The sequence below is a fragment of the Uranotaenia lowii genome, chromosome 3 (genome assembly GCF_029784155.1).
Source record: "Uranotaenia lowii strain MFRU-FL chromosome 3, ASM2978415v1, whole genome shotgun sequence".
NCBI classification, from domain to species: domain Eukaryota; kingdom Metazoa; phylum Arthropoda; class Insecta; order Diptera; family Culicidae; genus Uranotaenia; species Uranotaenia lowii.
Window position 1 is genome coordinate 18,804,171 of NC_073693.1, and position 58,834 is coordinate 18,863,004.

At 33.0% G+C, this 58,834-nt stretch overlaps 1 protein-coding gene across 1 annotated transcript; it reads left to right on the forward strand.

The window, feature by feature from the left end:
* The first annotated feature begins 10,037 nt into the window (after positions 1–10,037).
* On the forward strand, positions 10,038–30,540 carry LOC129755585 (mucin-2-like). Its single transcript, XM_055752149.1, has 2 exons — positions 10,038–10,439; positions 27,301–30,540. The coding sequence occupies exons 1-2, from the start codon at positions 10,437–10,439 to the stop codon at positions 30,334–30,336; spliced, it is 3,039 nt and encodes a 1,012-aa protein (XP_055608124.1). The 5' UTR covers positions 10,038–10,436; the 3' UTR covers positions 30,337–30,540.
* Positions 30,541–58,834: the final 28,294 nt, after the last annotated feature.

Consider the following 58,834-nt stretch of genomic DNA (forward strand, 5'->3'; position numbering starts at 1 on the left):
CACGCTACCACTAGGCCACGCCTAGATGTTGTTCTAACTGAAACTAAAACTCGAAGTGGTGATTTGATTTTGAAAGCACATCAGTGCGCTTTTCGTGACTTATCAAATCCCATTTGAGCACTTTTGTGCCCTTTATGTGACTTAAGTCCCGTATAACGTACGTATAGATCACTTTTGCAGCTTTCAAGTTCGTTAATGAGCACATATAGTTCACTAATGGGAATTGGGCAAAACAAGTCACATACAACGTACATATTAATCACTTTTGCAACTTTCAAGTTCATTAATGAGTACATAAAGTTCACTAAAGGGAATTGGGTAGTTGATTCTCTTTGTCGGCCAATATGTAACTTTCAATGCCTTCATTCAAGTAAATATGTGACTTTTGGTTGCTTGGGTATGAAGTAGGATGGGAAACAATGTAACAGACTCTAACCAAGTCAAGGGAACAAAGTTCGCCAAGGGTCATTGTCAAATAGATGGCACATGTTATGTTCAAACTGCACAAGGATTTATTGACTTAGCCTGAATTTGCACAGGCCTTCCTATGTATGTACATCGTACAATGTACATACATTTTGCTACCAGCGAGTATGAACAATTTACCAATCATTGCATTTTTTTTTGCTTACTGGAGGGTCCGTCATTTCGATTCTCGATTTTAGACATTTAGTCACGTACGCTTGGAGGGTTCAAATAACAGTCCAAGCTTTAGTGAATTTCCCATGAAAATTTAAAAAAAGGAAATTTTTATTATTCAAATTCTGTATGACGTCCTCGGAATTTGAATCTGAGTTTCAATTTTCCACCTTGAGATGCTATTGTTCTGGAATGTTTCTTTTCAGATTGAGATGATCGTTTCAAGACTATTTGGTTAAGGCTTGATCGTTTTCCATGAACACGTTTTTATCAGTCCGATTATCATTTCATTGTTCCATGACCTGTGCGAAGGAGGTCGAAGATTTAAGTGAACGGTATTGAATTTGGCCTCGTGGAAAGAATAAGAGTTTGCATCCCCCCATTCTCCTGTCGGATTTGCGATTGAACGTGTTGAACGCAAAAAAAAAAGTGTTTTCCAATCTAAACGGTTTTCTCACCCGAGCCAGCCGATGAATGTTAAATTTTGGAAAATAATCATAATGCATAAAGTGCTCATTTCCGCTGATGATGATGATTCATGTTTGAGCTTCCGAATCCCCGAGAGTGAAACATTAATGCCTAATTCATCATCACACCACCATCAGAGGCAGGGGCAGCCAGCGATCGCTTAATGAGGCGCTAAATTGAACATTGACTTGGGAAGTGTTTGTTTTCGCGATCTGCTGGCCCTTCTGGAATTCGGAGTGATTATTTACCCGGGCCAAAACTCCTACGTATTTGTATTTAATTGTCTGAATTGGATGATTGTCATGTGATTCGCGCATCGCATCATGTCAGTGGCTCCTGCCAATAACAAAGGCTAATTCGTTTGTTTGCATCATTATAGCTCTATAATAGCACATATTATTGTATGATTGAATATTTGATCGATCATGATGGATGATCCTGGTGCGATTTAGTACGAGGTGCTAAGAACAAAAGATTTTTTCGTTCGTTTTCATGTTATATGTTAATGATGAGTTCATTACAGACGAAAACGCGTGAGGTGAGAGATCTTCGCTTGGTCATCGCATAAAAATGCTTAGAGGAAAATATCATCCGAAACGAACGATTCCCAATCGAATGGAAGCATGGCCCCAGTCAAAAATTCTATTCCGTTACCCCAGAATTTGTCACCGTGCGCTCATTTTTTTGACGAAATCTGTTTTTGTGGTGACCATGCGAAGCAAACTTAAATCAGTTAACCTATAGATTTAATTCGCTCAAATTAATCTCAATGCGCCTCAATTCATTTGCGTTAGTAAAGTGTGGTACCATCACCAGGCGCATTTGCGCGTTTTCCTTTTTCTGTTGTTGTTGCTAACATTGATCGAGAAACATCAACCTGAAGAACCGAAGAATCGTGGCTGCTGCTGTTGGTTGGTGAGGAAATTACAAACGGCAGGCAGGCTGTAATCGGTTAAATGAAAGATGGCACCAATTAATGCTCGACCAATTTATGATGCCCCCACAACGTTCTTCGACTTTTGTTTTGGCAAAATTGGTTGGGTTGATATTCAGGTGGGAAATCTTCTATGGGCGCGAGGTTTTCAGAAATGTCCGACTATTTTTAAGTTCATCGTTTCTTTTAATTCGTTTGCATACAAATCATATCTGAAAAAGACTTTATGATAGTGATTTATTCGAATTTGCAATGAAGTTCAACTTTTAGGCGTACAGAAAACAGAAAACAACACAAAAATGATTCAAAAATGACACAAAATTGACACAAAAATTACCCAAAAATAACACTAAAATAACACAAAAATGACACAAAATTGAACCAAGTAATGAGAAAAATGACAACAAGAAAAATGACAAAAAGTGAAAAAAAAAAGAAAAAAATGACAAAAATGACAAAAATGACAAAAATGACAAAAATGACAAAAATGACAAAAATGACAAAAATGACAAAAATGACAAAAATGACAAAAATGACAAAAATGACAAAAATGACAAAAATGACAAAAATGACAAAAATGACAAAAATGACAAAAATGACAAAAATGACAAAAATGACAAAAATGACAAAAATGACAAAAATGACAAAAATGACAAAAATGACAAAAATGACAAAAATGACAAAAATGACAAAAATGACAAAAATGACAAAAATGACAAAAATGACAAAAATGACAAAAATGACAAAAATGACAAAAATGACAAAAATGACAAAAATGACAAAAATGACAAAAATGACAAAAATGACAAAAATGACAAAAATGACAAAAATGACAAAAATGACAAAAATGACAAAAATGACAAAAATGACAAAAATGACAAAAATGACAAAAATGACAAAAATGACAAAAATGACAAAAATGATAAAAATGACAAAAATGACAAAAATGACAAAAATGACAAAAATGACAAAAATGACAAAAATGACAAAAATGACAAAAATGACAAAAATGACAAAAATGACAAAAATGACAAAAATGACAAAAATGACAAAAATGACAAAAATGACAAAAATGACAAAAATGACAAAAATGACAAAAATGACAAAAATGACAAAAATGACAAAAATGACAAAAATGACAAAAATGACAAAAATGACAAAAATGACAAAAATGACAAAAATGACAAAAATGACAAAAATGACAAAAATGACAAAAATGACAAAAATGACAAAAATGACAAAAATGACAAAAATGACAAAAATGACAAAAATGACAAAAATGACAAAAATGACAAAAATGACAAAAATGACAAAAATGACAAAAATGACAAAAATGACAAAAATGACAAAAATGACAAAAATGACAAAAATGACAAAAATGACAAAAATGACAAAAATGACAAAAATGACAAAAATGACAAAAATGACAAAAATGACAAAAATGACAAAAATGACAAAAATGACAAAAATGACAAAAATGACAAAAATGACAAAAATGACAAAAATGACAAAAATGACAAAAATGACAAAAATGACAAAAATGACAAAAATGACAAAAATGACAAAAATGACAAAAATGACAAAAATGACAAAAATGACAAAAATGACAAAAATGACAAAAATGACAAAAATGACAAAAATGACAAAAATGACAAAAATGACAAAAATGACAAAAATGACAAAAATGACAAAAATGACAAAAATGACAAAAATGACAAAAATGACAAAAATGACAAAAATGACAAAAATGACAAAAATGACAAAAATGACAAAAATGACAAAAATGACAAAAATGACAAAAATGACAAAAATGACAAAAATGACAAAAATGACAAAAATGACAAAAATGACAAAAATGACAAAAATGACAAAAATGACAAAAATGACAAAAATGACAAAAATGACAAAAATGACAAAAATGACAAAAATGACAAAAATGACAAAAATGACAAAAATGACAAAAATGACAAAAATGACAAAAATGACAAAAATGACAAAAATGACAAAAATGACAAAAATGACAAAAATGACAAAAATGACAAAAATGACAAAAATGACAAAAATGACAAAAATGACAAAAATGACAAAAATGACAAAAATGACAAAAATGACAAAAATGACAAAAATGACAAAAATGACAAAAATGACAAAAATGACAAAAATGACAAAAATGACAAAAATGACAAAAATGACAAAAATGACAAAAATGACAAAAATGACAAAAATGACAAAAATGACAAAAATGACAAAAATGACAAAAATGACAAAAATGACAAAAATGACAAAAATGACAAAAATGACAAAAATGACAAAAATGACAAAAATGACAAAAATGACAAAAATGACAAAAATGACAAAAATGACAAAAATGACAAAAATGACAAAAATGACAAAAATGACAAAAATGACAAAAATGACAAAAATGACAAAAATGACAAAAATGACAAAAATGACAAAAATGACAAAAATGACAAAAATGACAAAAATGACAAAAATGACAAAAATGACAAAAATGACAAAAATGACAAAAATGACAAAAATGACAAAAATGACAAAAATGACAAAAATGACAAAAATGTTAAAAAAATAACAAAAAAATTGACAAAAAATTACAAAAAATTACAAAGAATTTCAAAGAATTACAAAAAAATACAAAAAAATACAAAAAAATACTAAACATTACATCAAAATACAAAAAAAAAACAAAAAATTACAAAAAATTACAAAAAGTTACAAAAAATTACAAAAAAATGACAAAAAATTACAAAAAATTACAGAAAATTACAAAAATATACAAAAAATTACAAAAAATCACAAAAAATTACAAAAAAAATACAAAAAAATTACATAAAAATACAAAAAAAAAACAAAAAATTACAAAAAATAACAAAAAATTTCAAAAAATTACAAAAAAATACAGAAAATTTCAAAAAATTACAAAAAATGACAAAAAAATTACACAAAATTTCAAAAAATGACAAAAAATGACTAAAAATTACAAAAAAAAAAAACAGAAAATTACAGAAATATACAAAAAATTACAAAAAATCACAAAAAATTACAAAAAAATACAAAAAAATTACATAAAAATACAAAAAAAAAACAAAAAATTACAAAAAATATCAAAAAGTTTCAAAAAATTACAAAAAAAAAAAAAATACAAAAAATTTCAAAAAATTACAAAAAATGACAAAAAAAATTACAAAAAATTACAAAAAATGACAAAAAATTACATAAAATGACTAAAAATTACAAAAAATTACAGAAAATTACAAAAAAATACCAAAAATTACAAAAAATTACAAAAAATTACAAAAAATTACAAAAAAAAATACAAATAAATACCAAAAATAACAAAAAATTACAAAAACATTACAAATAATTACAAAAAATTTTAAAAAATTACAAAAAATTACAAAAAATTACAAAAAATTACAAAAAATTACAAAAAATTACAAAAAATTACAAAAAATTACAAAAAATTACAAAAAGTTACAAAAAATTACAAAACATTACAAAAAATTACAAAAAAATACAAAAAATTACAAAAAATTACAAAAATTTACAAAAAGTTACAAAAAATTACAAAAAATTACAAAAAAATTACAAAAAATTACAAAAAATTACAAAAAATTATAAAAAACTACAAAAAATTACGAAAAATTACAAAAAGTTACAAAAAGTTACAAAAAATTACAAAAAATTACAAAAAATTACAAAAAATTTACAAAAAATTACAAAAAATTACAAAAAATTACAAAAAATTACAAAAAATTACAAAAAATTACAAAAAATTACAAAAAATTACAAAAAATTACAAAAAATTACAAAAAATTACAAAAAATTACAAAAAATTACAAAAAATTACAAAAAATTACAAAAAAAATACAAATAAATAACAAAAATAACAAAAAATTACAAAAACATTACAAATAATTACAAAAAATTACAAAAAATTACAAAAAATTACAAAAAGTTACAAAAAATTACAAAACATTACAAATAATTACAAAGAATTACAAAAAATTACAAAAAATTACAAAACATTACAAAAAATTACAGTCCCCCCACAATCATTAGTCACTTAACGTATCATTTCACCACAAAATGTTCGTTCATTCGGGTGTTAGTGGACCAAACATCAAGCTTTGCATGAATTTCAGTCATTAAACATTCCCTCTTTGATTTCAAACATGATTTTGTTTCCAATTTTGTTGAAAAATAAAATAATTTACCGAAACAATCAACGTTTTTCAAAACCACAATTATGGGTCAAAATTGAAACTTGTAACAATTATTAGTCATATTACCCACAATTATTAGTCACATAGAAGTCCATGGCAACACCCGAATATCAACATGAAAATCAACAAGTTTCTGGCAAACATTCAGGGGCATTCTTTGCTAGTATACGTTCAAGGGGCAATTGGGTTGAGCTAGCAACCAAGAAATGTTTTGTTTTGCTTGTGAAAAAGTGACCCATGATTGTGTGGAACTTGGTGGATTCTGTAACAATTATGGGTCACTTTTATTTTGCTAAATATTATTGAATTTTCGCATATCATTCGCTCAGTTTTATTTGGAAAATGTAAACTCTTCTTTTGTGCTTATTTGGGACCAATTCATTTGATTGGAATCTTTGAAATACCCGCATAAGGGGCTTAACGGTTTAAGATGTCAACCTTATAACATTGAAATTTAATGCGATAGTTCCACAGCTTCTAGTTCACCTTTGATAAAAAAGTATTCAAACAGCAATTTTACTGTTATAAAACGCCGAATAATAATTTTAATGCATTTTGATGATATTGTCGATTAAATAAAAATAATAATATGATATAATTTCTTTTGGTTTAGTAGATATCAACAGTTCTAATGATCGGTGACTAATAATTGTGTGTGACCCATGATTGTGGGGGGACTGTACAAAAAATTACAAAAAATTACAAAAAATTACAAAAAATTATAAAAAACTACAAAAAATTACGAAAAATTACAAAAAGTTACAAAAAATTACAAAAAATTACAAAAAATTACAAAAAATTACAAAAAATTACTAAAAATTACAAAGAATTACAAAAAATTACAAAAAATTACAAAAAGTTACAAAAAATTACAAAAAATTACAAAAAATTACAAAAAGTACAGAAAATTACAGAAAATTACAAAAAGTTTCAAAAATTTAAATAAAATTACAAAAAATTTCAACAATTTACAAAAAGTAATAAAGAAATACAAAATATTACAAAAAATCATAATAAAATTTCAAAAAATTTGCAAAACATTGCTCAAAATTACAAAGAATTATTTTTAAAAATAATATTAGGATTACAGAAAATACGAAAAAAAAATAACAAAAATTTCATAAAAATACAAAAATTAAAAAAGTTTAACTTGAATAACTTTGTAACGATAAGATAAACAAAAGGGGAGAATGGAGATACTTGATCCCCTTTTGTTATTTTCGTCATATCTTTTTGGGAAAGTTTACCAACTCACCGTCTTTTGCATTTTCTGACAGCGTGTAATTTCAAATTTGAGCATATAAACTTCAAATTACACGCTGTCAGAAAATGCAAAAGACGGCGAGTTGCTAAACTTTCCAAAAAAGATATGACGAAAATAACAAAAGGGGATCAAGTATCTTTTGTAAAAGTGTAGTAAAAATTAGAACGATACATGAACCTTCATCCACGGGTTCAAAGAAAGCATGAGCATTTTGGTGAGACGAAAAAAAGTGATATTTTTGAAGTTAAAGGAGACTTCATTCTTAATTCAGGATGCCCTGATCCTAGGCAAAAATCTAGCAAAATCCAAATATGAAAAGTCCGTTGACTATTTTTTGCCATATTATTTAGTTCTCATTTCACAGTTTGTCTACTACCCTAAAGTCATTGCATATTTTAAGGCGCATTTGTCTAGTTTTTAGATGAATACAGTATTTTGAGTCCTTTTTTAACAGATAATTACTGGATATATGTTAGTTACTGAACAAATAGAAGTAATTTCGTAAGAACCAATGATAACGATCCATTCAGAAGACAAATATATCTTTTTGGACTCTAATGATCAATTCAACTCATAACATACATTTAAAAAAACTTTTTTTTCAAAAAAAAATTGATAGTTAACTCTTGCTATAAAAGCATTATGAAGTCCACATTATACTCTCACGATTGACATATTGGAATTAATATTTTTAATGTAATTTTTTCATGTGGGAATCATTTTAAAATAAGAAAAAAAGATCTTCAAATCACATTTTGTCAAATATTTCAAACAAAGTTAAAAAACTCGAAAAATAAAAGTTTATAAATTTGTCGAGATAACAGCATGGTTGTTTTGCTCGATTTTGGCACATTTTTCTAGAACATTTGATATTTGATGTTTCGAGATATAGCTAAGGAATTAAGTGTCCTCAGGGATCAAGTATCTTCATTCCCCCCTTTCTTTACTTTCTTTGTTGAATGGTTTTTTTTTTAAATTAAGAGTCCAAACAGCCTTCATAAAGTTTTAGTTTCAAACTTACATGCCTATAAGGAAAATAAAAAAAAGAAACACATTTTTGATACTTTTTCAAGATCTGAGAATTTTAAAGTGTTTAAAAAAATGACCTTTTTTCAAAAATTGAACCACTGCGACCTCTAAACATTATTTTTCTGAATAGCCGTCACCGTCATATAGAATTTTGTTTCTTACACCTTAAGCTATTCTTGATGGTTCAGTCCCTAGCATCTCTGACAAAATGCAATCTTGAGCTACCCTTACTGAGCATGTAGAGCTGGTATTCTTACGCAAGGTCATCCCAGCAACAAATCCTCTAAGCAATAGGTTTCCCATGACGCGAGAAACCTTCGCGACAACCGTTAAAACATAATTTAGAACCTAATTTATCCTTCCCCTCAGTTCTATGCCTTAATGTACTCATTGGGCGCCAGAAAACGGTAATTTTGCACGCCATCAAACAACAACACCTTACCTCCTGCCAGTGAAGATGGCACGCTTTCCAATTTAACTTCTCATTTTGCTACGAGAGCCGTTTTGTGACTCTGTAAAAAATGGCACATTGTAAAACATATTACTTGGTACGGTACTCGCCTTTTGATGACAACATAATATTATGTATATTCTTACCTGCGAGGGTGATTCCTTGAAAAGAAACATCATCGCAGAGGATGGGCTGGAAAGTTTTCAACAACTAACAAGCGCCGGTCGCCTTATGCTGGTTTGGTTCTTGAGAAGGTATTTACTACTTACTTAAAGGAGAGCCCCGCAAGTTTGAATTTAATTTGCCGTTGACAAAAATGGCCTCCTTTGCCGTTTGCCGTTGCGGGGAGGCAAAATGTTACCGAATGACATTTAGGCCGTTTTTGTGTGTTTTGTGTTGATTCTTGGCTTGGACTGTCACAGCAGAGCAGCAGAAAGAAAACACATGTCCACAACAGAGTTGCCGCCTACTTTGAGCTGCTCATGGGGAATGAAAATTGCCGGCGCGCTAGAGATTCTTGCACGGTGCGCCTCGCGCGTGCATATGTTTTATGTTTATTTTTGTGAATATTATTCGTCTAGTGTGGTGGAGCAGCAAAAGAAGGATTCGTTTAGTTTGGCTCCTCGATGACAGGGCCGGGCTGTCAGTTCGGGCCTCTAGATTATGGATGAGAGCCCGCTCGATCGATCGTGATGATGGGGGTGGTTTGATGTCTGCGCAGCCCGACAAAATCTTGCAGGAGATTTTGGCGCGCTCACGCTTTGGAGCGACCGTTTCACGATTGAGAAGCACATGGTTGGCAGCATAGAAAATCTTCTGGAAGCGAGAAGATTTTCTCTTTTTTTGCGAATGCTCAACACAGCAATGATCATCATCTCGTGGTTGCTGGCGAGAAGGCTCGTTTGCTGCGGAGATGCTGATTTGCACCGGGAAGATGCCCCTTCTTCTGCTCGTTAGTATATAAGTAATGTCGATTGATGAATCCTAAACTTCATTCACGATAATTGTTTGATCGAGTCGAGATCGGAGATTCGGCGGGATTTTCGGACCTTTTTCTGAAAACCGGTGTAGCTTAGTGCAACCTGTGTTTTTTTTAAGGACTGTAGGGAATAGTAATCAGTTGGGTGCACTTTTTGGGATCGTGCTAGATTATTTTTAAATCTGAAGCAGCTGTTGAGATCAAGTGGAACGATTTTCGGTCGATCACAGACCCAATTGAAAGTGGATTGTTGCAGTTTGGCCTGTGTGAAGCAAATCTGGTGGTGCCTTTCAATTAGACAATCAACGGGGTTCTTCAGAAAGTGCATAGTTTTTTCGTTTATCCCTGAAGCCTGGGTTGTGAAACTTTGAACGAGCGCTGCATAACCTTCAACCTTTGATCGCGAGCTGATTGAACAGCCGCTGAAAATGGTGAGTTTTCCCCCCGGGAGCAACGACGAACGCCATTCCCATAACCTTTGCAACCAACCCTTGATTTATCTTGATCGTTTCGACCGGTCGCCGAAACTCAGCGAGTGAGAGTGATTATTGCATACATTTCATTCATCAAACCACATTGAACATCCAGAGGAGGCTTATCATCCCACGCGCGATCAATCGAGCGTGCCATCGAGAAGTCAACAGGTGCATATTGTACCAGGAGAAACATCGTGCATTTCAGTGATCAATCCTGGAGATCTAGGCCGATGATCCCCGGCAACATATGTTCGAAATTAACTTGTGTGTTTACTTAGTTTGTCGACGATTAATAATTCTGCTACCGATTGAGATCCGAATCGGCAGGCAGGCAGCAGACAGTTATGAGAGATGTCGTAATTCGGTGAAGTTTTTACGATCGAATCTGTGACCTTTTTGTGGGTTGTCACCCATCCGTTTTCAACGATAAACCACTGGCACTGCACTGGCGCGGGTGGTTCAAGGAACTTTCTGTGAAGATAGAGACTATCTTCTTAGAGCTGAACGTGAAAACTTTTTGCGCTTTTGAAGGAAACCGCTTCGTAATCCACACTCTAGCACGGTTGATAAATTACAGTGAAGGTTTTGTTGTGGTTCTAGTGTGACATTTCTTCATGGGTATGGTCTCGTTCAAAAAAGTTTACGTTGTTGGGAGCGGGCGCGCGCGCCTCAAAGTCAAAGATTAATGAGTACGCTACGCACGCTGCTCGTAAATCAAAATCTAACCGCTCGAGGATCGTTAGATTAGTTCCAAGGAAATGTCTATTAAATGACGACGTGTGTGAAACCGTTTGTGAGAACGATCCTTTTCGTAGATGGACTTTTACTGACCTCTAGGCTCGAAGAAGGACAACGCACTTGGCTTGAGGTGATCTGAAATTATCGGTTTAAATTTGTGAAATGCTACTCAATAGTCAGGATCTAGAATTTCAATTTATTGAAATACAGATTCAGAACTCAGATTTCAGAAATTAAAAGTTAATAACTCAGAGTTTAGAACACTGGATTGAGAACTCAAATTTCGGAACTCAGAATTTAGAAACTCAGAAGTCTGAACCCAAAATTCACCTTAGATTTATGACTGAGTTCAAAACTCAAAACTCAGATCTCAGAACAGCAAATTCTGAACTTAGAATTCAGCAATCAGAACTCATGAATAAGTTCTCAGATATCAGAGCTTAGAATTCAGAACTCAGAATAGAAAAATATAAATCGAGAATTCCGAATTTTGGAACTCAGAAACTCAGCAATTGTATTGTAACTCAGAATTTTGCTTCTAAAATTTAGAACACAGCATTGAGGTCCTAGAACTCAGAACTCTGAATCGAGAATTCAAAACGCGGAATTCAGAACTCAGAATCCAAATCGTAGATATGTATTTGCACTCAGAACTTAGAATTTATAAAAAGGAATTTTGGAACTCAGAACTAATAATGCACAGTGGTCAAAGACAGAACTTTATCGTGACAAAATTAATTTCGAAGATTCTATAAGAGATAAACAACTGGTGTTCCAGCAAAAATACTCATCAAACCATGCGCTTTAATCACCATAAATCAAATATTAGGACGTGTCATTTTTGCATGATATACGGATAAAAACTTTTCGAATGAACAGATAGAGCCAAACTATCTTCTATAAAATTGTAGCCAACAATTTTTAAATTTACTAAATACACCACAAAATATGACGTTTTGTAAGAGAGTTATGATTTTTTGAATATTAGACTATTAAAGTGTGTCGAAAAAAGAGTATTCTGACTATAACTTTTATGAATGATTTAATACAATAAAAATGTCTTTAAACATTGGTATGACATCAAAATTCGCACATTTTCCCTCATAATGCAAACTTGTATTTGGAGGTATTCGTCAGAAATAAGGAATATTTAGCTAAAACTTGTACTTTTACAGTCATATCTCAGATTGGTGCAAACCAAAAAAACTAATTTATGACGACATTATTCAATTCAAATATCAAATATGTGATTGTGAAATTGTGGGAGCAGGGTTTTTTTAAGCACGACAAAAAAAAATCCCAAAGTTTGTGAATTTTAAATACAAATTCACACATTACCCTGTGATAAAGAACATCCCTATTTCTCGTGCAAAAGTCAAATTTTCATCGTTTTGTTCTTGTCTGAGTCCATTGCGATGCTTAAATGAGCGATTAAGCACATTTTTTTCGCTTTTAGTCAAATTTGCATAAATTAAAAAAATCAAAAATGTTCAAAAAAGTTCTGTAACTTTCAACTTTTATTTTTATTCTACATACTAAATGTGCTTAATCGCTTAATTAAGTATAGTAATGAACATGGAAAATAATAAAACGATGAAAATTCGACTTTTGAACGAGAAATTAGGATGTTTTCTATCACAGGGACTCTATATGTGTGAATTTGCACCAATCCGAGGTTTGGCAGTTTTTGCAAAAAATCCCTTATAACTGCCAAAAATCTCTTATAACTAACGAACGCCTCCAGATACAAGTTAGAGCTTTGAGAAAAAAAATGTACAATTTTTTATTTCATACAGATGCTTAGGAGACATTTTTATTTTATTAATTCATTCACAAAAATTATAGCCAGAATACTGTTTTTTTACACACCTTAACATTATAATATTCAAAAAACCATAGCTCGCATACAACTTACATAACTCGGCTACAATTTTGTAGAAGACAGTTTGACTCTATCTGTTCATTGCAAAAAAGTTTTTATGTGTAAACCACGTAAAAATGACACGTCCTAATAGTTGATTTAAGGTTATTAAAACGAAAAAAAAAAAAATTTCAAAAAAAACATTACCTCAACTTCCAATTGTTTGGAAATATATTAATATTTAAATTAAAAAAAAAAATCATAGATTTTTGAAGGCGACTGAATAAAAATTATTTCAAATAATACGCAAAATTTATGAATTTGTCTAAAACCAGGGCCGTAGGAAAAACCGGCTCATGAGGGGGTTTTGTGACAAAATTTTTCCTATAACATTTTTGCTTGAGCAGTTCATAAACAACGAAAATTAAAAAATGTTAAGACTCTATGCAATTACAATAAAAATTAGGTACATATTTATATTAAATCCTAATGAAATCCGAGTAGTTGCAAATTTGTTTATGTGGATTTAAAAATTAAATAATGAATTTCCAAGGTTTCATTGAAGAGATTTTTTTCGTAAATACTTGAATAGCAAAGAATAAGCTAATTCTTTTCCACCAAAAATATTCAGAAATTAAAGAGATAAAGTTTGCGGTTCAAATCAGATTGGTTTTCTACGCTAGTAACCTCGATTAAAATTTAAGATTTTAGTTTGGAACTTTGTTCCTGAATAATTTGCAATGTAAATAATGTTCAACAACGAACACAGAATTAAAACCCAGTGAATATAAATAAAAAATAAACCTAGAATTTTAAAAGAATAAAATTTTAAAATTGAATAATAACTTTATTTTATATTTGTGGTTTCTTCTGGTTTGTTTTTCCAAACTAACTTTTTGGAATATCAAATTTATGAAACTTCCATCTCATACAATTTGAATCCCTTATAAAATTTTCAAATTGAAATTTTTATCCTGATTATTAAAATCAACTTCTAGCTGAACCTGAACCTAAATTTTTAATTTCAATTTCGGATTCATATCCGGCCTTCTGAACCTTGGTTCAAAATTTGAATTCCGAATCGGAAAACGATTTTTGAATTTGAGTTTCAGATAATATTTTTTTATTGAACCAAAAAGCGAAATTTGTATTAAAACCTTCGGTAAGAATTATTTTATTTGTATTCTGAATTTTCGGTTTGAAATATGAATTCCTTCTTCAGTTATTTATTTGACATTCACTTAAAATGTGATTAAAATATCTCTAAAATATTACAATTAAGCTAGTTTCTATTGGTTTCCATGTTTTCAAAGATCAAATCATTTATCAGCCTAGTTTAATAAATATGAGCTAAATATTTAAATTTCCTATCGACTGATCCAGTAATGTTGAAAAAGTTTCTCTGCGATTTCAGTCTCAAAAAATCATAAAATGATGTTTGTTTACTACATCCGACGTTTCGGCAGGTTTATTTTGTCTTTATCAAGGAATCTGACGAGTTGGAAGAAGTTTACAATTTTTTTCGATTAATTATATGTTGAAACATACGGTTTCTTCCGGCATCCTTCAACAGCAGCAGACTTCTGCTGCCACGAGCAGATCCAAAACATTGTTGTTCCTCTTGCTATGTCCAATTTGCAATCGAGAACAATAGATCAATGATTGCTGATTACAGGTGATGATGATAAACACGGTATAAATGTTTACAACATCACACGGTTAAGCGGGACTGCTCAAATTGGGTTCGTGGTAACACAATAGTGTTGCCAGATATTCTGGGTAAGAGTATCAAAGTACTCATTCAAAAATAAGTTCTAACAGTTTTAATATTAACTTCTAACAGTTTTAATATTATGAGGACAAGACAAAATAAATATTATACAGGGTCCGGCAATTGAAGTGCTACATTGGAACTAACAAATAATTTAACCGAAACAAAAACTTTTTCCTTAAAATTTAATACGATTTACATCAAAACAGATCATATTTTCAAAATCCATTGGCGCCTTTCGATTTTTTTGTCTTTGAGCTTATCCACTCGCTGCAGAAGCTCAAGGCACATATCCTAAAAAAAACAGCAGGTGGTTTTTGTGGTATTTTATCCCAGGACTAACTAGATGGCGCTTCAGAACTTCCAACCCGTCATGTTTTGTGGAGTAGACTTCAAGCTTCTGTACACGCTAGATAGCCAAGTTCATAGGGTTCAGGTCCGTCGAAATTAATCTCGAAAAAAAAAATTCGCAAACAAAAATTGGAACCTCTATCCTTCGTAAGCAAATTTGAGGTTCTGTTGAAAAACCACCAACCAAAACCAAAATTGGGACCGGTCCACAGTTCGAGGACTTGCCGTAGAACTGTTTTCGATACGTAAATTGATTGATCTACACCTCTTCAGGGTGTTTGGTTGATCTTCCCCAGGATTCCCGGGCGATTCCGACCCAGATCTTTAATAAGACAGATTTCTGTCGTCTTGTGGCCTTTAATACGTTTGCATAGGTTCGTGATCTTTCTGGCAACCAAAATTTGTAGTTCTATTTTTCCACGAACCGCTGAACGGCGATGAATTCATCGGCAAAAAACACGATATTCTCCAAATTTTTCATGCGCGGACCGCGTAAGCTGCGCCTTCGCCCTTTCTACCCGCTCTTGCTTCTGTTCAAACGAGAGGTCTTGAAATCTTAGGATCTTGTAAGGCTGGGCCTAAAGATCATCTTCCAAGATCCGACGGTGATTTTGATTCGGTGTATTAAAATCTATCGCCAATTTAGTGTTACTACGCCAAGAAATTCTCTCAGGGTGCATCTTGATGATCTTCACCATGGTAGGTGTCGCCACTGTAGCTTGATGATCCCCACCATACTATACTTGGGTACTTCTGATCTCCAGGTATCTTCCAAGTGCGAGAAAATATCCTCTGACATAACGTTAACAAGGTGACAAGGTTTCATCTAACTCGGTTTTGTATACTTCGTAATAATCACTCCTAAAGTTTTGTAGCAGTTGAATTGCCGGACCCTATATAATAAAATGTTGAGGATAAGTTAACTATTCAGTAAAGAAAAAAAAAATTAATGATTTTTAATTTTTTCTCATATTTCCATTCATGACATATGATATCGCAAACCAAAAACTTTTTTTAAATTTAAATGAATCTTTAAATCAGCCAAAATTTGGCTGACATAGTGAAATTCATTATTTCAAATGGGATGGCTACGATCTTTGAACGAAGATGCCATCTTTTTTTTTTAACCATTTTGGCCTTTGGCTCAATTTTCAGACACCTACAAAATTTTAACATTTTTTTCTTCATTAATAGATAGTGAACATGTAAACATGTTTAATTTATGAAAATCAGTTAAGTAGTTTTGAAGATACAGCCAAAACAGTAATCCGGATCTATCTGACCCTAACATGCTAATTGTTCTTTTTTTTTTAACCGTAAAGGATGGTTAAATAAGGGTGGCATATTTTACCTAAAAATTTAGAAAAAAATAAAAAAATTCAAATTTGTACACCTCTGATAACTTTTTTTTGGTTATTTCAACTGCCGAAAAAAAACAATGCTATAATTTGAAAATATTATGAAAAAAAAAATCGCAAAAAACTGCAACTAAAGTGTATACAGAAAAGTGCAAAAGCTAAAAATGTTGAAAAAAAAACACGACTGAGCCACAAGTTTCGTTTTTAAACGATTAACAATTAACTGATCCGAGGAAGGATTATTTTTTAAGCAAAGTTTTATTTAAAGAGTAAACAAATGGGCCTGCCCAAGCCCCCATAAACGTCCGATCACGGAGCTTGTTAGGTTAAAATGCACCTGATTAACGAGCGGGTACTGTATGTTTGAAAAAGTAACGCACATTTGAGCTACGTTAAAAACATTTTTCAATTTTTATCTAAAGTTGAAATAAATTAACGAAAAATGATGCCTGCAGGCATGGTATTTTCTTAATACATGGGCTTGAATCAGCATAAGTGTGGAATAGGCTTTATTTCGTTGCAATTCTTTTACCTATAAAACTTTTTTGTGAAGTGAACTGAAATATTTTTTATATGGAATTATTATAAAATATCAAAAAAAGGGCAAAATATCTTGATTATGAACTAAATGCTCTTCTTCTACTTTTTTCTTCTATTCGCTGATGCTTTTTTAGCACGACTCAGAACTGCTTTAGGTAATCTCCCACTAAAAGTTCAGTATCTTAGACTACAGAGACTGGAACTAATAAAAATTCACCCTTCAAAGTAGATAAAATTATTCTTTGGATCTACACATGTTTCAAACCAATTTTGCAATCCCTAGCTCCAACATGAATTCTATTGAGAGTTTTTGAACAAAAATGTAAACAAAACTGAAGTTCAGAATAAAAAAAAGCGTTTTTACTGTTTTGGGGTCTGACTCGAACCCCCTAGCCCCAAAATATCTCCGAAACCTTACAAAAAAGTATACGAACCGTGGTCAGTAAATCATCAAGGCCAATAAGAGGTAATTTTCACAAATGGTTGTTCGTTTTGATATCAAAAAAAAAAATGAATTATGAAATAGATTTTTTTAAAATGTTATACCATAAAAGTATGCAATTCAGTAAACTAATTGCTACGTGTTAGGAATAAAATTTGAATGGTGGTCTTGAAATTAGCAGCCTCATTGAAAATCGAAAAGATTTTGAGTAACTGAAAATATTGGCATTTTAAGACGCAATAGATTGATGGATTTTTAGTGGTAAGGGTGATACGGTCAAAATTTGGTCAAGGAAAACCTTACGCTTAACCCCTGCTATCAGATTTTGTACAGCCACCTTGTCCACCTTCTTCGCCGCAGAAAGCCAGTTTGCCTTGAACTACTGCTCGTCCTTAGCAGTTTTTTTGGTCTTCTTTAAGCTCCGCTTGACATTAGCCCAGTATTTCTCAATTGGACGAAGCTCTGGCGTGTTGGGAGGGTTCTTGTCCTTGGGAACCACCTGCACGTTGTTGGCGGCGTACCACTCCATGGCCTTTTTACTGTAATGGCAAGATGTCTAATCTGGTCAAAACAGTACGGAACAACCGTGTTTCTTCAGGAAAGGCAGCAGACGATTATTCAAACACTCTTTCACGTAAATTTCTTGGTTGACAGTCCCGGAAGCTATGAAAATGCTGCTTTTCAAGCCACAGGTACAGATGGCTTGCCAAACCAGATATTTCTTAGCAAACTTTGACAGTTTCTTTTGCTTGAAAATATCTGCTACCTTTCCCCTTCCTTTTGCCGTATAAAACTCCTGTCCCGGAAGCTGCTTGTAGTCGGCTTTGACGTAGGTTTCGTCGTCCATTACCACGCAGTCAAACTTCGTGAACATCGTCGTGTACAGCCTCCGGGATCGCGCTTTTGCCGTCGTATTTTGTTTATCATCGCGATTTGGAGTCACTACCTTCTTGTAAGTTGATAGTCCGGCTCGTTTTTTGGCTCGATGCACGGTTGTAGACGATACACCTAGCTTATTTGCGGCATCTCGGAGAGAGAGGTTAGGGTTTCGCTTGAAACTACCGGCAACTCTCTTTGTCGTCTCAGCGACTTCCGGTTCCCCCCCCGATCCAGACTTCCTGGCTGTCAACAAACGTTCCCCAAACACTTTAATTACATTTGTTATGGTTGATTTGGCATTTTTTAGTGATTTTGCCAGCTTTGCGTGCGAGTAGCTCGGATTTTCGCGATGCGCGAGCAAAATTTTGATACGCTGCTCTTCTTCCTTGGACAGCATTTTGACAACTGAAGAGTGAATTCCAAAATCAAAATAGGAGCAACATTCTACACACGCACACACCTTCAAAATGAGGGGTGTTCAGGTTTTTTAAATGCAAAATTGAAAGAAATACGTGTACAAGTTGATATTGACCAAATTTTGACCGTATCACCCTTTAAATCCTCAAACTTTATGTGATTTCTATTTTTTTTTTCTGGAAAATTAAACTATGTTATTTTTATTTTGTTCAAGCGGCTCGTTGTAGGGTTGTACCTATAAATCAAGTAATATAAGTAATTTTTATGTGAGACAGTTTTCAAAGTTCACAAACGCAAGCACATCCGAGTTTTATCCAGCAATATCTGTAGAAAAAAATATAACGTGAAACATCGGAAGCGTTGTAAACGCCTGGTAAATAAATCAAGATTAGCCTTTAAGGAAGCTGAAAGTTCTCGAGGCGAGTGGTATTTGCAACTCTAGCGTTTGCATATCTGAATATGAAGCCCTCAGAGCCAGCTGGGGAGTTTAAGCACAGACTTATATTTTAAGTGCAACATCTACCGATAAGGTTTCATAATGATTGAAATTTTGGCATTAGTATTTTGAAGATAGACATATCGGCAAAAAGCATATCGGAATCGAATCATGGAATACAATTTACTCATTAATTTTTACGTTATTTGAATGATTTCAGTTTTTGACACTATTATTATATGTTAATGATGAAAATACAGGTTGACCTTGACCTTGAACATTTTCTAGAGTTAAACTTTATTTTTTTTATATAATGAGGCTTTCCGAACCAAAGAGGAATAAGTGCAAAAACTATCAATTTTAGTTCATTCTTCATGTTTTAAACTAAAATTGAATAAATTTTCAGTTGTTTTAAATAAATTGCAACCCTTCGGCTCTGAGGTCATCCTTATGAATAAGGATAAAAAAAAAGATTTTTGTGATATTTGGTATATTTTTCGCTCGATAGCATCATTCAATAAATTAGAATTAAATGTGATTGTAACTACACTCTTGTTTAAAAAATTATAAAATAAATAAAAAATAAATAATTGTAACTACGCTATTATTAAACATCATGGAGTTGAATACAGTTCCACATCCTTAAAAAGACGTTCCTTGTGTTCACTTGTCATGTTCTCTTGGAAATATGTACGTACAACCCACAATCTTCGAAAGCAGGGGTGAGCAACCTTTTGAACCAACGGGCCAATTTAAATTTGAAATTTTATCGGCGGGCCGCACTTATAATAACTTTTTATTTCAATAATATACAGACCTTCGTGGAATATTTATAACCGAAAGTTTTTGGCGAAAACAAGTCTGGAAAAGAAAAGATAAATCGAATCACTTTTTTAACATCAGAAATTCAACACGACTTTTTGAATACCCGATATTGAGAAGGTGCATCATTAAATCTATGTCATTTTTCAATTCTCTCAATTTTTTAAAGTATTTCTTGACAAATATTCGTTCATAAAACATGCTTGTTAAAACCGATGGTACTATTATTCGTCATCATTTTCATTTAAAAATTTCCTGGAGCCTTCCACAATGATAGCTAAGAGTGTGAAAAATATGTATTCAAAGAAATCGCCGTCTTCTTAGCGTTGGACGTTGAATCGCTAATTGACTTTGTGGGATTTTTTTTCCACAATTAAAACTTGTCCTCAAAGCCTAGATTTTTTTTCTTCAAACGCTAAAACCCCTGTTTCTTAAATTGAAATTGAACAAGGTGGTCGAAATCACAGAAAATTTTTTTTTTTTTTGTGATGGTCCCAATGGCCCATTTGGGTACAACCTCCACCCCATACGCTTCTTTAGGAGTGGGAGGGACTTTTTTATCCTCTGGATAATTATATTAACATTGATAGTTCAATTTCTGTACGACTTGTTCGTCTTACTCCCGCGTATGTCCATCACCGTACAATTTTCTGTCTGATGCTTCGTCAGAACTTCATCACATTGATATGATCCTTTTTAGGATTAGTCTTTGTATCAAATTGTCTGTTTGACATATTGTATTGTCAGCTTCTTAAAAACATTTAAGTTTGAACTGTCTTTGATGTTCATCGGTAGATCATTATACATCTTCAATCCGTTGTAGAAAATAGATCGTTTGCTCATCTCTTTTTTCGTGTTTGGCAATCTAAAATCTTGAGCTCTCCTTGTACTGTATCTGTGGATATCGATTCCGTACTGCAGGCCATCCAACAAATAAGTTGGTAACATTCCTTTCTTCATTTTGAATATAAAAATTAAACTGTTGTATGTAATCCTCTGCTTAACTGACAACCATTGCAGCATATCGAGCATAAAAGCACTAGGAGTATATCGGTTGCATCGTATTATCACTCTCATTATCTTGTTTTGGATTCTTTGTAGCCGCTTTGTCTGCGTATCTGATGCATGTAGCAGTATTGTAGCGCAATAGTCAAAGTGTGGCGTTATCACTGATTTCACGTAGATTATTTTTGACCAGAATGTCATGTATCTACTTATTCGGCAAAGAACTCCGTATTTCATAGCAATCTTCTTAATAGTATAGTCGATGTGAGCTACAAAATTTAGCTTTTCATCGATTTGTACTCCCAGGTATTTGACTTGACGTACTCTTTCGAGTGCACAACCATCAATATATAGGTTTGAACATACTCCGATTTTGCGATTTCCAATAATCATCCAGCTAGTTTTATTGAGGTTCAGACACAATTTTCGATGTTTTAAAAAATTAGCAATATTTTTTAAATCCGCATTTGCTTCTTGTATGACGTGTTCCAAATCCTTGCCACTCCAATAGGAGACTGAGTCATCCGCAAATAGCTTCAGACGACCATACTGTAAACATTTTTTCATGTCATTGATGTAAAGTATGAACAACAAAGGACCCAATACACTTCCTTGTGGGACACCTAAGTTGTTTTCTCTGTATCGCGAGTAAGATGAACCAAATTTTGTCCTTTGCATTCTGTTACCCAAATAGTCCTTGAACCAGTTAAGAACTGTCCCACTGATGCCAATTCTTGTTGACACATAAATCAGAATTTCTCGATCAATTGTTTCAAAAGCTCTTTTGAAGTCCAGAAACACAGCAACTGTATAGTTACCATTTTCGATGTTGATCTTCCAATTTCGTAGTACCAAATTCACTGCAGATTCTGTTGAATGTTGCTTCCTGAATCCAGACTGTTCGGCAATTAGTATTTCTTCGTCTTCAATAAAGCCTAAAAACTGCCTTTTCACTGCTAATTCTAGCACTTTTTCCTGAATTTCCATCATGTTTATAGGACGATATAATGTTGCATCTCGTGCCTTATTTTGTTTTTCAATCGGAACTACAGTTGAACATTTCCATGTTTCTGGTATTCTCCCTGATTGAAGACTTGTGTTAATAATATCTCTCAAAGGATTTCCTAGTACAGGTAAAGAATCTTTAAAAACACGTAATGAAACATTTTCTATACCAGCCGTGGGTTTCATGTTGTTTATTATGTCATCAAATTCTTGACTACTTATTGCTTCGAATGTGCGAAAGTCTCCGCCGTTATAAATAATCTGATCCAAGCAGCCATTAGAGCCTGCCGGAATACTATCATGAATATCTATGACGCTATCGATAAAGAAGTCATTGAACTTCTCAGCAATTTCAGATTCATTTGTGATTTCAACTCCGTTGAACGAGATCGATCCAGTTTTGGTCCCATTTGAACTTATCAAACGTTTTATCGATTTCCATAGTTGTTTACCATTGTATTTGTTTCTTTCTAGCTCATCTTGAATAGATTGGTTTTTTGCTTCTTTTATTTTACGCGAGTATTCATTTCTCATAACTGTGTAATTACGCCAACTTTGTTCGCTTTTAGTTCTTAAAAATTGTCGATAAAGTTTATCTCTTCGTTTTTTTGTTGCTCTAAGCTCTCTGGAGTACCAGTTAGTACCCGAACCAGTACCATTTAGTGCCAGTTTTTTACGAACACTTTTTAGCCCTACTAGTGCATTAACACTATTTTTTAACAATAGATCGATACGTCTTACCAACTCATTAAAGTCTGCGCATCTCAAAGTTGGCAAACCTTCCTCAAGAAGCTGGCGTAATACATTGCTATTATACCGACTCCAATCATTCACTATTTGAAGGGTATCTGATTCGACATCGTCAAGCCCAAACCCAGCATAAATATTTATTGATTCGTGGTCCGATACGCGGTAATCTGAAATGATAGTCGCTTCAGCTCTGTCCACATTTGTGAAAACCAAATCTATCCTAGTACTGCTGGATACCGTTATCCGCGTGTTTTCAGTGACAATTTGTCGAAAACCGCATGCTTCCATAACACGTTTCAATTCTCGGCACTCTGCTTCTTTGTTGAAGTTGATATTGAAATCACCACAGAAGATGTTGTCGATTTCATCTTCTACAATTTCATTAAGCCAATGATTTTCTAGAATATCCATAAAGCGAAGATTACTTGCGCTGGGTGAATGATAAATTCCTCCAACGATTGCCTTTCTTTTTCCATCATTTAGTTTTACTGCCAGTATCCAATTCATTTCTAAGTTTGAATTGAGCAAGGTGTCGATTTTAAAGATGTTTCGGACGAACATTGAAACTCCTCCAGTGTGCCTTGAATGAGAAAAACAATGTACCGTTTCGTAGCCTATAATATTAAATGAATCCGAATTCAAATCTTCAGTAAGATGAGTTTCAACCAAAACTACAACGGCCGGTTTTAGTTCCTGGATAACTATGCAAACTTCATCGAAATTATTTATCAAACCGCACACATTAAGATACAAAACATCAGATTTTGATTGCTACTTACCGTAGTCAATAAATTTTTTTTGCATTTGCAACTTTACGTTTATAAATCTCGCAATCATAGCTCCAAGCTGGATGACTTATATCTATTATTTTCTCCGAATTCGAAGTAGTTGTACTATTGAAGTTAACGCAGTTTATACATTTTTCAAATTGAGCTTTGCACTCATTAATTTCGTGTTCTTCGCTGCACTTAGCGCAACAGATCGGTTCCTTACAAAATTCAGCTTTATGACCATATCTCCAACATTTGTAACATCTTAAAACATTGATGGCCTCAAAAATTTTGCAGCGCTCCCACCCTACATTAACTTTTCCACGATTTATTAAAGAAGTAAAAGTTTGAGAATCAACTTCTAGGGTAGCAATCATGGGATTGTTTGTCCACTTCTTATTCTTCTCGATTTTAACTACCGTAATTACAGAGTCATTTAAATGATTTTGCTTTTTTAAAAGCTCGACAAAATCGTTATCCTTAAAATCTTTGGATTCTTCAAATCCCACTACTTTTACCTTTGGTTTAGCTGGTTGTTTAATTTCAACAGAATATTTTTTACCCAATACTTTTGAAGAATGCACCATGAAATTTTCCGCTTTTTCTTTCGTAACGCATCGTATCAATACTTCACCTGTGGTTTCTATATAACGAGCTGAAGTAACACCCATTGCTACCGGATCAAAATGCGATTTTATATCTTTCCGCGTGATACTAATATCCTGTTCAGTTTTCGGTTTGACACGAACTGTTTCTTCCAATTTAACTAGAGAAGAAATTCTGTTTTTGCTCGAACTTTCCACATTGTAAAATTTCACAGGAGTGTTGTTATTCACTGTTAGATTGCTCACGTTTGATAAAACTGCATTTTGTGCTATTGATGTCTTTACCACTTTAGAGTAGGACATATTTGGCGTTTTTTCGTTATCATTCAATTTTCGTTTTTTTGAATTTGAACGCAAATGATATCTGACAGATTCATTACTACGTTCATTTTCAGATTTAGAGGCTAGACTTATTTCTTCACGAACAATTTCCTGAATTTGTTTTTTCAAATTTGAAGGTACTAATACTTGGGATTTCAATTTATCGAATTTATCATTAATATTTCTAATAATCTCCATTAAATTATCAAAATTTTTATCTGCACCTGGATTTTCTAAACAATCATCACATACAAACACAGCATTTTTATTTTTTTGAAAACAGTCATAATTGTCAGACACCGCAGGTGGGAAACAGCTGATGTGGAAAGCTTTTTTGCAACTTCCAAAACAGAGAACCAGATCTGACGTTGTAATTCTGCCACAGCACCGAGAACACAACGCGGAACTCATTCTCTCGCATTCATCCATCTCACACGCATACCCAACTTTTGCAAACAAAACCAAAGCGGCGAGCCGCTTTTGTCTACACCCCGTCGGTGATCACCAGCGATCAATTTTCGCATGCGAAACAGCACAAAAAACAACAACAAAATGATACTTAGCTGCGGTATTCGGACAATATAAAATATTGTATTCGCCTTGGAAGAAAAATTTTCAATTTCACATATTTTTAAGCAATTATCTACAAAACTACATTCTGAGTTCTAGAATTTTTATGCAGCTTTTTAATTTTTTTTTATCTTTTTTAGATATTTTTTGTAATGACTTTGGTTATGGGGAATGCGATTTAAAAGTGAAATAACTCAATTTATCGATGTTTGTTATAAATTTTTATCAAATTTCTGAAAAAAAAAAAACATAACAGATAATTGTCAAAGACCTTTTGGGTCGAATCACAGAATTTCAGATATCTATTGCTTTTATCAAAATCTTGATTTGTGTCGGTAACCGGATGCCGGATAATTCAAGTTGATAACATTTAAAAACGTTCACCCAGTCTTTATTATTAAACTTTCGTAATTTTCGTCTATATTCAGAAATAAAAAATATTTCATAAGTTTTTGGTTTTAATTTTTTATAGTATTTTAATGCTAATCGAACCATCCTTTTTGACGAATTCGATAGATTAATTGAAAAATATTATCTGCTGATCATATTTTTTATCATAAAACTTTATTTTTGCTAGAAACGAAAATAATTGACTAACGGACTTCGAAATTCCTTTGATCATGCGTAGCCTTCGATTTTTAGCTGCTCTTCCTCACTTTAATGGATTTTGCTTTTCAAAGTTGTAGGAGTTGTATTATTAGGAAAAATGTATCCTGATTCCTAAATAATAAAAAAAAACTCTAATATTACATTATGCCAATAAACAATATTGCACTTATGCCTTGAACAGAACATAATAAAATGCTTTAAAGCTAGGGAAAAGGTTGACAATCTGAATGATTGTTGGGGTAATGCAGATTAGCGCATATTTGACCATGTCATATTCATTTTTTCCTAATAATCCATTGTAGAAAAAAGTTTAGGCATTAACATGAAAAAAGCTTCGCGGGCCGCACATAAGGGTCTCTCGGGCCACATGCGGCCCACGGGCCGCGGGTTGCTCACCCCTGTTCAAAAGCATTTGAGCCCTTGTTCATGAACGGTTCTCACGACATTATTGGGAATTCAGGCTGGATCAAATCGAATGATTGAAGCCGAACGAATCACATCCAAGAACGGCTCGATAATTATTTGATAAGGAATTTTCAGAATGCCCCCTGATGGTGATCGCCGTTGAATTGATCGATCTTTTACTTTATAGGCTCTTGGCGCCTTATAACTGATTAACAACCTCACCTGAAGTAGGTATAGGAAATTGATGAGAGGCAGAGCTATTCGTGTCGGACCAAAATGATATTCTGATGAGGTTGCTCGGTGACGATTTCTTAAAAAGAGGAGCATTATCCAGACTTAAGTGGCGCTGAGGTCAGGACCTTGTTGGCTACTATGGATCCGCATCAATCTTGGAAATGTTACAAAGTAACGCACAACAACAGGTGTCAAGATCGCTCGGAAGTTCCCTGATAAAAAATAATCCGTGATTAGAACTTACTGATTTCAAGCCACCTTCTATGCATTGAGTGAAGGTTTGCTAGTGACTTGTTAATTGAAACATATTCATTTGGTAAATATCAATCAGTTATTTTTTATTTACAGTTGAAGTAATCGATCAAAATGAGTACAATTTTTGAGTATTTTTTCGAAATATTGTTAAGTTGATATTAGATTAATTGTTGTTTTGAATAAGCAAAAAAATCGATATCGCAAGTAATTTTTCAATTACCGATGTAGCTTCTGGTATCTCTAAACCCTTACCATCACGTTCAGAAGCGAGCAAAGCCGCCACAATGATCGTTAATTTAAGACCCCATCGAACAGCCGAGAATCGACCATTGGCGCGGTAGTTTTCATGGTAATAGCCATCACTTTTTCCAGCCGGTGGGTTGTTAAAAAAAGCCAATCTACTGACTGACTGACTCTTGATCATGCCGAGCTAGCCGCCGCCAGTCAATGGACCGGTGAAGGGGATCACCGCAATGATGATGGTCTTCCATGGGAAAACCATCGCTAATTGTGTTATGCTAGCTGATCGGATCGGGGGTCGCCTTTCCAAACTTCTACCAGTTTGACCCGAAATCTATTCTAATACCTCTTCTTTCGGATGGCGCTTTACGAGAGGTTATAGTTCTTTTGATTTGAAAGCTAATGCTGCTCTATTCTTTGATCTAATTTCAGATGTTGCGATTGCTGATAACGACGGCCTGTCTGGTGACACATGGCCTCGGTCGGCCTGATGTTTCACACCTCTTCAAGCAGAATGTGCCCCGAAATCGACAGCCCCGAAACTTCCGCTCCAATGGTACCGATTTGGAGACCCGAGTGGCTAACGAGAATGAGTTCAATGTTTTCAACATCCGAACGCCAGTCAGCGGATCCGAGGTAAATGGTTTGGGGGCTAAATCATTCTTTCCACAGCAAAAAGCGAATGCTAATCGGGTATTCCGAGATTCTGTTAAGCCTTCCCCGTTCAAGAAAAATACCGCCGAGTATGGGTATACCTATGACAAACCTACAGATCCGTTCGATTTTCCCATCAATCCGGATGCAAATTTGATCAAACCGGTTTCTACGCAAGCTCCCGAGTACCTGCCTCCGGTTGACTTAGGAGATTTTCCGGATGTGAATTCGGGCTTCCAAAATCCACAATGCCCTGGTTCAATCTGTCCAAGCGGTCCAGGATCGGAATCACAGGTCCCCGAGCAGCCATACGTTCATCAACCCAATCAACCAGGTGGTTCTCAACCTCCAAATGGATTCCCTTATCCGTCTTCACCACAGACTCCTGTAACAGATAGTTATCCAAACTATCCACAATCTTCCTCTACGAATGGTGAAATTTCAGACTATCCAACATCCTTTAGTCCACCGACACCTCAACAGGGGTCATCTCCAGGTCCGAATCAGTTTACCGGTTATCCACAGGCATCGACGCCAAGCGAAGGATTCCCAAGCTATCCTCAAGGATCATCTCCAAGTTCACAACAGCCACAATCTCCAGGAATCGATCAACCATACGGTTCCACAAACCCTGCTCAGGGATCAACTCCGCAACCTCTGCCCTCAAACGGCTACACTCCTCAAGGTTCTACACAACCTCCAACAAATGGTTTCACCGGCTACGACCAACCATCTTCTCCGAGTAATGGCTTTACCGATTATCCTCAAGGATCGTCACCAGGTCCTCAACAGCCTTCATCTCCAAAACCTCAGTCCTCAAACGGTTACACTCCACAAGGTTCAACGCAGAGACCAACAAATGGTTTCACCGGCTACGACCAGCCTTCTTCACCGAGTAATGGCTTTACCGATTATCCTCAGGGATCATCACCAGGACCTCAGCAGTCTTCTACCCCGAAACCTCAGTATCCTTCTACTGGTTCTAATGACTTCTCTCCAAGTTTTGGTGAAGATTTTACCACTCAAGGTCCCACTCAAGGCTATCCCCAGGGGACAACCCTGAGTCCATTCAGCCAAAATCCCGATATTCCAGTGACACCTGAAGACGGATCGACAGGTTATACCCAGGGACCGGCTACTCAAAGTCCAACTACAGCTGCCGATAAGTACCCAAGCAAACCCGATCTTGTTCTTCCTCCTAATTTGAATGAAGTGATAGGTGAACCTGGTGACATCAATGAACTTGCCACAACTATACTTTCCACAACGACCACTCGTAAGCCCAATGGATACAATATTCCTCCTAAACCCTACCCAGAGTTGATTGTACCCAAAGAACAAGAGCCAACTCAGCAAACCACCGGCAGACCAGAGGTTCCGTCAACGGTTGCTTCAACTTCACGACCTTCATATGGAGAAATACCCTCGACCAATGCCCCCGAATATCTGCCTCCAGATGATCAGCCTCAGCAACCGGAAAATCCTGGTTACACTCAACAGCCAACGACAACAAGCTCCAGCTACCCCGGAAGCAATCCTAGCCTAGGAACAACTCAAAAACCAAGTTCAACCGGTTCTACAGATAGTCCTTATCCGTACGAACCATGTTCTCCGGGATCTGGTTGTACCCCGGATTACCCACGACCGAATGATGAAACTACGTTCGGCTCAAGTTATGCTGACACAACTACGACTAGCAGATATCCAAGTCAGGACACGACCACCAATAGGCCTTCAACAAACTACGGACCATCTTTCCCAACGACTGGGGAGTCCGAGTACCCTTCTCAAGGTCAGACTACCTCTACCACCACCTACGAACCGTTTGAGAGCACTTCCTACGATCCTCAGTCATCTACCTCGAAACCCACAGGTCAACCGTTGTACTCAACTACCACGGAACAACCCTTCAATACGACAGGTTCCACATCGGCTCCCGAGTACCTACCTCCAGATAACGAGCCAAGCCAACCAAGTTATGGTCAACCGTCAACTTACCCTCCGGCTTACAACCCACAATCAACCAGTCGACCAACGATTCCTTCCGACAGTCTAATCAACGGTCAAGATCAATCACCAGGCTTCCTTCCATCCCTTCCAACAAAATCCCCGACCGAGCAGATGGCCATCATCTCGGAGATCAACGGCCTGGACAGTGACACCAACAACGGATATCTACCACCCCTCCCAACCATCGAAACCGGAATACGGATCGTCGTCGAAGATACCCCTTCATCGGAATCCAGTGATCGTAGCACCAGTGAGGCACCCACGACGTCCATCGAAACGTCCACGACGCCCAGTGAACCTTCTTCTACAAACGAAACCCCTTCGCCCAGTGAATTTTCTACACCCTCCAGCGAGACCCCTTCAATCTTCTCAAGTGATCCAACTCCATCTACGGAATCTCCTTCCCCAACTGGTTCCCAGTCCGAAGTTGATGAACCTTTCCCAACTGAGCCAGTACCATCATCTAGTGAACTTCCTCAGCAACCCCAACAAACAACCGACAAAATCACAACGTATCATCCATCATCAACGGAGCGAACGCCAGAGCCAGACCCGGAGCAGCCTTCCTCGACCGATCCCGAACCGGAAGCGGCGGAGGGTTCCGAAATCCAAACCCAACTAGCGACCGTCAGTCCTCGTTTCGATGGCAACGACGAACAAGTTCCCCAGCAGCAAAAACAACCGCAGCAGGACAAAGTGCCATCGTCACCGGTGCCGGTGCCATCTTCCGGGGTCATCCCTTCGCATACGCTAGACGCAAACGGTTACCACTACCGGGTTCCCAGTATTCCGTTTCCGGGATGAGCGAAGGCGTGTGGGAAGTAGATCTCTTAATTTTTTTTTCTAGTGTATAAGATGGCGGACGGTCGATCGTTGAGACCCCTATCCTAGAGCGTGTCGAAGCTCTCTGTTTTATTGTGAGTTGAAGGAAGAAAAAAAGTGTTGCCAGACTTTCAAATTTGATGTGATATTTGAACCACAACTGCTTGAGGGTGTTTACAAATGACAACAGTGTGAAAAATCGAAAAGTGAACATTTTTTTTGAGACAGAGATTTTCGGATGGAACTAATAAAAACTAACTTAATTTAAATAAATCAAAAAAATTTCGATAGAATTCGTTTTCGTGGTTGAAGTATCTCAGTACATGCCAACTTTTTAATAATCTCTTTTACGATTGATAATGAATAAGAAGAGGCGGGTCACCCAAATTGGATAAACTTTTGATGAAAATACTTAACTTTTCCTCGATTCCTCGATAATGAGAGTCATTTAACCCAAATTGGAGCTACTTTCGATAAAAATACTTAACTTTTCATCGACTTGAGTACGAGTCTTTGTTTGAGAGAGGCTTAAAAGATTCAAAATTAATTTTAGCTTTATAGTTTGCTATACGAGCGGAAAAAAATCCAATTCCAAAACCTAATAATCAGCAATTGAATATATCAGAAGTTTATTAATTCTACTTTTTGAATTTTGAATTTAGAATTTTCAATTTTGAACTGTGGTAGTTTATTTATAATTCTTAACTCTGAGTTCTTGTTCGACGCTGCTATAGTATCCCGCCATGATGTGTTTCTTTATGAATGGAACGACTGTTTTAGTTGATTTTTAGGGATTTTTAACGGCTATCAGTCTCGGATTTTTAAGTAAAAACGACTGTTTTTAACTCCAACGTTTCGATCCTTATTGGATCTTCATCAGGGGCTACAATTTATTGCTAATTAAGTGAAAATCGACTTTGAATTTTGTTGATGCTTACCGATAAAGTGTTGAACTCTGAGTTCGAAATTTTTCAGTTTTGGGTGAGTTATTTCTGTAGCCTGTTATCTGGATTCTAAATTTAGAATATCAACTTCAGAGTTCTGTTCAAAGAGTAATGCACAATGAGTTATGCGTACTGTATTTTGACAGTCCCTAATTTTGGGTTTTACACTCTGAGTTCTTAGTTTTGAATTCTTAGCTTTATGTTTGAATCCTGAAATATGAATTCTGAGTTTTGAGTTGTGCATTCTAAATTTCAATTCTGAGTTCCAAGTTGTGAATTCTAAATTTCAGTTCTGAGTTCTGAGTTTGAAGTTATAAAGTATGAATTTTGATTTTTGCATTGTGAGTTTAAAGTTTTATGTTCTGAGTCCTGAATTATGATCGTTCAAGTCTGAGTTTGAGTTTTGAAATCCGAGTTTGAGTTCTGAAATCTGAGTTTGGATTTCTGAAATCTGAGTACTGAATACTAAATACTAAATTTTATACTGGCTAAAAAAAAGTTATAATTTTGGAAATCAATTCAAAATTCAAAAAGTTTGTGATATCTGTGATTTTTTCAATATTCTGTGCTATGTGACACAGATGAAAATTTGCACAAAATTCTGTGATTTTACAAATATTTCTGTAATTTCGGCAACCTTGTTCCGAACTCTGAGTTGTAGCTGAATTCTGTGTTCTGGTTTCTGAGCTCGCAATTCTTAGTTTCTGAATGCTGTTAGACTATTGAGTTCTGAATGGGGAGTTCTGAACTTTGTGTTTTAAGATCTGATTTCTTAACTCTTCGTTTCATATTCTAAGTTCGGAATCCTCAGTTCTTTATTCTAAAGTTCTAGTTCTGAGTTCTCAGTTCTGACCCCTGACCTCGGAATTTTGCATTCTTAAAGCTGAGTTCTCATTTCTGATTGCAGGAGAATGATTTCTAGATTTTGGATTGTGAGCACTGAGTTGTGAGTTCTGAGCTTTGATTTCCAAAATTTCTATCCAAAATGCTCAATTCAGATTTGAGTCCTGAGTTCTAAGTTCTGATTCCTGACCAAGGTTGCCGAAAAAAACTGTGTTTTGACGAAAAAAAATTTTGACTTTCTGTGATTTTATCAAAAAGTTCTGTGACGGTTTTCTGTGATGATTTTTCAATTGATTTCATTCGTAAGTCATGTCAAATTTGGTCTTTTTTACATTTAACTTAAAAAAAAAACATATTTTATCTTTTATCATATTTTACCAATTCGAAGATAATTATACAAAATTTGAATAGACATAAAAAAATGAATTTTGAAAAAAAAAACGTCAAAAATTTTAAAATTCTGTGTAATCTGTGAATATTTAAATTTGCTCAAAATTCTGTGAAATTTTAGATTTTTCTGTGATTTCTGCAACCTTGCTCCTGAATTCGATTTTTTTAAATTCTGAGAGATGAGTCCTCAATTTTTATTTCTGGTGCCCTTTTTGCTTAATTTTGAGTTCTTATTTCTGAGTTTTGCTTTCTGAGTTCTGAGGTTATAGATCAAAGTTATGAGATTTGTGTTCTAAGTTCGGAATTCTGAGTTCTTTATTCTCAAGTCCCAGTTCTGAGATCTCAGTTATGACCCCTGACTTCAGAATTTAAAACTCTGATTTATTGAAGTGCGTTTATTTGGGAGGGTGCCGTGCGCCAAGCGATTAAGCACCCTTGAAATTTAAAACTCTGAGAGCTGAGTCCTCATTTCCAGTTTCTGGTGAGTGATTTCTGAATATTGGATAGTGAGCACTGAGTTGTTAGTTCTGAGCTTTGATTTCTGAACTCCCCGTTCGGAATTCTTACATCAAGTTTAAGTCCTGAGTTCTCAGTTCTGATCCCTTTCTTCAATTTTTTTTTCAAATTCTGAGAAATGAGTTCTCAATATCGATATCTAGAGCCTTATTTCTAAACTTTAAATTCTTAGCTCTGAGTTTTGTTTTCTGCGGTCTGAGTTTATAGATATAAGTTCTGAGATTTGTGTTTCAAGTTCGGAATCCTGAGTTCTTTATTCTAAAGTTCTAAATTCTCAGTTCTTACCTCTGTCCTCGGAATTTTGAGTTCTGAGAGCTGAGTTCTCATTTCCGATTCTGGAGAGTGATTTCTGAAAATTTGATTGTGAGCACCGAGTTGTAAGTTCTGATCTTTGATTTCTGAATACATCATTAGAATTTTTTACTTCAGGTTTGAGTCCTGAGTTCTCAGTTCTGACCCCTGATTTTTTTTTAAATTCTGAGAGATTATTTTTTTTCTAAATTTCTAAATTTTGAATCCCTAGCTCTGAGTTTTGCTTTCTGAGTTCGGAGGTTATAGATCTAAGTTCTGAGATTTGTGTTCTAGGTTCGGAATACTGAGTTCTTTATTCTAAGTTCTAGTTCTAAGTTCTCAGTTCTGATCCCTGACCTTGGAATTTTGAATTCTGAGAGCTGAGTTCTCATTTCCGATTTCTGGAGAGTGATTTCTGAATATTGAATAGTAAGCACTGAGTTGTGAGTTCTAAGCATTCATTTTTAAACTCTCTATTCGAAATTCATACTTCAGGTTTGAGTCCTGAGTTCTCAGTTTTGACTCTTTTCTTCAATTTTTTTTATTTTTTTGAGATGAGTACTCAATATCAATTTTTGGAGCCTTATTTCTAAATTTCAAACTCTTAGTTCTGAGTTTTGCTTTCTGAGTTCTGAGGTTATAAATCTAAGTTCTGAGATTTGTGTTCTGAGTTCGAAATCCTGAGTTCTTCATTCTAAAATTCTAGGTCAGAGTTCTCAGTCCTGACCCCTGACTTCGGAATTTTGAATTCTGAGAGCTGAGTTTTCATTTCCGATTTCTGGAAAGTGTTTTCTGAATATTGAATTGTGTGCACTGAGTTGTGAGTTCTGAGCTTTGATTTCTGATCTCCCCATTCCAAATTCTCACTTCAAAGTCGAGTCCTGAGTTCTCAGTTTTGACCTCTTTCTTGGATTTTTTTTAAATTCTGAGAGATGAGTTCCCAATTCCGATTTCTGGAGCCTTATTTTTGCTCTGAGTTTCTCTTTCTGGGTTTAAGGTTATAGGCACAATTTTCCCGTATGTTTGGATAACGTGCCGCTATTAAGCCTACCCCCATTCTGATAAGTTCTGAGATTTGTGTTCTAAGTTCGGAACCCTGAGTTCTTTATTTTAAAGTTCTAGTTTTAAGTTCTCAGTTCTGAACCCTGACCTCGGAATTTTGAATTTTTGATTTCCAATTTCTGGAGAATGATTTCTAAACTTCGTATTGTGAGCATTGAGTTGTGAGTTCTGAGCTCTGATTTCTGATCTCCTTATTCCAAATTCTTTCTTAAAAATTGTACGTTCTGATTTCTGAGGTTTGAGTCCTGAGTTCTCAGTTCTGACTCCTGAGATATTTTTAAAATTCTGAGCAATGAGTTCTCAATTTCGCTCTATGGAGTTTTATTTCTGAATTTTGAATTTTTTAGCCCTGAGATTTTCTTTATGATTTCTCAGATTTTAAATCTAAGTTTCGAGATTTGTGTTCTGAGAAATGAGTAATGATTTTTAATTTAAGAATGCTTAGTTCTGAGCTCTAAAAAATATTTTTATTTCTGAGTTTTAAATATGAGTTCTGAATTCTTAGTTCTTAGTTCCAAACTGAAATATGAGTTTTGATTTTTGATTTTGATTTGTCATAAATTTAAGTTCTGAGTTTAATTTTGAGTTTTGGGCTCCAGATTCTGACCGCTGAATTCTGAGTTCCAAGCTCTTAGTTCTGAGTTCTGAATTCTGAGCGCTCAATTATTTTTCTTTCCAAGTTTTGAGTTGTGAGTACCGAGTTCTTTGTTTTGAGCCGTTAGATCCATAAACAATTTAATCTTTATAAAAAAAGCAAAAAATCTGATAGAGCTAAGACAAAAATATACTAGTGGAATGTCTCTACTTTGTAGGATCTTGCATCTTGCATCGTTAAAGCAAACTCTACTTCTCTAATCCATTCAATCTTTTTCCATTCATTCATTTCACTGTATATTTTAGGCGGAAAACCTGTTAAATTTGACGATGCATACATATATTGACCAAATCAACTACAAAAAAAGGAGTGCAACACGATCGTTGGCCGTAAACAAACAAAACAAACATGAAACTGAGACGAGACGGGACGAATTTAGTTCATTGGATCAACCCCAAAAAAGCCTACAACGAATAATTCAAACGTGTTCCTAAACCGTCTAGTAGCGCCACATTATTTATTTATTTTTTATTCATCGTCCCCAAATTTCGTCGCACCAATAGGATAATCCATTTCGTTCACTCATTCCATTTGTGACGCATAATCAGAAAGACACAAGAAGCAGAAGATCGTTGAAGATCGTTGAAGATCAACCAGGAGGAAAGAGTGAGAAGAAAAATAAACCATTGCAGAAGTGTGATGCTGCGAATGTACGTTCTGCTAAAAAAATTTCAACCGAAGATGATGTTCCACTTATTTGAGATTGTTAGCCGTTTGTCAACGTTTTTTTTTGTTTAAACCTCTAAGTCATTCGGCGAGTTCTCTATTGGAAGATGGTGATTCTTTTTTTCTGGGAGAATTACCTACTAAATGGAAAACCAGGTGAAAGAGATTTGCACTCTGACTCCCCAGTTGGTTCGGTTGACTATATTGAGACGGAACGGAGGTTTTAGTGTGATCCCACAATCGGAATGGATTTCGCTAACTTGGCCATCGAGGGGCTTTCGCAAAGTGAAAACTAGAAAAAAAGAGACGAAATTGAAAATCTGTGGCCTGGAAGTTATGTAAGCAGCCGAATGGGTCGTCTCCCGCAAGATGATGGAGAAGAGCGGCAACAATCGATGCCATATGCCTAAACACAGTTGATGGCACTTATTCAAATGGCGTTTGCTTGTTTTAATCGGTAATTTGTAGAATTGCAAGATGCCAAATTGGGAATGCAACCGAAGCCTGAACCGACTTTGGGTCTTCAATCTACCTTAAACCAAAAAAAAAAACCGTTGATCGAGTGCAGCCCAAAAGCCGAAAAGCATGATCATGAGAGAGGTTAATTGGATAATGGGCTAGGGAGAGAGATATGCAAAGTAGCTGCAGTCAGCAGTCTTAAGATTGGGTTGGGTGAGCTTTGACATTTGTTCTACATAGCAAAAGTGCCACGCGCTCTAATAGTTGGGCTTGTTCCAGATCTAATCTAGCGGTGTCAATCATTTTAACAACTTCATTGTCTTTGGTCGGATATGACCTACGATTGGGCTCGGTACAGGGCCGGATGTGAACTAAACGTGGTCCTAACTCCTAACAACCTAGTGGCCGATAAATGTGAACTCGAAATGTTTTGCGGAAGGTTGCGTTCTTCTGCTCAACTGTAGATAGTTAAACTTGGAATAGTGGCCGGTAGCGTTTAATTGGTTTGTCAGACATGAGCTTCGTTACGTCAATTAGAATTTTGATATTTCTTCCTACATCGAGAAGTTTTTGTTTGATTGGTTGTGGCATTTGGATTTCACTATCATATAAGAAAGTTTACATTGCAGGCAGGTTTAAATAACCATGTGAACCTTCAGAACCTGTCAGATGACCAGGTTTTATTTGTTCAATCACATCTGATGAATGTCGAAATTTTATTATTTATATTATGTCTACCCCAATTACGTTTATTCTAGACCACAGAATAACTTCAACGATGTTCAGTAGACTGTGTCGATTTTTGTTTTTTTTTAATTTTCTCAAACTCTGGCGTCTTGAAAGCTTCGTTTTCTTTCAAAATTCATCCAAGATTTTTTGCAGGTTTTTTTTTGAATAATGGCTTCATGAGTTAATTTGAGCTTATAAGTTTCTATGGGAAAATTGAATATATTGTTCTGTAAAAACAACAATTTTTGTTGAACATGCGTTGCAGATACTACTACGGCCAGGCCAACCATGTGATGAAAACGCAAAAGATACAGGAACAAGGGAGAGATGAAGCGTGGAGTTCCCTGCCAAACGCTTCTTATGATTATGTAGGGTTAGGTTTTAAAGTGATAAAATTTACAGTTGAAATCAGAAATAAAAACAAAAAAAATGGATTGATCTCAACAGAAACTTCTTAGGTTGACGCTTATCCAGGGAGGTCTTAGACGCTGATCTCTTTCATCAGTATTTTTGAACCGGTAATTCCTGTTCTCCTACACCGGTAAAATCCCATTCGCCACTTTTCACTTCGTACCCCAAAATTTGTTCCCGAGTTCATCGCTAAAATCAACGTTCCTGGAAATGTACTTTTCCTTAAGCTTTTTTTATGATTCATCGGTCGTTATGTGTAGACGCTCGACGCTCTCAGTACAAGGTTCTTCGTCTTTTCCAATCAGCTCTGGCACCGGCTCCAGCTGTTGCAGCGGCCAGTAGACATCATCCAGCAATTTTGGCAATAAATAATGCTTGTACACCCCAAAACACCAACATTTTTCAACACAAAAAATAACAGTTTATAAATACAATTTATAAATACAATTCCAGGAGTTAAACTTTTTGCATTGGAAAACGATGAATTTAATTGACATCACTGCTGGCGCCTAGTATTGATTTTCGTTACTCGCGGATCGCTGGTAACAGAGAAAGATTTGGTTCCGAATTCGTATACGCTCCTTTAATACGTTTGAAGTTTGTGGTACGTTTTAAAATCCTACGATAACAATTCGAATAATAGTAACGTGAACATATTAGGATAACTCTTTCAGCTTACGTTTAGTGACCTTTTTCTTTCTTTCCTCCTGTCTAGATTCCAGCCTTTGCACTAGCTATGACGCTACACCTTTAATTAATTGGTACAATTTCACAATATATTTTATAGGTTCTCAACTACTTTCTCACCTGCTCGATGACGCCTACTCCAAATTGTACAGTTGCGCACTTCCGAATAACTTAGTCCTTAGCTTGCATAAGCAACTCCACAGGCACTTGCGTACTTATAAGGTTAAGTAATTTGCCTAGATTAAGTGACTTTAAGTTAACTTTCAAAACTAAATTGCTTCTTACACTCGAAATTTCACTTAAGCACGTAAATTTGAAGTAGGTCTTTTCTAATAGAGCCTTAACGTAGAATTAAGCTATGATCCGAACACCACTAGAATTCAACTTTTAAGAATGATTCTTGTTTGTTTACTTTATGTCTACGTTTTGCTTCTAGCCTTCCCGCTTAATTTGCAGCTTTCTTTTCTCCCTCTTTCACCTTCTCAATTTGAGAACTGTCATCTATACGAGTGCGTTCAATGCTGTCGGCACGTTAGACCCGTTCAGTGACACCTAGTGAAATATTGCTCGAAAAGCAGTCATGCATTACCTAGATAGGCACTAGCAGTGATGTCAGATGAGTTGATATTTTTACATCGATTTAATTACCCTGATGTGGGTTGTTAAATCTCAATATGAAGCAGAACAACGTAAATATCTAAAAACGATTAACAGTTAATATGGATGACCCGCTTTGCAGACACTTTTCCCCAAATTTGATAGCTGAAATCGATTGCCCATCCCTTAAATTTTCCGTGTGGAAATTTTCATCTAAATCTAATAAATAATAAAGTCAAAATCGCAAAAACAGTGATAAGTTAATATGGACGACCCCTTTGGCCGACTCTTTATACCTGAAATTGGCTGCCCGGCTCTTAAAATGCACAGGCTTGAATTTTTATTGAAATCCAATGAACAATAACAGGTAATATGGACGCCCCTTTTTGCCGACCTCTTCCCCGAAATTGAAGAACTGGAATCTTTTGCTTGTCCCTGAAAACTCCCGTGTGCCAATTTTCATCTTAACCCGGTGTATAACAACGTCAATATCGCAAAAAAAAAACAGTGAACAGGTAATATGGACGACCTCTCTTGGCGACCCTTTTTACATAATTTGATACCTAAAATCGGCTGCCCGTCTTTTAAAACCCACATCCGTGAATTTTCATTGCAATACAATGTACAATAACGTCAGTATCGTAAAAACAGTGCTCAGATAATATGGACGACCCCTTTCGCCGAATACTTACATCAAATTTGATACCTGAAATCGATTATCCGTCCTTGAAAACTTCCGTGTGCCAATTTTCATCTTTATTCAATTTATAATAATGTCAATATCGCAAAAAAAAACAGTGATCAGGTAATATGGACGATCCCTTTTTCTGACCTTGAATCATTTTCTCGTTCCTAAAAACTTCCGTGTTCCAATTCTCATCTCAACCTTAAAAAAATGCAATATTAACAATGCTAAACAATACCAAAGGTGATGGGAAGTATTAGAGAAACACGAGATATCAAAGAAAGATAGAACATAAGCCGCAAATATCATAAATTTCTCGAAAAAGGTACAACGGCTCACCGGCAGGACTTGAACCCGCAATATCCGCTTTAGTACAACGGCGCGTTTGCCAATTACACCACGGTGAACATTTCGAAATAGGTTTCTTAAACAATACATAAGTCATATGGAATTCCTTATTATTTGTTTTACATGAAGATTACAGCAAATATTTTCCACTGAAAATCAATTCCACATTTAAAATCCCGTTGATGATTAAAAAAAACAGATTTTTTCATTGAAAAAAAAGGCAAACTCAGCTCAAATTCTATTTTAGATTCGTAATATTTAGCTGAGCTATGTAGGTATTCAAAACGACTTGGAGAAGAATTTGGGATTTTGACATTGAACGATTCATCTTACAATCAAAATTATAAAATGTAGGCGATCTCTTGCAATTCAAATGCTAAATTCAAACTTAAAATTGCTAAATTTAAATTGCTAATTTTAACTTGATTGTGAAACACATTTATGAGCCAAATCTGCATCCAAATTAAATTATTCTGAAACTAAATTCTGCACTTGAATATAGTATTTGATTTTTGGATCTGTTTCCGAATTTCAATACAATTTCTGACAAATGCAGAGAACAAAAACGTTTCCTGAGTTTAGATTTCAAATCAGCATTTCAATTACTAGACAAAAATTGAAATTTGTTTCAGATTCTCAACCTCGAATCTAAAATTTCAATTCTGTAGCTTTGGGTTTCTATCTGAATTTAGCATTTTCATTAGAAATTTCTTTACGACTTGCGAATATGAACTAAAATGTAAATAAAACAAATAAAGTGATGAGTCTGATTCTGAGTTTTCAATTCTGGATCGCCATTTTGAAGCTTTATAATGTTAGAATTCTGCATATTTTAGTTTATTTTTTATTTATTCTGCATAGGACTATTTTTTAACTTTTTTCTATTAGGATTTAAAAAAATTTAGTTTAAGAATTTCAAATTAATATCATACATAAACTTAGGATGGTTTCAAATAATTTTCGAAAAAATATTACCTAAATATTGAAAAAGCATGTGAGTATCGAAAATTATGAATGAAATTTCAATGTCTTGTCGCCAGAACGAATTCAGTAGACTCCCTTCGAAAATAACATAGTATGACACAATCTGATTATTTTACAAGTGATTTTGATGATATTTTCTACACAAATTTTTTTTAAAACATTGAATTATTATGTTGGTTGACAGCTTTTGTTATTTTTGGATGAGTTTTTGTATTAATAAACCCCATAATCGAAATTTGTTTTTGAGTTGAAAAATGACTCTTTTAGACCATCAATAGCTCCGAAAGCAGTCGAAAATTTCATCATTGATTGCATTTGAAAATTCATGTTACAATATGTACAATATAAAAAAAAACTGAAGATATATTTTTTTAGTAATGCGTTTTATCGTTGTATAAAATTTACTGAAAATCGTCAAAATCTCAATAAAAATAAAGAGAATTTTTACATTTGTTCTTCAAGAGCTCAAAAACTACTAAACCGATTGATATGAAATTCAGCAAATTATCTGGACATGTAAATGTATGAATTTCCACAACATTTGATGAGATTCGCTTGTCAATGGATTGAATGTTACTGCTTTTTATCGTATTTTACTATTATTTTGTATGGGAGCCTTCCTTCCCTTGAGTTCGACGGACTCAAAACTCCACAGATACCATTCTTTACTCAAAAAACTACTCCATTTCATTTCACATCAATTGGTCCAGTAGTTTCTGAGTTCTTGAAGAACAAATGAGCAAATTCTTCCTATTTTTATAGATATTTTGACGATTTTAGTGAATTTCATACAATGATTAATCGCATTAATAAAAACATATCTCCGGTTTTTTGATATTGTAAAGACTGTAACATGAACTTTCAAATGCAATCAACGATAAAATTTTCAAGTGGCTCTATCTGGAGGAATTGATGGTCTGAAAGAGTCATTTTTTAACACATATTGCCTCAGAACTTCAAAACAAAACCAATTTTGGTTATCCGTTTTCTTCAAAAGATGCGCACTTATTATCTAAATTATCTAAAATGTTGCTGAATAAATGATTTTAATAAAATATCACCATAAAAAGATAGCAAGAAAAATTGATTTTTGTAGCACCACCATGAAAACAAATTGTCATAAAACTTTCAGTTCAAGAGATAAATGTTTGATGTCTTCGACAAAGTTTAACGAATTTTTATGTTCTACAAATCTTTAGAATAAAGTAGGCCTCCACTGATCTTACTTAGGAAATAATTTTCGAATCTCAGAAATCTTATGAATCACCCTAAAAATTTTCCAGTCAAAATGACCACCTATAGTTGTTTTAAAAGTTTGTCAGAAATTTTGAATGCGTCAAACTTAAGGAGAAGAAACTTACAGTTGTTTCCCGTTAAATGTCATTTCTGGACCACTGTGCGTTGTTGGAAAGAGGAAGAGGGGTTCCGTACAATTTTATTGTAAATGTTACAGAACTCGATCGATTTTCAAACGAATATGGCAGAAAATGAAGTTTTTGATATCATGAACTAATTTGGAGTATTATATTATCGTTTTTGCAAAGGAGGGCTTTTAAAGAAAATAAAAAGAAAGTCGGAAACATTTGGAAACTCGAAGAATATTTAAAATATTTTCAATAAAAATTGATACACATAAGCGTTTTGTCTTCATGAGATGATTTATTGATTTGGCAAACAAGTTTTGCAGAAATTATATTACTGTACTGAAAATAACACTACTGTAATTATAATACTGTACTTAAAGACACTTCACATTCTAATTAAAGAGAGCTCTCATATTATATAAATGTTAAATACATGGAATCAACCAAAATAAATTTGTAAGTATATTTATGACGTTTGTTACATTTTTAGACTTACTGGAAAAAGTACTGTATTGAAATTTCCTTTCACTTTTAAACATGGTTTTTTGTGTGTTTCATTTCATGAAATAATTTATTGTATTAATATCCCTCCCAATTTTTGTAAAACTTGTCTCCCATATACAACCAACATTAAGCATTACACTAATTGAAACATTTCTGAGTGATATTCATTCAAATTTATATAAATCGAGTTTGGTTAGGTGATTAGTTGTTTTGGAAAATGTCTCCAATTATTGTAAAATGTGGCTCGCAACCCAAACAATTCAATTGCAGAAATTCTCCCTTATAAATATTTTGCACTCGACTTAGAAGGGTATTTCGATACGAGAAATTTTTCTTTATAGATTTGAGATCTCTCTCTCCTTTTAGAGGCTGGTGTGAAAAGGGTCTCTCCTAGAATTTTAAGCATGACTTGAGAACCAAACGAGCAAATAAACCAAATTTTGAATGGGTTGGTGAAAACGAAAAATGATTCTATGATCGTAATCCCCCCAATTCTCATATGGGGAATTACGAAAGGGGAGGGGATGGAAAGGGGAGCTCTCATACAACTTTTCACATACCTTGAGAGCTGGTCAAACAAATGGAACCAAATTTGGCATGGGAGGGTATTTGGGTACGACAAATACATCTATGATTATTTGGATTACTTATTTGAAAGAAATTTGGCATAGGAGGGCTATTGGATACTAGAAATGTTCTCAGGACTGTTTGAGACCCCATATTCCTTATAATGGGAAGATGAGAAAGGAGTAGGGATACTCCAATCCTTTTTGATTACGATAACTATACCTTATCAAGCAAAACAAAGTAAATTTTTCATGGGAAGATATTGGGGTGAGAAAAATATTTCTATGATGATTTTAAAGCCCTCCATCTTACAGAGGGGAAATAGAAAAGAAAAAGGGATCTCATACAGTTTATCTTATACTCATACAAGGCATCTATCCCTTTTTTCAAAGGGAAGACGAGAGAAAAGGGTAAACTTTTTATATATTTTTTCCCATGAAAACTAATGACGCAGAGGAAGGGGATTCCATACAAGTTAAATTTTGCGTAACTAAAATGCTTTTGAAGCAAGTAAAGGCAGAGTACTGATTTGAGAATTTTATGAAGGAAATAACAAATTTAAGGTTTTGAAAACAAAAAATAAATCCATAAATAAAATTAGAACTATCCTTCTTAGTATTGCAATTTGAAGTGCAACTTGCGAATTCCATTTTAAAGAACGATTTTGAAATTTGAATTTGACATACTGATAAAAATTTAGGTAATTTTAAAATGTGTTGCATAGCACACCGGGTCAGCTAGTTTGAGATATGTAAATAACATCCGAATTAACTAGATTGCACCAGTGTTACACAAAATAAACGTGTTTTTTTGATCAAATTGGAGAGTAGCGTAAATATTGCTATAGATTTAAAAAATTGGGAAATGCAATCCACTTGTTATAAATGATTGTAAATTTTGCATAGGAACCTCCACCACTACACATCAAGATGAAACTATTAAAATTTTGGATAAGGAACTGCCAAACTTAAGAACTGCATTGATGTATTTAAAAACTGCTTTTCGAAATTTGTTGGAGATAAAACTTCAAAAAGGCAAAGTGAAGTCACGATTTTTTTTATCCATAATTTGAATGCTTTTTGACTCCGAATGAGGTAGAGGCGTGGAAATAATTTCAAAAACGTCAATAGCTTCTTAGGAAATTTTAAAAGCCCAAATGACGGCTGACTGTGTCGCTATTGAAAGGTCCAAGAGGAAAGTTAAAAAATATTCAAAGCAATTCATTCATCAAAAGTTAAAAACATATTTTTCTCTTAACATAATTAAAGGATTTTTAAAATCACTCTAATAGGTAGGATATCTAAATCAATGACCACCGTGACGTTTTTTTAAGCACTCCTCAAATTACACCTCATCAGCTGACCCGGGAGCACAAAATTGCAGCGCAACGCAAACAAGTCGGGGCGCCAACTTGGTACAAACCAATCAAGGTGGCTCTGCGCCTGTGTGAATGAGAAAAATCTCACGCGTGACCAAGAAGCGCCTCTTCAAGTGACTTGAATGACCGGGCAAATAGAAGGCGACGAACTTGCTTTTTTCCCTGCTTCATCATCATCGACAGCATCGGTTGATTCGGTTGCTTTGCTATCATCTTCTACAAGCCCAGCTCCAACTATGTTTGATTGGTGTGTACATGATGCTCATGCTGCTACCAGGTTCAAGAAGGGTATGTTCGAGATAATTATCGATTCCGAGGAGGTCCGAAACCCTTGGGTTCAGATGCAGTTGATGAGAGGGCTTACTTGAGAGTTTATTTTGTCATTGCCTAATGGCGATCATAATGGCGTTTTATTAGTGCACACTTTTAGTTGTTTTTTTTTGCTAAAAAATCGTCTTCTCTCGTTTGATCTTCATCATCTCACGTTCGAGCTGACATGGTTTGCAAATGAAGGGGGTTTTGCACAAGAACATATGATCCTCCTCGAATGGGTCTAGCTGGATCCAGTCGGTACTCTGACACATGGCCATCATCGGGAGACCTCACGAGCGCATCTTCATCACCCATCAAGTCCATCATCATCATCATCAAACGGACACCCAGAAAGGTCACTAGAACACTGGGTTTCAATCGCTGACCTGGAAAATCATATAGATACGCGAACAAACAAATCGTGACACATGAAAAATGAAGAAACTGACCAAGATTCAGACCCTTCATCGGCCTTTAAAAGATAGAAAAACTAAGAATAATAAACCCAACCCAAATAGACCGAAAATCTTAACGTGAATGATTTTTTCATCCAAAAAACCCGTTAACTGAAGTGAATAATAAAGATGTTCAATAAAACATTCGAAGTATGCAGCCTTATTGCGACAAGTGTTTCATTTGTTTACGGTTTTGCGAAGTCCATCTCGGTGTGGCCATTCTGTTGGCCGCACACGCCCTCTCATGTGGTCTCTCAAGAGTCTTAAACACTATCAAAAAATCATCACAAGAGAACGGTTATTATTGTTTGGTACCTGTCGATTCGGATTAGCCGGCCTACCGTGGAAATTTGTCTAAGCCCGTCAGTCAATGGATTGTTGCTCCATATCTCATCAATCGTGAGCCGAATGGCACTGACTTGGCACAAAACGATTCATCCGAGAATAACGACAGGCAAGGGTAGGTACAGACTGTGAGTGATTATTATTGTCTTGCTGGTGCTTAGATTGTAACAGTAATTGAACAATGAAGCGGGGTGGGTGGGTCATCCATTGATCGACCGAACCGTCTAGTCGTGGAGTTCAGTGGCCTCCGATTGAGCTAATTCGATTATGTCTAGAGTAGTTAGTTACCCATTAGAGACCCCTAGTCTAGCTAGAGCTTTTGCGGGGGGAATTCGACCGGTCAAGTTTCCTAACTGACCCCACGCAATCTCCGCCCGAAACATAAGCCAAAACCATGATGGTTCGGACAGAAGACGGTCATGAGAAATTGCGGCACACGTTTAGAATCAGCTGAATAGACGGTTTTTTTTCCTACTATGTTAATAATGATGGATAGCCGAGACTAGTCTAATGATGAGGTTCCAGTTCAAGTGTAAGAGTGTTGAGTTCGTGCCGGTGAAGGGGGTGTTTTGAAATATATGCGTACCTACCCAATCGATGTTTTGCATCGGTTTTTGAGTTTTGAAGAGTATCAACAACAATCTGATGATTTTTTTTGTTTGGGGCAATTGTTAGTTTGTGATCATTTGCATACATTAACAATTGAAGGTCGGTCTGTATGCTACGATTTCAAGCTTAAAAATATTAATTCTCACAAGTTTACCTCCACAAAAATTTATAAAATTTACAAAAATCTACAAAAATTTACAAAAAGTTACAAAAATTTACAAAAAATTACAAAAATTACACAAGAATTTACAAAAATTTACAAAACTTTACAAAAATTTACAAAAAATTACAAAAATTTACAAAACTTTTCAAAAATTTACAGCAATTGACAAAAATCTACAAAAATTTACAAAAATTGACAAAAATTTTCAAAGTTTTACAAAAATTTAAAAAAAATTACAAAACTTTACAAAAATTTCCAAAAATTTTTCAAAAATTTACAAAAATTTACAAAAATTTTCAAAAATTACCAAACTTTACAAAAATTTACAAAAATTTACAAAAATTCAAAAAATTATTTTACAAAAAAATACAAAAGTTAACAAAAATTTACAAAAATTTACAAAAATTTACAAAAATTAACGAAAATTTTCAAAAATTTACAAAAATTTACAAAAATTTACAAAAATTTACAAAAATTTACAAAAATTTACAAAAATTTACTAAAAATTACAAAAATTTACAAAAATTTACAAAAATTTACAAAAATTTACAAAAATTTACAAAAATTTACAAAAATTTACAAAAATTTACAAAAATTTACAAAAATTTACAAAAATTTACAAAAATTTACAAAAATTTACAAAAATTTACAAAAATTTACAAAAATTTACAAAAATTTACAAAAATTTACAAAAATGTACAAAAATTTACAGAAATTTACAAAAATTTACAAAAATTTTCAAATTTTTACAAAAATTTACAAAAATTTACAAAAATTTACAAAAATTTACAAAAATTTACAAAAAAATTACAAAAATTAACAAAAATTTACAAAAATTTACAAAAATTTACAAAAATTTACAAAAATTTACAAAAATTTACAAAAATTTACAAAAATTTACAAAAATTTACAAAAATTTACAAAAATTTACAAAAATTTACAAAAATTTACAAAAATTTACAAAAATTTACAAAAATTTACAAAAATTTACAAAAATTTACAAAAATTTACAAAAATTTACAAAAATTTACAAAAATTTACAAAAATTTACAAAAATTTACAAAAATTTACAAAAATTTACAAAAATTTACAAAAATTTACAAAAATTTACAAAAATTTACAAAAGTTTACAAAAATTTACAAAAATTTACAAAAATTTACAAAAATTTACGAAAAATTTACAAAAATTTACAAAAATTTACAAAAATTTACGAAAAATTACAAAAAATTTACAAAAATTTACAAAAATTTACAAAAATTTACAAAAATTTACAAAAATTTACAAAAATTTACAAAAATTTACAAAAATTTACAAAAATTTACAAAAATTTACAAAAAATTACAAAAATTTACAAAAATTTACAAAAATTTACAAAAATTTACAAAAATTTACAAAAATTTACAAAAATTCACAACAATTTACAAAAATTTACAAAAATTTACAAAAATTTACAAGAATTTACAAAAACTTACAAAATTTTCAAAAATTTACAAAAATTTACAAAAATTTACAAAAATTTACAAAAAATTACAAAAATTCACAAAAATTTACAAAAATTAACAAAAATTTACAAAAATTTACAAAAATTTACAAAAATTTACAAAAATTTACAAAAATTTACAAAAATTTACAAAAATTTACAAAAAGTTACAAAAATTTACAAAAATTTCCAAAAATTTACAAAAATTTACAAAAATTTACAAAAATTTACAAAAATTTACAAAAATTTACAAAAATTTACAAAAATTTACAAAAATTTACAAAAATTTTCAAAAATTTACAAAATTTACAAAAATTTACAAAATTTACAAAATTTACAAAATTTACAAAAATTACAAAAATTTACAAAAATTTACAAAAATTTACAAAAATTTACAAAAATTTACAAAAATTTACAAAAATTTACAAAAATTTACAAAAATTTACAAAAATTTACAAAAATTTACAAAAATTTACAAAAATTTACAAAAATTTACAAAAATTTACAAAAATTTACAAATTTACAAAAATTTACGAAAAATTACAAAAATTTACAAAAAACTACAAAAATGTACAAAAATTTACATAGTATAACATAAATTTACAAAAATTTACATAAATTTACATAAATTTACATAAATTTACAAAAATTTACAAAAATTCACAAAAATTTACAAAACATTACAAAAATTTACAAAAATTTACAAAAATTTACAAAAATTTACAAAAATTTACAAAAATTTACAAAAATTTACAAAAATTTACAAAAATTTACAAAAATTTACAAAAATTTACAAAAATTTACAAAAATTTACAAAAATTTACAAAAATTTACAAAAATTTACAAAAATTTACAAAAATTTACAAAAATTTACAAAAATTTACAAAAATTTACAAAAATTTACAAAAATTTACAAAAATTTACAAAAATTTACAAAAATTTACAAAAATTTACAAAAATTTACAAAAATTCACAAAAATTTACAAACATTTACAATAATTTACAAAAATTTACAAAAATTTACAAAAATTTACAAAAATTTACAAAAATTTACAAAAATTTACAAAAATTTACAAAAATTTACAAAAATTTACAAAAATTTACAAAAATTTACAAAAATTTACAAAAATTTACAAAAATTTACAAAAATTTACAAAAATTTACAAAAATTTACAAAAATTTACAAAAATTTACAAAAATTTACAAAAATTTACAAAAATTTACAAAAATTTACAAAAATTTACAACAATTTACAAAAATTTACAAAAATTTACAAAAATTTACAAAATTTACAAAATTTACAAAATTTACAAAATTTACAAAAATTACAAAAATTTACAAAAATTTACAAAAATTTACAAAAATTTACAAAAATTTACAAAAATTTACAAAAATTTACAAAAATTTACAAAAATTTACAAAAATTTACAAAAATTTACAAAAATTTACAAAAATTTACAAAAATTTACAAAAATTTACAAAAATTTACAAAAATTTACAAAAATTTACAAAAATTTACAAAAATTTACAAAAATTTACAAAAATTTACAAAAATTTACAAAAATTTACGAAAAATTACAAAAATTTACTAAAATTTACAAAAAACTACAAAAATTACAAAAATGTACAAAAATTTACATAGTATAACATAAATTTACAAAAATTTACATAAATTTACAAAAATTTACAAAAATTCACAAAAATTTACAAAACATTACAAAAATTTACAAAAATTTACAAAAATTTACAAAAAATTACAAAAATTTACAAAAAGTTTATATGTTTAGAATATTGCACATGAATTCGTCAGTTTTTTTTATTAATTTTAAAATATAATTAAAGTAATTCATTTCTTTCAACTTACGTTCGTATGAACGATTTATTTTTTTATTGGTTTTTTGAAACTAAGAGGTAAGTCATTAGGGAAACTGCTCAATCTGCGCTTTAATAATCGTCTAATGCAGTAGTGTGAGTTTGACAACAGGTTCCCGAGCCTGATCCTGATAGAGTATGGTGGGGTAAAAGTTCGACCTTGGTGCTATACTATTTTTAGACAACTTTGCAGTTGTTTTTTAAAAAAACCGAGAACAGCATTTGATTCCTTAGACTTTTATCTCTCTTTTAAAAAATTACGAAGATAATCGATTGACGCATTTGCTAGCAGAAGTGAAAATGCGTAACTGTTATCGAAACGTACTTTTACCCCACCTCTGGGGCAAAAGTTCGAATGATGTGGGGTAAAAGTACGACCATTACAAATTCTTCAATTCTGCATGAAGTGAAGAGGAAAATAATGTTTTATCAATCTTTGCTTCTGTGTTCGCTTCTGATACAAATTCTATACATGGACGAACAACCTGCGCGAATTTGAAGTTCTCCACTAATTGTTCTTATTTAACAGGTTTACGAAATTCAGTTCTCTTCGTATTTGAGCAATTTTTCGTGCGAGCAAGTCTTTGTAGGAACAAAAATATGCACTTTTGTTTTCAGGGCATTTAAAAAAAAGATTAAATTTTCCTTTCAGATTTACTTCAGTGGACCATGTATATCATTCGTACTTTTGCCCCATTTGCAGTTCGTACTTTTGTCCCTTCAAGGTTTCTTGTGATTCACAGTTTATTGTGAAAAATAGAGACATTTTCATGAAATTCTTTCTTCGGCATTTGATAGTGGTTGAAAACAACTAAACAGACACATTAAAACTTTCATCGAAAACCAGAATTCCGATTGCTCAAACATGTTTGCCGTTATTTTGAATATAACATCATTTATGCAAAAAAGCTACTTTACCTAATTTTTCGGAGTATTTTCAACTTCTACGAATAAAAATTATGTCTGGATGTAGGCAGTCCAAATCTTAATCAAGCCACGTCAGAGTTTTGAATTTTACTGTTCTCGGTTTGGGATAACCTCAAAACGTATTTTTACCCCACCCTACTCTAATGTTTCTTACCTGCAATCAGGTCTAGCTCCAGATTCAGATCAAGATCCGGATTTGGATCCCGAGTTCTTCTGTTCCGGAACAAGCTCATGAATCAGAATCTGGTAACAATCGCGACTCGGATCCGGAACTTGATCAGAATTCCGATTCTGATAGGCAATCTGATATTTATCCTGATTTTGATCATAATACTGACTTGATTTGAGGTCATTTTTGAATTTATCAACCCCTGGGGTTTAAAAGGCTCCGTTTTGGTTCAAAACTTTTCGATGATTTTTTGCAGAATTTTTAAGTAATGACTAAATTTTAACTTTTATGTTTGTATGGGAAAATTAAATATTTTGAATTGAAAAATAAACATTATTTTTGTTTCTTCTGTGGAACCGAGTCAACTTATGGTGTTTGTGTCAATTTATAAATTCTTTGAAGGAATTTTCCGCTGAACAAATTTGTCGAACTTCGGATTCTATTAGGCAAAACAGTTATTAGCTGTTGATAAGAGGTATGTCTTTTGGCATTGAAAAACAATTAATTCAACTGACATCACTGCTGCGGCCTAGCGAGGTATGACTACTTTAAAGCAATATGTAAATCTCAACAACATTGGTCACCCTGATAATAATGGCACCTTTTTGTACACTAGTTTTCTCAACAGATGAAACAGTGATATTAGACAGTCTTCAATCTTTTGTTACTGCTTCAAAGTAAACCCGCGAAAAGTTGTGATTTTGAATTTATGCAAATGAATGTTTCTTTATAGTGCCGGAAGTCTTGCAAGGAACAATTATGTGTGGGTCATAACATCAACACTTTTATCGCCCACCACTTTAGCACGCCGTTGTTAGCTATCGCTAACTCTACGGATCGTTCCTGAATGTACTCATCGAGGAATGAATGCGCAGACGCTTTTGGCATTCATTTGGTTTCCACCTTTGGCAATCTTTCCAGGATCCAATTTTTGACAAAGCTGAGTTTTGAAAAACAAGGAATAATTTTGAATGTAAAAAATAACGCAAATTTCGATCATTTTCACCCCCTCTCCCATCTATCGCCAACTCAACAGATCGTTCCTGAATGCTCTCATCGAGGAACGAATGCAGCAGACGGTCTTGGTATTCATGTCGTTTCCACACATTCCATATTCAAAAGATCATGAGTAAAACACTATACTTCTCTAGGCCTCAGCAGTGATGTCAGTTTAATTGATTTTTTTTCAGTGCCCAAAGACATAGGGCGATATGCCTATCGTTGTCCCCTGAACTATCGTTGCACAGAATGACTTAAATTGGTAATATTCCAGCTGTTTTTCAACTCTTTCCCAAAATTAATACTGAATCATGTTAATTAGAATGTTTTCTGATAAAATGAGGCTTATGCGAAATTTTCTTCTGTAAAATATGCAACTAACGACAATTTTAATTTTTCTTGTTTTTTTTTCGCGCGGTTCATGTGCTAACCAAAACCTTAAAATTCCTTCTACGGCAAATAAGGTTTTACGTCGGAATAAAACATTTTTTGTATCGGTTTTTACGAAACGTTTGTTGGAGAGTTTTAACACAATGATTTTGAAAAAAAGGATTCTTACATAGCTAGTGAAAATGTCGGATCGTGCAACAATTGGTACGTTCAATTTTTGCCTGCTCGCTGCTAGATTTATATAGAAATTTTAAATTTATATTTTTTTATACCTCCAATAGTTTTGTTTGGATATTTTTACTGCCAAGAATAACAATAAAAAAATTGAAGTGATTGAGTCTAGAATTAGAGCAACGTGTTTTGGTTTTGTAGGAAAGTTTGTATGGAAAAATACAATTTTCGTTCATAAATCACCAAAGGTGTACTGAAAGTTGAAAAAACTTTGCTTTTGATTTTTGAAATATTTCTCGGTTCATCCAATACATTTCATGTGAACAAAAACCAAACCTAATTTGTACCCCAAAAATGATATTCGATGTCATACAAAAAATTCGAAATAAATATTTTTTATAATGTTCCGAATATCAATCATTTTCACCGAGCCATGCTTGACTACATTCAGAGCCAAAAAATCAAAGCAGTCAAATTTTCCTTCTTCAACCAAATCATACAAACAATCATGCATGACAACGACGCTTCCGTATTTGAAACACTTTTGCGATACATGATGAGGTAAAACGTCTCGATGCTGATTTCTTTGCCTTGACGACTTTCAACCTTTAGGATCATAACTGATATGTATCAGTTCTGAGCGATCTATGTAGGCTATCAGATGATTTTTTATTTTTCGCTTTGCCTAGAAGGACAAAATCATGACTAGGTAACCGCAATGAACTGTCCAGCATGTGCTACAGCTTATTTGAACATGTGGTCCTGGTATTTATTCAGATTTTTCCTTTTGAAACATTAATGATCGTCTATCAATAACGAGCATTATCAACAATGATGCGAGGATAGACGTTCGGGAATGATTGAGGGAGCGACGTTCAAAATGTATCATCAAGTATGTCGATCACCGTCGATTAGCCACGTGACGAATAGCAACGGTAGCCTCCGGTGGGGCATGGTATATCTTCTTGTATCAAGTTAGTGTTGATTTTCGACATATATTCAATGGGTACTTTTACCACGTGCGTATCACAGCACTCGGAGGAAGCATCATTCTAGCTAGAAACCATTCCTGATTGCTTTTCTTGAGCGATTTTCCGAACGTTGATTTTTTAATGTAAGTGTTTTGACTGTTAATTTGAAAGCTGGTTAACCGTTGATTTATATAAATTTTGCAAAAACATGTCAAGAAATTCTTGAAAGCTCCAGCAATCAAAGCCAGCAATTTAACAATACTTTTAAATGCATTCTGTTTTTTTTTTTTAAATTTTTAATGGTTATAATTTTTTTCATGAAAAATTTATGTTGGCAAAAAATGAAGCTGAAGAATAGGCCAAATCAATAATTATAGACAAACTTTATTTTAAGCTTCTTTAAATTCTTGGTTGATTTCACATGAAAAAATTTCTTCTTCCATACAAATTACGAAAAAAAATTTAACACGTTCATTGACTATATGCAACTGAAAAAAAACTCGAATTGTCTTTATGACATGTTTTTTTAACTAGTAATTTTAGTAATTTCTGTGCTCTAGTTACCTGTTTTGCAGTTAGAATTTTTCATATTTTGGCACTCAACGTTGATTTTAATTAATTAAACTTTTATTTGAAGATACTTTATATTTCCATAAATACTTTTTTTTCATTTTCTACCGTTAAATCATAAAATTTAAAGGCACTTTATATTTCCATAAATATATTTTTTTTCACTACCATTACCTCAATGTTTTATGCAAAGAATCTAAACATTGTTCTGAAAAAAAAACCCTGTTTCTCAAATTTCGAGAAGAATTGTATTTCATGTCAACAGCGAACCTCCTAATTTTGATAATACTACTGTCAAAATACCGTACACTAGGAAAACTTCGACTCTTAATCTCAAAAAATCGAAGTCAAAGGTTAGAAGACCTGAAATATTACTTATCTTTTGTGCATTTTCCTCAGAAATTCTAATCTGCCGTCGAGTTAGACCGGAAACATCCGAGTGAAGCTTTTTTTTGGGCCTTGTTATCCAGAAAAATAAACAGTCATATCTTCGCGAAAACTAATTTAATCAAAACAGTTTTTCAGCCGGGAAGTTGTTGGGAAACATTTCATTGTTTCTTGAAGATTGATGAAATGCTACAAAAGCTACATTAATTTCAAATAATACCAACTTTATGAAAAAGATATTAAAATTAATTAACTTTTTGAAAAGATAAATTCTTATAAAAATTTGTATTTCTTGAGCTTAAATCAGTCGTACGATCTGAAATTTTGATCGTGCTTGAGTCCATTTTTAAGCTTGAAATTGATGTTCATTATTTAAAAATCGATCGACTTCCAAGTGAGTCCTAGAGCAATTATTTTATAAAATCACATCTTCTTAATTGGGGTAAAGGAAGGCAAAACAGATCGCGTCATTTTTTTTTGCACCTACAAAATGGCACTTTGAAAAAATTAAGTATTAATTACAAATTCATTCTGTGGAGTTTCAATGACAAACAATTTTATGTTGGTAGGACATTTGAAGAAAAAAGCTCAATACTGGGAAAATAAGGTCAAATAACTGTCCACTCAGATGGCTCCGATTAAATTCAGCTGAAATTTTGAGTTTCTGAGAAAATTTCGCGTGTTTTAAATACTACTATAGACTAGGGTTACCATATCCTGCAACGCCAAAAAGAGTACATTCAGCAGAATTTTCAAAATCATAAAGACCTACACCATTTATTCAAAAACAAAGATGTTTTCAATCATTTAAATACCGCCAATTTGTTGAAAGATATGTGATTCACATGACAAATGCACAGTATTTTAATTTGGATTACTCAAAGTTTGATAAAAAAAAGCATTTTGTAAAGAGTTTTCCAAAGAGTCTTTTTTTTATTTGTTAATACATTATTGTTGATTTGTGCGCTTTTGATTTTTGCACTATGCTTTTAAGCAAATTGTAGTTATGCATATTGCTTACTGTTCTAGAGATCATTGCATAATCAAAGGCGCTTATTTTGAACAAAAGTTCCCGTTAGAAATCGTGAATGTACTCGTGATTCCTTCTATTGCTAGCCATCCTTTGAAAAATTCAACAAAAGAAGCAAAACTGAAGTGTTGTGCAACGAATGCATAAATACTCGGATCTCTTGTATTCATAAGAATACAATCTTCATGTATCGGAAGAAATAAGTTGGTTTGTATGAGAAAATTTTATTAAATTTCTTTCACCAAAAAAAGAGTACATTTCGTAAAATTTCACAAAAAGAAGAGTGCGCTCATTTTTCGATCGAAAAAGAGTACATGTAGGGGAAAAGTTCATATAACGCTCCATGTGGCTAATACGCGCCACCCTTTTTTTGAAGAACCTGAAACATTTTAAGCCTGCAAAATATTACCAATTTGTTTTAAATGCTGTGATTGGTCATGGCAAGTATGAATTTTTCCTTAAAATGCCCCTGTGTCGTGATAATTTCGCAATTTAGGTTTTTCATCATTTTGATCTAAATTTTAAAACACTTATAATAAGGTGTCACCAAGCAGAGAAAAACGAATAAGACAATATTTTCTGACACATCGATAGAGAAGAATCTAAACTATGATTTTATGCTAAAAAATCATACAGAACTTGCAAAGGTATGCTTTTTATGGGTATGTTCTATCACGGCCCGTGCACTCGTTATAACGCGCCAATCGTAGTAGGCTGAAAATAGCATTAATTTTTCAAAAAGGCCAATTTTCATTGAAAATGAACAAAAAGTCTAAAACCGTATTTTGAGCGTTAATTCAGCCCAAAAAATCTACTTTTCATTTTTTTCAAAATTTTGATTAGTCCATTTTGATTTTCTTTTCATTCATAGTGTCTGTAACAGAGTTGCAAGATTTCAGATAATCATTTGAAATTGATACTCACCGTGATGAGTATCAATTAAGCAGCACAATGAATTTCGTTGTGATGCTCAAAGCTTTCGATGTCAAACGAAATTCACTGAGCATCACATCTAGAAAAAAATCAGAAATCCAGAATCCCATTAGAGAAATCTTCAGCTTTATTCCCCACTTTTTCCCCTACTATTTTTTGACGACAGTTAAATTTGTAACGAATCTATGGAATATTTGAATGTATCATATAATGTGATTAGCTTTTCACACTAGCGACACGTCAAGTTGAACGACTCCAAACGCTTTGATATAAAAAAATATAAGAGCGCTTTAATGACTGGAATTTATTGAAACTTTTTAAAAACGAAAGTGTTAAAGCTCGTGGTACCTATGTTTTAAAAAGTGTCTATGCACACAACACACTATCTTATAAATGTTGAGAACAACACATTAATTTTATAATATTATTTTCAAATACGGCGCTTTGGTACTAAACAATTTATAACATAATTTAATAGTCAAAACGACTTAAATAAAAAAAATAAAATTCAGTCGTTGACGTTTTGTTGGTTTTCAAAATTAAAAGCAACAACATAATATGGGATTAAAAGCAACATTTCTAATCGATTTTCTGTCTATTTGAAATCAGTAAAATATGCTTAGTTAGCTAAGCATAGAATACATTAATAGAAAAATCGATATTTGTTTTAACTCTCAAGGGCTGAAATTTTTACAAAAAAAAGGTCAAAACTCAGATTTTTTTAGGTTTTTTTTTGTATTTTCTCGGCTATTGACATACAAAAAAAACACATGTTGAACTGTAATATGATCACAGTCATCAAATTTCATGCGGTCTCTTCTTCAGAGCATGTTGTGTACGAGTGAAGGATATCTAAATTTGGAAATATTAATGAAGATCATGTATTCTAACAAATATGCATCTATACATTCAGAATTAAAAGCTACTTTTTTTATATCAACTAAATAAAAATTTAATTATAGAAGCCGTGATTTCAGTGATAAGCTGTCCTTTGTTTCAACTTTTATTTAAATCTCTTTTCAAACGATCTTTTTTTAAACGTCCTTGGTCCTTGACATCCCTTCTCTGTTCCAAACTACTCATTGGTAGTGCAATTTTCTGCCGAATTTTTGACAGTAATAGTCCCTTAGAGACTGTAAAAGATCCGAAACAACCGTAGAGAAAACCAATTTTCGAAACCAATCTTAACATTCCCGATTTCACAAAAAAACACTTCAAAATGATGTACTAGGCTGTGAATGATCAATTAACAGTCTAAACTAGCCATTTTAATAAAATTGAACAGTGTTTTTTCCAAGGCTTTCACGAATTTCTTTTAAAGGGCATTTTTAAACGTACTCAAAAATCGTTAAAAAAATCCAGCTATGGTAATAAAAGAACAATTCATTTCTGATGCATGTGTCTAAAAGCTCATATAATAATAATCAAAAAATTAGAAGTAAGGCCGCTTAACAAAAGAAGCGATTTTACAATTACTCCAAATGGTAGTACAATAATATTTGATCAATCTTAATATTCAATGGCACATTATTATTTCTGTAATATTCTTTTTTCTATTTAGAATTCTATAAATCATCTGGAAACGCTCTTAATAGAATAAGTGAATTTATCGGACATTAGATAGGCTGGTATGAATCATATCCTACTTTTTGGTGCAACGATCATGTTTTCTTCTTCAGAAATTTCCCACAGGGAATTTCAAACATCACGCGAGTCGATATAATATTTGAAAAAGATCTGTGAGCCGGTGCAAATAAAACCGGCTTTCCTTCTCTCGAAAAAGAAAATCGTTAAAATGCATAAAAAATCATTAAAATGTCCTTTTTAAATTGAAATAAAAAAGATTAACCGTTAGGATAGAAGCTACAAACCGCCGCTTTCATTTGAAAGGGAAAATTTTGATATTTCTTTATTACTTTTTATTTGGTTCATAAATGCTTTTCATATGTGGTCGATTCCAGCCGGTTGCATAACCTGGGATGTCATGCGTTTTAATTGGAATGGTTTTTCGTTGGTAACAATCTTTTTTTAATTTTTATATTTCAAAATTTAATTTGTTTGGAAGATTAAGAAACTATTTTCTTTATTTATATTAAAACTCTCCATAGCTACCTATAAATTTCAACTTCGTTTTTAGGGTTGCCGCTACAAGTAAAAGCAAAGCATAGCTCGAATGCTATAAATAAAATCATAAAACTTTTTTCTGCAAAATTGACAAAAAAAACTTTCGGTAATTCAAAGATACTAAATTTGTAAAATTAGGCCCGATGGATCCTTATAACTTGAAATTCTGAATTTTAGTGTTTCCCAACTTAGTTGTCTTTGCGGTACTTTTTGTGTTAATATTTATAATAATCAAATATTTAGCTATTCAGATTTTGCTATATTTTTTATAGTTTCTTGTAATGTCCAGAAGATTTGAAATGTTTTTTTCTGGCAAGCACATTAAGCCATTGGGGGTTTTTTGATGAATTTTGAGCTTGGGCATTTCAATGTTTGCGATTCTTTTCCATGATTGCAATACTTTGCATCAACGTTTTTAAGAGATTTAAAAGTACATTACTGTAGGAAATACAATTTCATAACTTGCATGTCTTAAATCCTCTGAATACGAGC